This window comes from Passer domesticus, chromosome Z (genome assembly GCF_036417665.1).
Source record: "Passer domesticus isolate bPasDom1 chromosome Z, bPasDom1.hap1, whole genome shotgun sequence".
Taxonomy (NCBI): Eukaryota; Metazoa; Chordata; class Aves; order Passeriformes; family Passeridae; genus Passer; species Passer domesticus.
Window position 1 is genome coordinate 2,187,975 of NC_087512.1, and position 71,067 is coordinate 2,259,041.

Consider the following 71,067-nt stretch of genomic DNA (forward strand, 5'->3'; position numbering starts at 1 on the left):
TCCTGCATGTGGCAGGAATGTTTCATCTCAGGGCTGGTCTGGGGTCCTGAAGGGAGATGGAGTCCTGCAAGCAAGGAGAGGAGAACCGTGTGTAGCTGCCAATCCTGCCTAGATTCTGGGGAAACCTATTGTTTTGTCACATCCCAGCATAAGCTGTGGGAGAAAACAAATTTGAGGACAGTGGCTCATCCAACAGGCAAAAAACTGCATGCATGTGTCATCTGAAGATATCTTATAAAGAATGACCTTGCTGGCCCCAAAAACACCCCGAGCAGAGAACCAGCACAAGATCTGATCTCAGTCCATGCCAGCAGAGCCACTCCAACCTTGCATCTGAGCTACCTGGTCTCGTGGGAGCTGTCCCTGCCCATGGGGGCATGGACTGGATGACCCTTAAAGGTGCCTTCCAACCCAAATAATTTTGGGATTCTGCAGCTCTGTCCGTTGTGCTGCCCACATGACTGAGTTCCAGGTCCTCCATCCTGGTCCTCTTGACCACTGTGCATCTAGTAATCTAGTAATCAGCACCACAGTGAGACTCCAGCATCCTCTGAAATGTGCAAAAGGATCACGCATCTTCTTCCGACCTCAGCACCTACCTGCCCTTGGAAAAACACCTCCCCTCTTCAAAATATCTGCCTGATGGCTCTGGGACTAACTGGGGAAGAGAATAATCACTCCTTGGCAGAGGAGAGATGAAAGAACCACACAGATCTTTTCCCTCTCTAGTTGCTAGGGATGTGTGTGATTATTGTTATTGTTATTTCCTTCGATACGCAGCATTCAATTAATTTCCTTCGACACACGTTTATGGTGCTCCAAGGGGCATTCCCAGAGCTCTGCTTTTCCAGTTTGCCAGCGTCCTTTGTGTCAGTTTGGCTACTTGGAACGGGGTGAGGGGGAGGGAAGAGAAAAGGGGGGTGATCCCTCTCAAAGAAACACTTGCCCTTGGCCACGTGCACAGATGCTGAGGAGAGGGAAGCCTGGGCACGGCTCGTGTTGTACCCAAGTGAGTGTTCCTGGAGTCCCGTTCAATAAAGCAGCAGTAACCACCATCTTGCTGCATTCCCTTGTCAGCCACCAAACCATGGCAGGGAAAGGAAATTGAACCCATTAAACATGCACACAGATGCCTCTGTGCCATTGCCCCCCTCAGGAGGAGATGTAGGAGCCTCTATTAATTTTTTTTTCCTATTGTGCCTTTACCAAATGCAGTCATTTAATCATTAAAAAGAGGAGGGAGGGGTGCAGGGGCAGGGAAGTATGATGAAGGGTGGCATCAGCCACTGCAGTATCACTGGAGTGAGTCTCCAGGAATGAAACATCACTCTTGTACAGTGTGGGGTGTTGCTGACATCCATGCTCACCACAACACGTTTGTGTCTCCTTCCCAAGGTGCTTCCCAACCTCCCTGCACCCAGGGGCTCCCTCCCTCCTCCAGTGCCCCATATTTGAAAGGTCATGACAGGTCTCTGGACACCCTGTTTAGGGTTCAGCACTCTTTCTGTTGGAACACCTCACTCTGGAGGCAGGCTGAGAGAGAAAGTCTTGTTCCCCTGCACAAGAGAAGGCTCCAGAGACACCTCAGAGCCCCTGCCAGAGCCTCCAGGGGCTCCAGGAGAGCAGACAGGTACCTTTGACAAGGGCATGTAGTGATAGGACAATGGGGAATGGTTTTACAAAAGAGAAGAGATTCAGACAAGACATTAGAAAGAAAATTTTACACAGAGGAAGGTGAGGCACAGGCAGAGGTTTCCCAGAGAGGTGTTGGTTGCCCCTTCCCTGGAAACATTCAGGACCAGGTTGGAGAGAGCTCTGAGTTACCTGATTTAGTGGAAGGTGTTCCTACTCCTTGCAAGGTGCTTGGACTAGATGGCCTTTAAACGTCCCTTCCAACCCAAACCATGCTTTGGCTTTGTGATTCTATCATCTCCATGACTGAGCTCTTCAGGATTCCCCCAGCCCAGGCCAGCAGGTGCTGGTTTGGCAGCCTGGGGACCCCAGTGCTGTGGCATTGATGATCCACAGAACTGCTGCCTGGCTCTGGCTCCACAGCCCAGGAATGAGCATTCCAAGGCACAGTGGGACCTGCAGAGGGTCCTCCTGGCAGCAGAGGGATAAGGAAGAGCTACCACACACAGCGAGATGATGGCACTGGATACATCCAGTGATGATGGTGCTGGATACATCCATGGACAGAGTTCTGGGTCATCTTCAAAACCCAGCTACATCCCATGTTATGCAGAGAATCACAGAACAGTTTAGATTGAAAACAATTTCCAGGATTACCAACTCAAACCAGTCCCCTGGCACTGCCAAGGCCAACACTGACCCATGTCCCCAAGTGCCACATCCACATGGCTTTTAAATCCCTCCAGGTATGGGAACTCACTGCTGCCCTGGCCAACTGTGCTAGGGCTGGACAAGCTTTCCATGGAGGAATTTTCCCTGATGTCCAAGCTGAGCCTCCCCTGGTCCAGCCTGAGGCCGTTCCCTCTCCTCCTGTCCCTGTTCCCTGGAGCACAGCCCGACCCCCCGGCTGTCCTCTCCTGGCAGGAGCTGTGCAGAGCCACAAGGTCCCCCCTGAGCCTCCTTTGCTCCAGGCTCAGCCCCTTCCCAGCTCCCTCAGCCTCTCCTGGGGCTCCAGCCCCTTCCCAGCCCCGTTCCCTGCCCTGGACACGCTCCAGCCCCTCAGTGTCTCTCTTGTGCTGAGGGCCCAGAGCTGTCCCAGCACTGGAGGTGTCCCATCTCTGCCAGCAGATGAAAGTCTGTATAGCTCTGTGCCTTTCTCTCTGGCATCCAGGTGAAATACAACCCAAGCATTTTACTGAGACCTCCATCAGATGTGAAAGAATAACCCCTCCTATGGGTTTTTAATGTTTGCTATTTCACAGAGCACTACCATTGACATAGAAGGCACATTCAGATCTGTATCTCTAATGGTACATGGATAAAATGCCCGGAGAAATAAATAATAATAAGCTCATTTATAGCTTCTTATACTTGCAGATCTCAGATTAATTGAAATTATGTGCCTTATGCCTGCTCATCCTCTGGACAGAGATTAAAATGGGAAATGAGCATTTGTAGCTACGTGGATGAGAATACAAGGTGGGATTTTTTTCTGATGGTCTTTGGGCATCTCATTGTTTAGAATTTCAAGGCCTGAATCAAGCCCCTGGAGGTAAATGAGGCTGCTGGGATTTACACCTCATTCCTTTTCCGTAAAGCAATCCCATCTGTCCCTTCCAAAAGGGCAAATTGTTCAAATTTTACAATGTTCAGTAGAGGTTCTCCTAAATTCATTTAAAGTAAAGGGATTTGAGGGCCTAAATCCTGTTACAGGTTAACAGGAATTGTGTTTCTAAATCCACTAAAGTGAGTATAGAGATGTCCCAAAGAGAAGACTCAACTTCTGGCCTTGCCAGAAGTGCCATGAAGATAGTTGATAAAAGACCATCAGTCATTGAGAGGTTTGAGCTGGAGGGACACAAGAGAGAAAGGTGGGAAGACAAATATTAAATGGAAGTGGAATGAGAGAGATTTTTGTCCTAGGTGGAGCAGACAGAATTTCTTTTAAGCTCTAAAAGCAAAACAGCCCCACTGGAAGGCAAACAAGACTATTGTGACACTCATTATGCATTTGAAGTGCTTCAAACATGAGAGAGACCACCCAAAATTTCAGGATTAAAACTATATCTTTCATTTTTCAAGTGCCATTAGCAGACTTTGAACTATTTTCTTTCAATTTTCATTTAGGCTGATTCCCTTTCATTTTAGAAGTGTCTGCAAAGACCCAAAGCCAAACCAGAAATTTAATTTTTGTTCAAATAATGTCAAAAAAACCAAATATATTCATTTGAGTAGACCTAGGACAACACTTTATTCAGCTCTTCAGAAAAGATGCCCACTCAGATAGTATTTCACAAGAACCATCGTAGATTGAAGAGAACAACAAAATGGAATATATCTTCTGGATCAGGCTTTTTTCTTACTTTAGATGGTAGAAGACATGGATCTCAATAAGGACCTCTAGCTATGATTACAGGGAGCTCATTTAAAATATCCATGACATTTCTATCACAAACTCTAGAATTCTCTCTTTAAAAATTCTGCCCTTTTCAATGCTTAAATTTTCTCCTTTCAAGAGGCAAAGGGATGGGAGAATATATCCCTGAACAAAATTAATAAAAATCATTATCAGATTTTTGGGTTAATTTTTAAATTTTGTGGTAACAGAGATCTGAGACATAACTTCTTGCTTTTCATTTAGGTTTGGTAACAAGTTTCAGTCCTGCAGAATGAAAAAGGTACTTTGGGACAGCATTATTACAGCAATAATGACCTTTTATGCATGCTGTAATCATTTTATTATGTAGCTTTACAGTAATCCATACTCATAAAGTCTCAGGATTCTTCTCTCTAATGTCCTCTCTATTAATTGCTATTTTCATCAGAAGTTAAATTGCTATGGTCAGTAATTTAAATTCCATTAACATTAAAGAAAAAAAAAAGAAAAGAGATGCAAGGAGGTATTGAAACTATGAAGAGAAACATTTTCATAGAACCACAGAATTCTACCACTTTATTCTAGGAAATATCCCGCCTGATTTAACTCGCTCAGACAAACCAAAGAGCTGCAATAGCAACTCCTCCTTTACCCCATATTTTGCAGCGTGGTCGTGCTAACGTGTCTGAAGCATCAGCTTGATGGCTGATGCAAACATAGCACCATCCATGAACTCCAGCAGCCGCTGGTACGACGTGAGCGCCGCGCGGAAAAACAGGCACTTCACGTAATTAAACAGCCAAGTAGGCAAACCCAGACAAAAGAGCCATAAGTTGTCAGCAGCCAGCTCGCAGGGCTATATATCATGGCTGATATATAGCACGCCTGGTGCTGTTGCCATCAGCAAAATAAAAAAAAATAAAAAATAAAAAAAAAATTTTAAAAAAAATCAAGTTGGATTCCTTCCGCTGAAGGTTCGGAGGTAGGGGGAGAGAAACATTTAAACTTCTTTGGTGTTGATGATGGTGATAATAAGGATATAATCTCATTAAATTGGCAGCCTTAATCCTTCTTCCAGCCTCGTTTTTGCACCTGGCAGTGGGATCTCCTCGCGAGGGGCTCGTGCAGGATGGGCTCACAGGATTTATGCCCAGCACAGGTCACCGTGTCAGGGAGCACAGGGCTCCCCAGCCTCGAATGGCTGCAGCAGAACCACCCACTCTCCTGCCTGAATCTTTGCCAGCCACAGGGAGCAGGACAGGATTTCACCAGATCTTTTTTATTTAAATGAATGCCATTCCTGAGGAAAAGGAAAAACCCTGCAAGGACAGCAGCAGCTCCTTGCACAGGCCCAAGCCCACCACGCAGTCGATGGAAGGATGTAAATAATTGAAGAGAATAATTTTGTAATGCTCTGACCCTGAGCATTGCACATCAGTCATGCAGATCCCTTCTCCCTCTGACCTAGCCTGTCCAGTCCTGCACTTCACTGTATGCACCATTAATGACCTTTTATGAGAATTAACTGATAATAAAGCATCAGCTACAGACCTACTGCATTTTTAAAAAGCACCAGCATAGTTCTGCTTGTTTGGCCACACAGATTATTTTTGTGACAACGACTATCATAATTTTAAAATCTGACTATGAAAATGTCTATTGAGCTGCGTTTCCAGTCCTGTTCATGGAAAGCATTAGAGGGTTGTCAAAAAAAGAAGGGTGGGATCCTGTTAAACTTTGAAAAGTGAGCTAATTATGGCAAGTCTGCTGTCAGCTCGCAAGCTGAGGAGACTCAAAGAGGAGTGGGGGATATATTTTGGGGGGTTTTGGATCAGTTTGTTGCATGGGAGTGGACAGATCAGCCAAGAGGTGAGTGGATGGGGAGGTGGATGGGTAGGTGGATGAATCTCCCAGTCCCTCCCTGGCACCCCTTCTTCTAGCAGATTTTCCATGGCCTGCAGGGCAGAAGCACACAGCAAAAAGGTTCTCTCTGTCCCAAAGGGTGCAAAGCCAAGCCTGAGCACGAAGCCTAAAGACCCAAGTGAAAACAGAACAGCTCCACTCACTCCCCTTCAGCTTAGAAATTCAGTTCACCATAAATGGATGAGGCATTTCCAGCATTTGAGTGTTTCCTGGTCATCCCAGAGGCTTTTCCCCTTCAAGATTTATTTACACACAGGAATGTAAGTGACCACCTTAGCAACAGCAGCATGGTAGATGTTTCTGCTGCATGCTCCATGCCCTGTCCCTTGGCTGTTTATCAGCATTAGCTAAAGAGACCTCACTCTGTAATTGTTTTGTACTGATTTTTCTGACAGGGAAGCCAAGGCAGTGATGGGTCGGTGATTTATCCAAGCTCATGGGCACAGAGTGTTTCTCTTGCAGTGAGAGTTTCTGCAGAGGAGGTACAACAGTGTCTGAGAAAGAGCCACAGTGTCATGGCAGGGAAAGGGGAGAAAGGGAAGAAAATAGAAAAAAAAAAAAACAACAAACAACATACAAACCACAAAACAAAAACAAAACAAAAATAAAAACAAAACAAAAATAAAAACAAAACAAACCCAAAAACAAAAAACAAACCCAAAACAAAAAACAAACCCAAAAACAAAACCAAAACCAAACAAAAACCAAACACAAACTAAAACCAAAACCAAAATCAAAACAAAACCAAAACCAAAAATGAAAAAAACCCCAAAAAACAAACAAAACAAAACAAACAAAAAAAAAACACCAAGAAAAAAAACCACAAAACAAACCTCCAAACACAAAAATAACCAAATAAAAACTCACCAAGAAAACTCCAATCACCAAGACAATTCCTGATTTTGTCATCTCCCATGCCTGACAGCACTGGCAGACAGGCAGACAGACTGGAAGACAAACAGATTTATCCACCTAAAAGCCTTACCCTCTGCCTAACTATGATTTATGTTACCCACCCTATCTGAACCAGGGTAGGTGGAGGACAAAATTCAGGTGTAAGAAACAGGTTGCCTTTGCCATACCTACCAGTATTAACCAAAACCTCTACATTTTCTCCTTAATGAGAACAAGAAGCTGACGGAGTTTTTCGGCTCTCAGGAATGAGGGTTTTGAGATGGGCTCCAATTCTTGTCCTCTGTGGGTAGCCCAGAGTCTCCTCTCAGAAGCAGGCTGTGAAAGGATGGTGTTCTGGATGCCACTCTCAAAAGTCTCACAAATCACCACAGCATCAGCTCAGAGAAGGGTTCCTTGAATGAGTTAATTAATGGGCATAATGGTGTTACCCACCCTGTGGATCTAATCTGGCAAAACAGGCAAAGAACATTTCAAGTTGGGTCCACGGGCTCCTGGAAAATGCAGGGGAGTGGAAACACTTTTAAGGAAAAGCTTCTTATCCAGAAACTGTCAGACACATCCTGGTTTTAATTCTTAACGTCCAACCACTGGGTTCAGTGTTGAGGGAGGAGGTGCATCTGGGCAGGGCAGCACAAGCAGGCTGGACACTGAGGAAGAAGTCAGAAAAAACTGAAAATTACCTCTTTTGAGAAGTAAGAAAATGATGGGGGTCTTAATTCAGTCTAGGTGAGGGCACTGGACAATCTCCATCCCGGATACAAGGAGGTAGAAAATAAATTAAACCTTTAATTTTTCAGTTTATTAAGTGCTTTCACCTCAACAAGGTGACAAAACTGCAACAAAATTTGGAGGGAAGAATGGCTACAAATACAGAGCTGTGATCTTAAATATAACTGGGGTTTTCCAGAGACAGAAAGTGTCACTTGTGTTTAGCATATTCCTTTGATAAGACACCCAACTTTTAGATAAGGGAATGAAAAAGCTGTCACTTATCCTTGCTTCAGAGAGGGATTAGCTGGATTAGTGGAGCTGGAGAAATGAGGGCTTAGAAAGAAGATTGTGAGGTGTTTACCTGTAGGGGAAATAAGAATCTCTAGTGACAGAAGTAGGGCTGGGCTGGGGATAGTTTGTTAGTGGGGCTCCTCGAGGATTGCTTTTCAGTGGTCACATTTAAGATGTCTGTGAGTGACCTTGGTACAAAAGGTTGACATTTTCTAATTGTGTTTTCTGAAAACACAGAAAAAAACAGTTTGGGGATGACTGCTGTGCTGTGTGGGAGAAGCCAGGTGACCTTGAGAAAAGGATGGACAGAAACAGAGCAGCACACAGCAGCACAGCACCTGTGCTGGCAGACAAAATATCCTGGGTTTTTTCCTGGGAATGAGTGCTGACAGCATTGATGACTGACATTGTCATGGAAAGACCTGGACATGTTGGAGTGAATCCAGAGGAGGCACGGAGATGCTGCCAGGGCTGGAGCCCCTCTGCTCTGGAGCCAGCCTGGCACAGCTGGGGCTGCTCCCCTGCACAAGAGAAGGCTGCAGGGACACCTGAGAGCCCCTGCCAGGGCCTGCAGGGGCTCCAGGAGAGCTGCCCAGGCACTGGGGACAAGGCCTGCAGGGACAGCACACAGGCCATGGCTGCACTGCCACAGGGCAGGCACACATTTTGGGATGTTGGGCAGGAATTGGTGGCTGGGAGGGTGGGCAGGCCCTGGCCCAGGGTGCCCAGAGCAGCTGTGGCTGCTCCTGGATCCCTGGCAGTGCCCAAGGCCAGGCTGGATGGGGCTTGGAGCAGCCTGGTCTGGTTGAATATTTTTATGGGAAAGTGGACATCCTTCAGCACACAGTATTCCTTCTTAATAACAAATCTGGGCTTAAGCCATCCAAACTCAGAGCAATTGTCGAGGCAGCAGTGTGGCCAAGCTAAACCCTACAGCAAGAGGGCTTGTCCCCAGCACAATTTTTTTCCTCACTTTATTGAATTTCATGTTAAAACCTGACTTGATGTGCAGTCCAGATCAATACTGAAGTGAGTAGAAAGCAACAGGCAAGTTGTCAGCCGATGAAATCCTCAAGACTTTTTATTCTTGAGGATTCACCACCATATTTCTCCTTTCTTTGGTTTTTTTTTTTTTTTTTTTTTTTTTTGGTTTTTTGTTGTTTGGTTTTTTTTTAATGTAGTGAAAGTAAGTGTGCCCTTTTGGGGCATGGGATAATGCAAAACATTTTTGATACACCAAATGTAAGTGTCAAAGAAAGGAAAGTTTCCCCTATGTTTCATATGAAATGCTGCATACTAATAATAATTTATCATCATCTTCATATATTCTTATATAAGTAATACAAATCACCACAGTCAATTAATCAATCTGTAATTAGGAACTGACACGAACATTTACTACCATCAGGCATAATTTATATGATTACAGATGATTAAATAAAATGTAATTGAGTGAACAGGCAATTTGTTAAGCACATGTAAATTCAGCCATACCACCCCAGGCTGTGATCTTGTCAGATCTCACCAGCTAAACAGGGTCAGGGTGGGTCAGTGTTTGGATGAGAAACCCCAGGGGAGACCCCTGGGTGCTGAGGGAAGGGGTGGTGGTTAATAGGGAGCTCCCCCCTTGTGCTGGAGGTGCAGTGTCTCCAGGATGTGCTGGGAGAGACGGACATGAGTTATTAAAAGTGCTGCCTGAGCAGTTCTTGAGAGAGGTGGGAATTTGTCTCCTGGACTTGGGTTAATTTAGAGTGGAGCACACACCTGGCCGGTGACAGGAGGAGACAGTAAACCACGGCACCCTGACACTGCTGCTCCTCAGCAGAGCCAGGAGAGCTGCCACTGCTGTGATTTAGCCTGCCCAGCTCAGGTGCCTCCATCTTCATTTATTTAGGGAAGGGGGAGGCTTCTTAAAATGACCACATAAATTCCTCTCCTGCCAAGTGGAGGTGCTCTTGAAAGCCAACCAAGGCAGGAAGTGTCTGGCTGCCTCGGGTGCTCAATCTGCTGCAGAGACACCTCTGTCCCTCCCTTGGCTGGTCACACACATCAGGACAAGCTCTTCATGGAAACACAGGCATAAACTGGACCTTGGTCTCACGTGTTCGTGCAGGCCCTTGAGGTAGAACAAAGACTGTGAGCCAGCCAAGGGCTGCCAAACCTGTGAACAGGGAAATGAGAGCTTGTTCTTAACGCTCCATCCAAAAAAACAGCTGACACCAGTAGACAGTCCCATGGGAAATGCTAAAAGCAACACAGGGAAAGTGCTTCTCTTTTATTCCTTTGTATTTTTTTAATAACACCAGGATGAAATCCAACGAAGTGAATGATTTCTTGAAAAGTTCAGTGTGTTTCCAAATTGGTTTTGGTCACACAGCCAGAGAAATGCAAGAGGTTTTCTTTAATTATTTCACAAAAATAAACTTGACTTATTAGGATCAATTCCATTTCTGTAGTCTTAAACAAGAATATTTTTGCTTCCTCTGTTTTTAGTTTCTGCATGGCTTCTGCCAAGGCATCTAATTTTAAATAATTAAAACCATTTGTTTTAATACAGTGCAGCAGTTTCTGCAGTGCTGTGCCTGTTTATTTTTTGTCGGGTTTCCTCAAGCCCTGTGTCACTCTTTGTGGAAACTGGAGCAGATATCCAACAGATCAGAGGCATGGATGAAATCACTCAGGGAAGGCAGGCAGACAGGCCAACTGCAGCTATAACAAAATGATCTTTGATTATTAAATGGATCCTTGGGTGGATGGATAACCAGATGTGTTTGACAGTGGATGTGGAAAGCGTGGGGGGCAGTACCTCAGGATTAGAGCAGAAAGTAACACAAGCTTTCTTCCCTGAAACAATTAATGAAATCACTTTCTGGACATGTGCAATGTTATACGTTGGGCTTGCACAACCAATTTGGGTCAGAATGATGTTTAAACTCATAAGTGGTACCACTAATCTCCATTAATCTGACTCCAAAGATGAGACATAATGCTCAGTGCAAGAGACTAAGAGTTGCTAATGCATGTTCCTCAGCTGGAGCACTAATGCAGGACTCCTGCAGAAAGAATAGGATCTTCCAGGGCTTGGATGTGAGGGTTAAAAATAAACGTCTATTTAGTGATATCTCCAAAAGTGTTCTCCTCTTGGGTTCATTCTGTCCACTGGTGCCCTTTGCCACTGAGGGTGCAAGGATGGACATGAGACTGTCCTCTCATTTGGGTTTTATTTTTTTTTCCTCTCAAAACTTACCTTCCTCAAAAATTGTCATTTCTTGTGCAGAGTTCACGATGAGCTGCTGACCTCATTTAATGAGGAAGAGCTCGGGCAGTGACTCATGGGTTTAGCCTGAAGCATGTGGGCTGCAGGAAACAAGGCTGACCAAGAAAGATTTAATTTCAACCCCTCAATGATCTGCCAGAAACCACCACAGAGGCCAAAGGAATTATTTTGGCCTGAAGCACCCAACTGCAGAGAAAATCCCTGAGGAGTGATTGCCAAGCCCAGGCTGGACAGGACTTGGAGCAGCCTGGGACAGTGGAAGGTGTCCCTGCCCATGGCAGGGGGTGGAATGAGATCATCTTGAAGGTCCCTTCTAATTCAAACCAATCTATGGTTCTGTGCTAGGAAAACAACTTTCAGAATTCTCTTTTTGTTGTTCTCTTTTTGAAAATTCTTTTTTTCAGTGTGCAGTTTCAGGACAGATCTCAGAAATGGTCATAAGGAGTCACCACTCTGGCTGAGTAGGATTACTCCATGTGTTCCTGGTTTTTCTTTACATTTTTTGGGGAAAGTATCAGACTTTTTGTTAAAAATATTAAAAAATCACCTTTCTTTAATTTTACAGTTTTTCAAAATAGATTAAGTTCTTGCATTTTTCCTGCATTTATTACTGAAATATTTCTCAAAGCAATTCATTGAAATTTATCAGTCTGGGAGAGAGAAGTATTTTAAGACAAATTATAATTATCTTCTACAACCAATATTATTTAAAAAATACGTTACATATGGTTTACAAAGCAGAATTAACAGCTACGTTTCCAGCCTCAGAATTTTCTGCCTGAATAATTTGAGTAGCTATACTTGAAGATAAGGTCCTGTATAAATGTATTGTCAAACCAAAATCTTTATTCTGTAAATGTCATGAGATCCTTTCAAGAAAGGAATCTTCATCTCAGTGCCAAGCTGTAAAACTCAAGCAAAAGCTAAGTGGGATTTAATCTGTGCCTTGCTAAGACAGAGACATTTAGAAATCAAGAATAATATTGAAAAACACCTGATCTGTGTTCTGATGTAAAAAATCCCCTGATTCCAACAGGGAAACAGAAGTAAACTTTGACTGGAGAGGTGTGTCCAGATCATGGGCCTGGCACATAACCACAACCAGCATGAGTTCCCAGTCTGAGCCTGACCACATTTGTGAGCTTTCCCCGCATTTGTGACAGCTTTGCCTTTGACTTTCTCCAGGATGATGCCACCTGTCCTCCTGCCTTCTGTTCTCCTCATCTGCACATCGCTGGAGTGTTAAGTAAGTTTCATGAAATTGCTGAGATTCTCACTCGTCCCCAAGGAGTCCACCACAGGAGAGAGCCCTGGTGAAAAATTTCCTAGGATCCACGAATAAACAATCTCGGTATTCCCTGCCTTCCTCAGAGATTTCTGTGCCTGCTGCTGAAATGGCTTGAGTGCTGCAAACTAATTATAAAATTATTTAGTTAATAGAGGCAGGTAGGAAAGTTTCTAATTATCCCTGTGATAAAACTCTCCTGCAGCTGCAGGATTTGTCTTACCCCGCAGCAAGGTGGGGCCTGTCTCCTGTAGCTGAGGCCGTGGGGGCGGGGGGATTTTGGTGCAAACACACAGGACTCAACCCAGCTGCCTTAAAACAAGTCACAGAACCATGGAATTATGGAATGTCCCGCAGTGGAAGGGGCCCACAAGCTCCTGGCCCTGCACAGAACATCCCCATGAATCACACCATGAAATCCAGCCATGTCTCAGGGGACCCTGGCATCTCAGCTCCTGCCCCAGAAGGATCCTGTCCCCTCACAGTCCTCTGGTATGTGATACTCCAGATAGCCCTGGACACCTCACATGGCAGTAGATATTTATGTTTTATTTCACAGAGCAGTAGATATTTGTGTTTTATCTCAATCTCCAGGCCCTGCTGGGAGCTGGGACACCAGTGCAGCTGCAGACACCCGTGTGCCTCCAGCCCCCAGGACACGTAGAAAGAATCAGAGAATCATAGAATCATGGAATTGTTTTGGTTAGCAGAGGACTTTTAAAGCTCATCTTGTCCAGCACCCTGCCACAGGCAGGGACACCTTCCACTATCCCAGTTGTTCCAAGCCCCATCCAACTTGGCCTTGGACACTTCCAGAGATCCAGGGGCAGACACAGCTACTCTGGACACCCTCTGCCAGGGCCTGCCCACCCTCACAGGGCAGATTATTTTTCCTAATATCTGATCTAAATCTACTGTCTTTCAGCTTGAAGCCATTCCCCCTTGTCCAGTCACTCCGGTGACAGTCTTGTCCCACCTTTCCTGTAAGTTCCCTTCAGGTGCTGGAAGGATGCAACTAGATGATCCTGAGGCTTCTCTTCTCCAGGATGGACAATCCCAGTTCTTCCAGCCTTTCCTCATAGGAGAGGTTCTCCACCCCTCTGATCACCTCCTCTGGATTCACTCCAGCAGCTCCACGTCCTTGTGCTGCTGGAGCCAGGGCTGGGGCAGCTCTGCAGGTGGGGTCTCACCTGAGCCCAGGGCACAGGGGCAGGATCCCCCCTGCCCTGCTGCCCACGCTGGGATCAGCCCAGGGCAGGGGGGTTCAGGCTGGGGCAGCTCCAGCTCTCACCCCCAGCACCCCCAGCTCCTTCTCCCAGGGCTGCTCCCTCTGCCCATCCCCAGCCTGGGTTGATCCCGGGGCTGTCCTGGCCCAGGTGCAGCTCCAGCACTTGGCCTTGTCAAACCTCGTGAGATTCCCCTGGGCCACTTCTCCAGCCTGTCCAGGTCCCTCTGGATGCCATCCCATCCTCCAGGCGTGTCAGCTGCACCTCTCAGCTTGGTGCCATCTGCAAATCCTCTGAGGGTGCCCTGGATCCCTCTGGCTGTGTCATTAATGAGGATATTCAATAACACTGGTGGCCAGATGGACACCTGAGGGACCACCTGGGACCCCGAGCCATTGACCACAACCCTCTGGATGCAACCATCCTACAAGTTCCTAATCCATCTAATAGTTCACCATGGAATTCATAATTCTCCAATTCAATGGGAAGGATGCTGTATCAAAAGCTTTACAGAGGCCCAGGTAAATAACATCTGTAGCTCTTCCCTGATCCACTGACGTAGCTACTTCATCAAAAAAACCCTGCATTCAGTCAGACAGGATTTTTCCTTTGTGCAGCCCTGCTGTCTCCAATCACCTCCCTTTCCTCCACGTCCCTCAGCACAGCTCCTATTCCATGATCTCCCCAGGCACAGAGGTCAGCTTGACAGGGTGGTGATTCCCAGGTGCTAATTGCTCCCCTTTTTAAAGATGGGTACTATTTTTCCCTTTTTCCTGTCACCCAGGACTTCCCAGACACCCCAGGACAGGAGAAGCATCCCTGTGGGATCAACAATCTGGCATGGGTCAACAAGGTATGTGACAGAGGGGCTGAAAGGGCTCAAATGGCACCAGACACTCAGCTCCTTGTTGAAGGCAGCTGTCTAAATTTTAGGTGGTCCCATTAGAGAGGTCCCATCAGACAGGTCCTGTTGTTTAAGTGGGAAATTTTCCAGTGGCTCCAGCACAGCCAGGACTCTACAGCTCAAATGGTTCCTGCTGATCATGAAGATGAAGTGAGCACAGGTGTTGCTAATGTGAAAGCACACTAAGTTTCTTCCATACTTTCCCCAGGGAGTTTTGGTTTTCCCTTGCATTTCCTATTGGGAACATAATATTTTTTACCTACTTCTGTGGGAGACAGTGGCGACCTCCCCAGGTGAGGTCAGGCTACCTGGGTTTGACACATGTTAAATGACAGTGTAGCAAAGCACTAAAGAATACGTTGACTGAAGTTTTACATGGAGTTTTACAAGGTAGTAACACAGACTATAAACTGGTGCATTTAGGCGCCTGGGTGGGGAAATGTATGAAAAATGCATGAGAGGTTTGTGTAAGAAATGCAGCTCACTGGTGTTTCATATTCATTATTCTTTTTTTTTTTTTTCTTCAATGAAATTATCCTAAGGAATTTTTTTTTTGAGCTGAAGAGAAAGCACGTGCTCAGTGAGTGAGTTCAGCCACAGATTTCAGGGCCCTTAAGTACTCATTGACACGAGAGGCGACGACAGCTCTGCAGGAACCTTTATGGGTCTCTCAGGGTTGTTGGTTTTTTAAGCCTGTGTATTATGGATTTCCACAACAGGTGTTAACAGCTCAAGGCATCTTAATGCCTGCTGGATTAAATAATGCACGTTTTTAAAATTGCATGAAGTCTCTCCCACTGGGGAAATACTATCCTTTCCGCCTTCACTTTTTAAATGAAAATAAAACCTGTATTACAAAAATTGCCAAAGAAGTGGCTAAAATCCACACCCAAAGCAACACAGAAGCTGAAATTCTGTGTTTAGCTCACTCTGCCTTTACCCAAGCCGTGAGGCTCCTGGGGTGGTTCAGAGCAGAGGGTGAATAGGTGTGACCACATGGATGGCCAGGAAAGGTCAGCAGGGGTTACAGAGAGTGGGACACCACGACAAAATCACTGCTTAAACCACTTAAACAGGGAGTCTTTCATGCCCTTGCACCAATTCAGTCAGCATAAACCAGCTGAAAGCCTGAGCCAGAGCTTTGCTGGAAGGAAAACATGAGTGAATGAACCCATTGTTGGGAGTGGGGAGATGCTGGCATCCCTGGAGGGCCCATCCAGCCCCAGTGAGGGACAGACACGGGACACAGCACACCCCACCTGGGCACAGCTGCTTTTGGGAGATCCCCTGGGACTCTGAACCCTCCACTCAGGCAGAAAAGTCCACTCTGCTGCCCCTGTGACCCAAGGGGACAGAAGGTCATGCCACGCTCAGCATGGGCAAGAGCAGAGCCCGGCCCTGAACCTCCTCTCCTGGGAGCTCACACTCTCCTTGGACACCAGTTTTGGGAAGCTCTTCTGCAGAAGATGGGGAATGCTTCCTAAAGAGTTTGGCTGCCATTTGGGCATTAATTGTGGGTCTAAGAGCGTTTATTAATGTCCTGTTGAAGTTAACAGCGAGGCACTGCTGCCCCCCCTCTTTTCTGATATGCAAACAGTGGTGATTAAGCACCAGATTAAACATCTTCATGAATATTTAAAAGGCTGTTTTTGAAAGTTTCCTGTCCTTTTACACTAATAGCCCCATTAAAACCTGTTTACAAGCCAGTCATGAGAGTAACTGTGTGCACTTAAAACACTGGAGAGTTCCCCAAGAGGAGTGCTTTAACCATGTGAGAATGGCAGCTGATCAATAGGGATCTTAAAGTAAGACTGTCTGCCTAAACCCAATGGAAACAATCCTTGCAATGCAGAGAGAAAGAGCTGGCAAGTGCCCAACTGGTTAATTAGGGAGGCAAAAACACTAATAACAACAACTGTAATATTTGCTTTAAGGTCCAGATGCCCAAGGCCTGGGTGTCTGGCTGCCACAGCACTTCTCAGAAGCTGCCCTAAAGATGTTGATGGCAGCCAGGAAAAGGCCAGAGAAAGTTTTAAGTAAAGTTAACAGCTTGCTGTTTCCTGGATCTTCTTATCTTTTGCACATCAGACTCTGCACAGATAGAGCCCAAAGCAGGGATATATGCAGGTATATCCCTCAGATAATGCAGAGAATGTATGACAGCTGTTAATCACAAAACAGTTTGGGCTGCAAGGGACATTCAAGACCATCTTGTTCCACCCCCTGCCATGGGCAGGGACACTTTCCACTGTCCCAGGCTGCTCCAAGCTCCATCCTTGGACACTGCCAGGGATCCAGGGACAGCCACAGCTGCTCTGGGCACCCTGGGCCAGGGCCTGCCCACCCTCCCAGCCACCAATTCCTGCCCAACATCCCAAAATGTGTGCCTGCCCTGTGGCAGTGCAGCCATGGCCTGTGTGCTGTCCCTGCAGGCCTTGTCCCCAGTGCCTGGGCAGCTCTCCTGGAGCCCCTGCAGGCCCTGGCAGGGGCTTTCAGGTGTCCCTGCAGCCTTCTCTTGTGCAGGGGAGCAGCCCCAGCTCTCTCAGCCTGTCAATATTGGATGCAATCTGCTTGTTATATTGAAGTACAACAAGTATTGAATAAATGTCAGTCTTACGTGGTGTATACCCAGAACAGAAAGGTGGGAACATCCAACCACTGCTGTAAGGCCAAAATTCAGATCTAGCCCTGCCACTTGTACCTGGACAGGTTTTGATCTGCTCCCTGTTGCTCACCATACATCCACCACACCCCATTATCCACTGTACCCTACCACCACCACTTCCCTGCCTTGTTCTGAGCCCAGGGGCCGTGAAGCAGAAGGTGTCTGAGTCCAGCACAGGATACAGGTGCTTAAATGCTGTTAAAAACCTGAGCTTTTGTGTCTGCTTTGTGCAACTGAGTACCCTGGAAAGAAATCTATTGACATCAGTGGGTTTTGGATTAGGCTCCCGCTGTGTTATTAAGTGAATTATTAATTATTAATAATAACATAACAGAAATCACATGTTGCCTTATTCAACCATTCAATTTTGCCTTATGTGGGGGTTTTTGAAAATGCAGTCGCCGGGTTTAAATACAAGTGTGGATTGATTGTTTAGCCTCCCTACTCATTGCCAAGGAGAGAGTATGCTTACATATGGGTGTCCAGTTCTAAATGAATATTGATTGACTGAAATTCATGCCGTCTGCTTCAGTTTAACTGTTTGGCAAAACTGGAGATGTCAATAAAACTGGATTGAATTTTGAACGGTATTAAAACTTTCTGGAGCCAAGGTAATCATGATGGAAAAAAGTAATAAAGGGCTGGAGACCTTACAAGCGTGAGGTTTTTCCTGCTGCCGTGAAGCCCTCTGGGGCTAAAGGTGTTTAGTTCCAATGCTGAAAGACCAGCAGGGCTGCTAATGGCCTTTCAGCTCCTTTGGCAGCAGCAAATGTAAATAGGCAAAGTAGATGCTCTAACTCCTCCCTTCCTTAAAAATAAGCCAGACATTTATAGCGCTGCTGCAGCTAATGAGGTTTAGGAAACTGACACCCCCTCAAGCAGGAGGAGACTGAGTGCATGTCCAGATTGTCCCTGTGGGACTGGCCCTGCCTCCCTGAGGGGGGCACGTGTCTGCCTCACCTGCAGCACACCTGGGACTTGGCAGAGCGGGGACCAGAGAGCTCAGGAATGGTGGGTTTGGGGTTTGCTGTGCAGGGGTGTCATGTAGTATCTGGAGTTTATGTCCTGAGGCGGGAATTCATGGGGTAAAAGCACACTGTGTGGTCCTTGCACCTCTATTCTCACTGCATCCCAGTGCCCCAGTAACTTTTACTGCGCTTTTTGCTTATTTATAATCACTACTAATTGGTTACCCACTTGTCAGTGCACTTAGTGTGACTGCAGTGGGGTGGAATTAAGACACTGATCCCCCAAAATTGTTATCATATTTCCAAAAGAATATCATTCTCTTGAGGATTTGTCCTATTGGTTAATACATATCCCCCACATTTATTATTGGGCAGGTCTGGTTACCTCATCCAGCACCAGAGGTGCCTCCTTAAGCCCTACAGTGATAAACTGTGGGCTCTTAGGTTTGTCCTGGGAAGAAGCTGGTAGGACACGTAGGAATAATTTTAAACTGAAAGGAAGTAGGTTTAGATTAGGCATTGGGCAGGAATTGGTGGCTGGGAGGGTGGGCAGGCCCTGGCCCAGGGTGCCCAGAGCAGCTGTGGCTGCCCCTGGATCCCTGGCAGTGCCCAAGGCCAGGCTGGATGGGGTTTGGAGCAGCCTGGGACAGTGGAAGGTGTCCCTGCCCTTGGCAGGGTGGTGGACTGGGTGATTATGAGGTCCCATCCAACCCAAAACATTCTGTGATTCTATGAATTCATAAAGAGAGACAAAACCACTCACAGGGCTCAAACACAGCCACGAGTAGCAGCTGGTAGCAAAGACAGGAATTTAACTGAGCTGTCCGTCAGGTCTGGTGTGCACCCCAAGCCTGACCAAGGACTTCAACTTTTCATCTTGGAGAGAGAAATATATCAGCAAGGTCAGGCCCCAAAGGAGGGCACGGTGCTGCACAAAAATCAGCTGGGCTGCAGATGGCTCATAGACACCTCTTAAAAAATGCCTCTCATGTCTCCTCTGCAGGCTTTTTTTTCCTGAATATTGGACTCTGACTTAATAACATAGCACCAGGAAAGCTAGTCCATGATAACCTCATGTTTCTGCTCCTGCAAAACCCTTGTCTGTGTTTATTACCTACCAATTAATTAACAATCATGAGCGAAAGCAGACAGGAAAGACTTTAATTTCTGGGCCAAACTAATGTACAACAGTGCTTCTTTGAAATTAGCTTTGTGCTTGCTTGATTTCTAAACATCAGCTCATCAAAGTGTGTTAGCATTACTGTAAAATAAAAGTCCTTTTTAAAGGTACTTAATATAGGAACTTACTCACAAGTTTATGCTAGGGTCAAATCCTTGTAATTTTGTTTTTCCTGATGTCAAAATCAGCTGAAGATATATTTAAGCCTCTCCTCAGTATTTTTCTGTTTTGATGAGGAAAACTCCTCTTGTGGAGGTAGAAAATTTTATTTTCTAAGTAGCATTTCACTGTTTGAGACTGGAAGGTGACGCTGCAGACAGAAGGGTTATCACAGATAAAAGGAAGATGGACCATTATGAGGGAGCTGGAAAAGAAGGCAGGACACGAGGAAAGGGAATTAAAATGTTTCTGCCACTGGTGAAAACTCACTAGCCCTTGAAAATTCTATTGCACCAGTGAAGTCCTGGGCTCTGGAAATGCCTCAATTATAATTATGGGGGTGGCAGAAACAAAAGAATTGGCAAGGCAGGAGCAGAGGTGACTAAGTGAGCTGATGTCAAGGCAGAAGCCATCAGCTTGCCTGAGTGAGTGCTCCCAGCCCCAGCAGGGGACGGTGGGAGCACCAGGCAGGATTATCACAGAATCATTTATGTGGAGAAAGATCTCTAAATTCACCAAGTCCAACCATTCTCCCAGCACTGCCAAGCTCACCATTAATCCATGTCCCCAAGTGCCAATCACCCGGGGATGGGGACTCCACCACTGCCCTGGGCAGCCTGTGCGGCTGGACAGCCCTTTCCATGAAGGAATTTTCCCTGAGGCCATGTCCTCACCTTTTGTGTTAGTTTGTGGGCGCCATAAAATTTTCTGCTGCCTGTTTTGAAAATCTCCTGTGCCCATTGTAAAGATTGACTCCGCTGGGTTGTTGCAATGTTTTTAAATTTGACAAATTGGTAGGAGCATTTTCCTTTGCATCACAGAGCAGTCTGGGTTGAAAGAGAGCATCAAAGACCATCTTATTTCAACCCCTGTGCCATGGGCAGGGGTACTAGACCAGACTGCTCAAAGCCTCATCCAGCCTGGCCTTGAATGTTTCCAAAATGCATCCAAATTTACAAAATGAATGTGTCGGAAGGTGGATTGATCTTATGGTGCATGAAATTAAAATTTGGATGGAAAGGGAGAAACGCTGGCAAAAATTTTCTGTCCTGATGAATCTAGAAATACCTAAATCAAACTGTGAAGTTACTCCACAGTTTCTAAATTCTTGGGAATCTGTCATTTTATGCAGCTTTTCAGAGATGCTTTTAGCTATGGTATTTGGTTATTTATTTATTTATTTTCAACTGTATTAAGCAAAAGTGAGAATGAAGGCTATGGTGTGTTTGAGTTTTTAACTCGACTACATTTTATAAAACCTCTCTGAGATGCTGGTAGATGAATGCTGTTCTCTAAACACATTCACATCCTTTCCAGGTGCATAAATTCAGGCTTGAAGAAGAGGTCGTATTTTTCCAACTTAGGAATGTCAACTGAGAAATCCCAATCCAAAGGAGATTGATTTTCAGAAATGCCCAGTCTGGACAGATGAGCAGCACACCAGATTACTCACAGGGCACTCTTATTTGAGAGCTTATCTTTAAAATGTTGGTCTATAAATGGCTCTCTGCAAGGTCAGGCTGTAATTGATGGGGCTAAGGAGTAAAATTCCAGGTTTCTGGATGTGCTCTGGCAATGTCACACTGCTACACCTTACCCCACTGATATGGTTATTTGAGGAGTTGTTTCAGAGGTTCTGTTATTGTGACAATCTGGGATGTTTGGCACAAGTATCTGCTGGGAGAAGACTGCTCTGACCTGGGGGATCTCACCTGAGAGGCACTCGAGGTGTCCCTGCCCACCTCAGAGGGGTTAGAAGGTCTTTCAGGTCCTTTCCAAGCCAAACCATTCTATGGCTCTATGGTATTATTGGTCAGGAAATGCAGTTTAGAGAGCTTTAACCCTTGAGTCCTACAGCCACTGACTTCAGAAGGAAAAATAATTCCCTCGATTTTTAAAACAGCTGTTTGGAAAAAGCAGGCACTTGGTGTAGTTACCTTACACACTGAAATAACAACTCAGCTGTTTGAAGTGGCTTTTTGGGAGGAGAGGATTGAGACCTTCCCGTGCCTGCTCCAGTTGCTCTCCTAAATTGACCAAGCACCACTGAAAGTGATGGACCAATATTAATTATCTCACCAATATTGCAATGTCATGATAAATATCTCAACATCTCTTGCACCTACAACCCTCCCAAAGATGACAACACTTTCTCAGACAGTAGAAGGGGCTTTGCTCCTTGAAAGACAACCCTGCTTTTTAAAATTTGTCCTAGATTTCTGGGCCCTGAGTGGATTTTGGGCTTGCCATCCTATTTCAGCTGTGAAGGTGCAGTGCTGAGCTGCCTCCCAGCCAGCTGACCCTGCTGCTCCTTCAGCTCCCAGTTTAACTTCAATGGGAGTCCCAGGTGCACAGAGGAGAAGCTTTAATGGATTAAACAAATAGAGCAAAGTCAAGTAGAGCCCACATCCATAATGTGCACGTCTGCATAGACACGTACCTGTGTTTATACACACAGAGGTACAGGGAGACAGAAGAGAGAAAAACAATTAAGAAAAAAAAACAAAACCCAGAACAACATTTGGGAAAGGTTTCCTTCATAAAGCTGAGCTCCATGCAGCAGCAAAATTTATATATCTCTCATTTCTGCATCATTTCTGTGCCGTGGTCAAAGAGTATTAGAGGATACATTTCTGTTCTAAATTACATCTGGGTAAATCCGGAGGAATTCCCCTGAGCCACGTTTACCTCTAAGATTTTGCCTACGTGGGGACACTCAGGAAAATAACCCAAATTAGCTGAAGGTGAGAATTTAAAAGTGGATTAATTAAACTGCGTGAAACCCCTGTGAAGGTTGTTCTTATTCAGAATTCAGGTGGTCTTCATTCAATTTAATTTAATTCACTTTGGAAATTAATTCAGATTAATTGTCCTAACAGTTTTTATGTACCTATTCTAGATTAGCACTGGGGTAATAAAATGAATTGTAGCCCACTGGCTTCAAGATTATTTTTAGATTTATACCAGGAGGCTCTGGAGGAAGATTGTCCCCTGGGTGTCCAGAAGCCAGTGCTTTGCTAGTCAAGACAAAGGAGTGGAAGACATTTCTGGAAATAGATAAGCAATATTCTTTTAACTTTCGGGGAGATTTTTTAAAAGATCTGATTATAAAAATAAGATGACAAAGGCAACACAGCAACAGGTTAAATATCTCTGCTTTTGAGCCCTGAGCAGGGTGCCCCCAGACTTGCCTTCCACTGGGGCTTGATCCTGCATGTGTGATATTCCTTCTTGGCGGGAAAAAAAAAGTCTTTGACATCAAGAGGAACAATATTCAAATCTCTTAATTCCAGACAATCCGATTTTGCAAGCCTGGAGCCAAATGAAAATCAGGACTATGGCAGAGAGGGCCCGCGATGTGAAAAAGGAAAAACTGCTTTAAAGAGATAACTGCTCCCAATCTACTCCCCAAAGGAGACGACTCTTATTAAGGGTTTCTTCTTGAGATGTCTGCCTAAAGGCTTCTTCAGAAGGGATTTAGTCGTTTACAACTCAGATCTGGAGTTTGAAGCCCCCCTTTTACAGCTTGGCAGCTCCGAGGTCCTGAACCTGCTTCCTTCTGCTGGGCTGGGGCTGAGCTTGGGCAGGGGGGACAGCAGAGGTGACAAGTGCCCGTGCGAGGCTGGGGACACTGCAAGGAGCCAAGGAGAGAGGCAAGAAAAAAATAAAGACTTCCGAATCTGTCTGGGATCCGATAAATATCTGTGGTCAAGCAAACAAATAAGGAAATGAATCCCCAAACAATAAACAACCCACCCAAACTTACTTCTGAAAGATTTTTTTGTAGTCTTGTGTTTCCCTGAAGTACCTGGCAGTATGAAGGGGGATGAAACCAAACCTCCTCCTGTCTGCTAAATACTTTTGCATATTCAGATTTCAAATGCCAAAGATAGCTAAAAATAAAGGAAGAATGAAAAATAAACTTTCAGCAGATCTAGAAAAAAATAACTGCAACCTCCAGCCGGTTGGAGCTGTGCTAAAATGGTAACTATGCTCGTCATGCAAACACTTCAAGAGCAGCGATTCTAGCGGGATGGAATTTGGGGAAGGTTTGGGGATGTCCAGCCCGGACCGCCCCAGAGCCGCCCCAAGCGCTGCAATTTGAAGGGAAAACGCTTCAATCCTGAACGGGGCAGCGGCTGCAGAGGGAAACCCCAAACCCCCGCACCCCCGCCACCGTCATCCCCGGGACGTGCGGGACGAAAGGAAGGAAAGGAAAAGGAAAGGGGAACGCGGCTCTCCCATCCCTCTTGGCTGCGCTGCCCCCGCACCGAGCGGAGAGGAGAGGATAGGGCGCAGGGTGAGCCCCGGCAGGGCACGGGCAGCTCCCGAAGGGGTGTTTTGGGGGGCATCCCCCACGCCCCCGCCCGGCACCTCGCAGCGCCCCGGTCCCCAGCTCCGCTCCTGCCCCGCGGGGCGGAGAGGCGAGCCCGGCTCTGCAGAGCCCTGGCCTCGCTCATCACACCAGATCCGCTCCTCGGGCAAATTTGACCTGTTTCTTGGCCCAGATACGTTTCAAACACTTTCTCCGTGTTTGTGGATTTGGAGTTTTTTTTTGGTTTGTTGGGGTTTTTTTGTTCTTTTTTTTTTTTTTTTTTTTGGGGGGGGGGTTGTTTGTTTGTTTGTTTTTGTTAAGACAGGGCACAGGGACTCCGAAGAAGTCCCAGGTGTGTCCCTCCGCCTGCCCTTAAATCGGTCCCGGCTTCTCCCGAGGGAAGAGGGACGGGGGGTCCCGGGTAAGCTCAGAACTCCTTCCCTCCTCCCCAGCCCGACACATTAGCGTCCCTTTCCCCTAGGAGGATGTCCCACAGCAGCTGGGACAAGGGGTGATCTCCCTTAGGGGTCCAGGAGTCGCCTTTTCCGGGGGAGGACGGACACGCCGCTCTCCATCCTCAGACAAGTCGGGATGTGCACGGCGCGTAACCGCAGCAGCTTCGGAACTCCTCGCAGCCAGCTAAAGGCTGTTCTCTTAATGAATTACTAATGAGTTAAAATTGGACAGCCGGCTTAATTAAAGCGTAGAGGCAATGTGTTTACCACATTGTAATTGAACTCATTAGGGCTCCGGCTTTGTGTTTTTAAGCAGCCGCCTGGTTCCGCACGTCGAGTGAGCTGCGGGAAGCGTTTTGCTGGGGACGGGGCCTCTGCGGGAGTGCGAGGGCTTGGAGGAGGTGCCACTGCACCCCCACACACACGCACCCACCCCTTAATTTCCCTCAGGGGCTTGTGCTTGCGGGGACACCCTTCCCGCTGTCCCCCAAAGCGCTCACAATTTGGTGGGCGGGGGGCTCGTTTTGCAAAGCGGGGAAGAGGGGAAGGAAATTTTGGGGGAAGTTCGGGGTGGGGGGAGCTTGGCCAAGCAGAGTCCGCCCCTGCAACAGGGTCCCTCCGGGCGGGGAGAATGTGGGGGGTGCCCTGCTCCCACCCTCGGCAGCCGTCGGGGCGGACCTGCCCCGGGGCGGCGGCGGGGCGGGGGCGGCCGCGGCTCTCCCCTCGGCGAGGGGAGGGGGCCGGCGAAGGGGGCGGCTTCCCCGCACCGCTTGCAAGGCGCTGCCTGGCTGCTAGAAGGCGTCCGAGACCCGACCCACCCGCGGCACAGCGGCAGACGCGGGAGCCAAACTTGCGCGCCGCGGAGCTGCCGCGGAGCGAGAGCGGCCCCGGCCCGGCCGCGCCCCCCGAGAGCCCATGGAGCCCGGCTGTCCAGGTGAGCGTGGGGCTGGGGCGGCGTGGGGACAGTGGGGACATTTTAACTGGGGTGCGACCATCCCTTCCCGGAGCAAGTAGCGCTGTCGCTCGCTGTCGCGACAGGTCGCAGGGTCGCGCTGGCCGCGGGGGCGAGGGGAGGGGAAGGCGGCTGCTCGCTGCATGCTGGGGTCTGGCTGGGGGTGGCAGAGGGGAGCCCCCCGCAAGTTTGGGCTGCCGCGGAGGGAAGGGGCGATGCTTTGGAGCCGCGCCGCCCGTCCCTCCCGGACGCGCGGCTCCTCGCTCCCGCGCCTCTTCCACCTATGTGTACTTACACACACACACGGCTTTTAATTTTCCCCGCAAATCGTGAGCTCTGGGCCAGGCGGAAAGGGCGAGCGGGGCTGGCTGGCCCCCAAATCCGAAGCGGGGACCCCGCGGGGGAGGGGAGCGCGTCCTGCCGGCTCCGGGATGGGCTGGGGGATGCGGGGCTGAGCGCAGCGCTGCGCCTCTGCCCCGCACAGGTCGGCTTTTTCCCCCTGGAGCGACCCTCCTCGCCTGGGAAGGGGATGATTTTGCGGGAGAGGCGGGATAAGGGGCGACCATCAGCCCCTCCGCTTGAGCAGCGGCTCCGATGTTTAAATGACGGGGGGGAAATTAGATATTTTAAAATATTATTGATTGGTATTTTTTTTAACTGGCTGCGACTCCAAAGCTTTGGGGGTCCGAGGGCTGGAGCCGAAGCGGGGAGCCCTCGGGGAAACCCTTTTCCCCGCCCTCCAAGCCCTCCCTGCGCGCTGCCTGCTTGTTGCACAGCTCCTGCCCATCGGCTTGCCCGAAACAGGAGCTCATCCCGGTCTGTACAACAACCCTTTGGATTCAGGCTTTAGGGAAGAGTGCCTATAGTAAAATCCCGCGCTACACAAATCATTTTTTTAATGATAATCCTGAAATCGTAGCGAGGGGTAAAGGAACGAGAGGAATGCAGTGGTAAGGGAAGAGGGAAGAAGTTGCCTTTGGGTGTAGAAAGAGGGAAGGTGACAAGCCAGACCCCGAAGCGGGCAATGGGAACTGTCAAAGAGTGCAGAAGCGTAAAAGCCAAACACTCCCAATCCCCATAGGTTGTTTATTCCTCGTAAAATACAACTCTACATAGCAGGAAGTTACTGCAAACATTTATCAATAATGAATGAATCTCCTGTAATAAAATACACTCATAATTAGCTACAGTCAAGTACGTACATTACGCCAAGGCTTTTGCAACTCTTTGTTGAAAATCCGACTTAGATAAATCCTCTTAAACAGCCTTTTAAGAAGGGGGGTGGGAAAGAAAATAGAAACCAGTAGCAAACCACCACCCCAGCGTCTCTCCTCCTTTTCTGCCGTGTCTGAAACCCAAACCGTAACTACTCCTGAAATATAACGGAAAAGTCTTCGGTGAATTCAGAAGAGTCATTAACATTCAGCTTTAAGTGAATGTTAACAGTAAATAAAGAAATCTCTTGATTGTAATAGTTGCAACAAAGCAATAATAAACCAGTGGGCGGTCATCAGTAATGATAAATGTATCATTATTACTGCGTGCTGGGGAGCAGGGTTTGGAAAGTACTTCAGACTTTTTAGTGGCAAGCTTGGTGGCAATTCGTTTCTTAGCCTGGGAAAAGGAGGGGGGGCAGGGAACGCCATATAATTTTATACACAATTTAGGTGAAAATAAATTTAAATCTGTATATTACATTTTTAATTTCAAGATAGTAATTAAAGCTGGTTCATTATATCTCCTCTGAAAGTCTCTGTGCTCGTCTTAATTGCCTGTTTGTACAATCTGCTTTCTAAGACACCCAAGGTTACTGGGTTCTGAAAGACGCAAAATTGAATTATTTACTGACGTGATGACTCTTCGTCATCTTCGTTTCTCTCGGAAGTTTGGGATCGCTGCTCCCCACCACAGCCCGACTGGGGCCCTGCTTCGCCACCGTGGAAATTTGTTGCTCATTCAAATACTTCGGAGCTGGCACGTTTCTGATGCAAATGTTCAGAGCTCTTTAATTTATGCGTTTGGGGAGAAAAAAAAATCAATAGCTGAGGTGGCTTTTTTTCGTTTGGGATCTTTCTTCCCCTCCCCAAGTCCACCACTCCCTGGGGTGTTAATTCACGCACACCTAAACTTGCAGCTCTTTTCCTCCCTGCCACCCCATCCTCAGGCAGAGCAGCAAGAATCACCCTCGTGTGTTTGAATGGAGGCTTAGGCAGCGCCCATCTCCTCCCGGGCTGCCAGCCCCTTCCCGTAGGACAAAATAAAATGATAAATCGCTTTTTTTTTCGGGTGAGTGATGCTGGGGGGCTGGCGGGCAGCCTCCCCTCCTGGCTGAGGTCTGCACGTACCTTCGGCGAGCACCGTCCCGGGTTTGGGTCGCTCCGAGCACATTAAACTGAGAATTTAAGAGACCTCCATCAGACAAAAGGTGCCGTTCTCGGTTCCTTCCCTTCAGCCGGCGCGCTGGTTTTCAGCCACCGGTGGGGTAAAAAACTATCTAAAAATGCCCCATCCCTGAACTCTCCCGGTGTCTTTCGAGAGCCAACAGAAGATCCCGTTGAGTCCTTTCCCCCCTCGTTTTTACGAATATGGAAGCATCTTTCCGAGGCGTCCTTTTGCCACTGAAAAAAACTCCACGTAGGGATCTCTACCCTTTTGTTGTGTCTAGCTGGGTAATTCAAGAGCAGAGACAAAAGCCCGAAGTGATGTGATCTAAATGAGCTCCGGGGTTTTCCAGATGGGACCACCTCTATTCCAAATGCCCTTTCTGCTTAATATAATAAAGTGCGATTAAAAAAAAAATACTACTTAGAAAAGAGCTTCGCTCTAGACCAAGCAACGCAAGCGAAATCTACACAAAAGTATTAAAAAAAAAAGAAAAAAAGAAAAAAAGAAAAAAAAAGCGCCAAACCAAAACCAAACTTTGCTGTCTAAATTTTGTTAGAAGAGGTTTTATATCAATACCTTGCGTGTCTGCTGCTTACACGGCTGGAAGTTTCAATGGGATGTGGAGAGGTGGGAGGAGGGAATGGGTTCGCGTCGGGGGTGGTTTTCTTTGTGGTTTTTTAAACGCACCGAGGTTACCTCGCTTCTCGTGGCCTCTCTGCTACAATATTTAAGCGCTCTGGAAGTACGTAAAGGCCACGAGGGTGGGCTGGGGTGGTTTAAACTTGGCCGCTTTTCCCCGCTGCTCCTTTCCACGCGAAGCGATCCGCGGCGGGAGAACGAGCGGCTCCCGCTCGCCCCCTCCGAGGCAGAGAAGGGAAGAGGGAAAAGGAGCCAGGACTCCTGCTTAGCCCTTCCAGGCTTCTGCCAGAAGTTTCTCCACCTTTTCCACTCCTCTCTTGAGGGGCGACTCCGAGCCAAGTGGCAACAGCGAGCAACGAAATGAGCGGCAGGAATTGGAGTCGACACCAGGACAGGAGCCCCCGGGTCTGCGCCCAGCCGTGAGGAGGAGTGTGGGCACCCCACATCCAGTGGGGATTCCCCTCCGCCCTTCGTCGTGGTCAGGGTGGGCTCCATCCGACCCCCGGCCGAGCAGCCCCGCCTGGGGACACCTGCGGGATCCTGCGCGGGCCAGCCTTTCCCTGCCAAGCCACCCCCGCCATGCCCGCACTGAGGTCCCGCCACCCCACGAGGCTTCCCAGCAGGCTTAAGTAGAGAAAAAGTAGAGAACGGGGCATTCTTGCCCCGCTTCTCCACGGTGCTGGTGTGGGCCAGTCTCTGCCCCAAATTCGGTGGCCCTCGCATCTCCTCCCTCCGGGATCTAAGACATCCCGACCCGTGGGTTTGGGTTTTCCTTTTAAAGGGAACGGGGGAAGAGGCTCAGTTTATACAACGGAATCAAGGAGGGCCAAAGGCACCAAGCAGGTGACAAAAAGGAAAAAAAATTATTAAAAAAAAAAAAAAAAAAGGAAAGAAAAAAGGCAGTTTAGTTTTACTTTTCGTTTAGTCACCACAAAATAGAACGTATTTGTCGCTAGCTAGAGACGACCCTGTCCCGAGCCTGAGTTTTCCCCATGTTCCTTCGTTGAAGGTGCTCTGCAAAACCCCTTCATCCCTTTCGCCTCCCCTGTCCTCTTCCAGCGCCGGGCTCAGAGCCTGGGGCGAAGTTGCCCAGCCCCGGTTCTCCCGGGAATGGTCGGGAAAAGCCGCCGAGTGACCGCGGCAGAGGGGAGCGCTCTGTGCCGCCGCGGGGATGCAGGCACTGAGCATCCTGAGCATCCGCAGGATGCAGCGGCTGCTCCCTAAAACCCCCCGTCCCTCCTGGTGCCGACCTGGGAGCGGAGACAGGAGGGGAGATTTTCTCCGAGGCGTGGTAATAGATCATACAGTGTGTGACACGGGTTTAACCAATAAAACAATTTGAATCAATTAGCTGACGGAGGAGAGTTTTGAAGTGTAAAATTCATGTCAGTCTGGCTAGGAAGCATTGATTAAAATGTCACCAATGCGAGGCTTATAGCCATTGCTCACACGAAAGCAGCAGGCTCTGTGCAGAAGAGGATCGGGGAAAAAGTAGGAGGGAGGGGAAAGGGGAAGTCTCCCTGTGACAGTTGCGACATGGGGAAGAATGAGGTTTAATAAGATGTGACAGAAGTAATAAGGAGAGACGTACTATTATTATTATTATTATTATTATTATTATTATTATTATTATTATTATTATTATTATTATTATTATTATTATTACTATCATCATCAAGGACCCGAGCAATACCCGGATACAAGAGAGAAGGTGTGAGCTTTAGTGCAGATGTCCTGGGAAAGGTCGGTGTGGAGATTTCCGTCTGGATCTGTGATGCCCGAGGGAAAAAAAAAGAAAACCGACAAAAAAAAAATCAAATTGTCATAGTTAAATGTGCAGAAATATTAAGTGCTGGTCGTGCACATGGATAGAAAAAGAGAGGTATAGATATTCTTGTAAAAGGAAAATAAATCAGAAGGGTATTAGGAAACACTTGACAGTCCAGTTGTCTCCCCATTTTTGGCTAGGAATGAGTTTTTAATTTTCCCGGGGTTTAGCCGTTTTTCTGCCGTTTTCCTCCTTGGAAAGCAGCGGCGTTGAGCGGTATTGCCCTTCTGCCTTGGGCTGGGGAGTCACGGCGGGGTCGCCCCGACCTCTCCCAGTGCTGCGCAGAGAGGGAGCTGGGACCCACAAGCTTTTGGAAGTGATTCGTGTAAAAAAATCTACATTTTCAGTTCACTGTATTCACTAAAAAAAAAGAGGGGAAAAAAAGAGGGGAAAAAAAAGGCAGAAACCGCCGCCGTTCTGAAGTGTGTTTGCTGGGGTTATTTTGTTTTCTTTTTTCCTTAGCTGGGGACACAAACCAACTGGGGGGAAGGGGGAAAAGTTAAAAAAAACCCGAGCAGAACATATTTGCGCCGTATTGGTCTTTGTGGGAGCGAGAATCTGGGCCCGGGTTGCTTGTGAAGGTGGTTCTGGTGAATGACTCCGGGGTATTTGGGAATGGCAGTGAGGACGCAGAAGCTGCTCGTGCCGGCGAGGACACGGCTGTGGCGAGAAATCAACTTTTTCTCTCTTTCCTGTAATTTCTCCCGATCCCTTCAAAAACGGTGTAGACAGGGAGAATGTTCAGTTTCGCGGAAGCGATTTGTCTCAGACCGTGAAGGGGCGGAGGGAAGAGAGAAAGGCGGAAAAAAAAAGGAAAAAAAAAAAGAAAAGAAAGAAGAGAAAAGAAAAAAGCCAAAGCGCATTCCACCTTCCACCGGTGGAAACCTCTCGCCAGGAAGCCGAGCGCGGAGCCGGGCAGCGCTCGGGGGGCGGCGGCGGGAGGCCGGGCCCCGACGGGGCGCCCGCATCCCCTCCCGGTGCGGGGAGGGATGGAGGGAGGGAGGGAGGACGGGAGCGGGGATGGGGGAGCCGCCCCCAGCCCCGCTCGCCTCCCACCGGCCGGGGGGGCGTGCGGGGGGTCCGGCCCCGTCCCCCCCCGGGCCGCTGACGTCAGAGCGCCCACGGGGGCCGCACCGGGGGCGGGGGGCTCTGTCCGGCTGGCGGCTCCGCGGCGGCGGGCGCGGGGATGCGCTTCCCTCCCTCCCTGCCGGCGGCTGCTGGAGGAGGAGGAGGAGGAGGAAGGTCCGGCGGCGGCACGGCCGGAGAGCGGCCGCGGAGGTAACGGGAGCCGAGCAGCCGCGGGGAGCACCGAAAGTTTGGGGGGTTTTTTTGTTCTTTTTCCGTGCTTTGCCCATCGCGGGGGGCGACCTCTCCTCGGTGGCCGTGTGCCCGCGGAGGCTCGGCGTGGAGCCCTGCCGGGTGCCGGCGGCGGGTTTGCAGGGCGAGGAGGCGGACGCGGGTCTCTGCTGAGTGTTTGGGGTCGGGGATTCTTCCAAACGGGGACGGTCCGATGGTGCGCCGCCGGCTCCGCTCCTGCGCCGGGATGCGCACGTCGGAGAGCCGGGATGCGCGGGGTCGGACGGCTCCGGGGGCACCCCCGGAGAGGACAGAGGAGGTTTAGGGGGTCGGGGTCGCTGAGAGAAGCCCCCCGCGGGAAGCGCCTCCGCATGCCGGCAGAGCAGAGCAGCGGGGGGAGGACGGGGTGCGTGCGGCGGGGACCTCCATCCCTGTGAGCGCTGGGCTGACGGCGCTGTGTCTCTGTCCCCTTCCCCTCCCGCAGCTAGAGCAGAGCAGCCCCCCCGGCGCTGAGACGATGGCGACCAGCCCGCTGCCCGGCCCCACCGATATCTTGCTGCCGTCGCCGTCCAGCGCGTACCCGCCGGACCCCATGAGCCAGCCGAGGGCCGGCCACGCCGCCATGAAGCCCAACCAGGTGGGGCAGGTGATCCTCTACGGCATCCCCATCGTCTCCCTGGTCATCGACGGGCAGGAGCGGCTGTGCCTGGCGCAGATCTCCAACACCCTCCTCAAAAACTTCAGCTACAACGAGATCCACAACCGGCGGGTGGCCCTGGGCATCACCTGCGTGCAGTGCACGCCGGTGCAGCTGGAGATCCTGCGGCGGGCCGGGGCCATGCCCATCTCCTCCCGCCGCTGCGGCATGATCACCAAGAGGGAGGCAGAGCGGCTCTGCAAGTCCTTCTTGGGGGAGAACCGGCCCCCCAAACTGCCGGATAACTTCGCCTTCGACGTGTCCCACGAGTGCGCCTGGGGATGCCGCGGGAGCTTCATCCCGGCCCGCTACAACAGCTCCCGGGCCAAGTGCATCAAGTGCAGCTACTGCAGCATGTACTTCTCGCCCAACAAGTTCATCTTCCACTCCCACCGCACGCCCGACGCCAAGTACACCCAGCCCGACGCCGCCAACTTCAACTCCTGGCGCCGCCACCTGAAGCTGACCGACAAGAGCCCCCAGGATGAGCTGGTCTTCGCCTGGGAGGACGTCAAGGCCATGTTCAACGGCGGCAGCCGCAAGCGCGCCCTGCCGCCCGCCCCGCCGGCCCCCGCCGCCGCCGCCCCGGCCGCCTGCCACCCGCTGGGCTCGGTGAAGGCGGCGGCGGTGGTGGGCGGCGGGCTGCTGAGCCCGCACCTGCTGGCCGCCCCGCCCGACCTGCACCAGAAGCGGCCGCGCTTCGAGGAGGACGAGGAGCTGCAGGAGGCGGTGGCGGCGGCGCACGGCGGCAAAAGCCCGCGGAGCTACCCCGTCATCCCGGTGCCCAGCAAGGGCTCCTTCGGCGGCATGCTCCAGAAGTTCCCCGGCTGCGGCGGGCTCTTCCCGCACCCCTACGGCTTCCCCGCCGCCGCCTTCGGGCTCTGCCACAAGAAGGAGGAGGGCGGCGGCGGCGATGCCCTCGGCGGGGCGGCCGCGCACAAGGCCGGCGGGGCGGCGGCGGCGGGCGGCGGGCTCTCGGGGCTCTTCTGGCCGGGCAGGAAGGACGCCGCCTTCTACCCTCCCTTCTGCATGTTTTGGCCGCCGCGCACCCCGGGCGGGCTGCCGGTACCCACCTACCTGCAGCCGCCGCCGCAGCCCCCCGGCGCCCTGGGATGCTCGCTGGGGGGGGACGGGGCGGGCCTGCTGCGCCAGGCTTTCCTGGACCTGTCGGAGCCCGGCGGCGAGGCGGGGCCGGCGGGGCTGGCGACGGGGCCGGCGGGGCTGGGGACGCCGCCCGCCGCCGCCCCCCCGTCCGCGCCCGCCGCCGCCGCCGCCGCCGCCGCCCGGGACCCGCTGTTCGAGTCGCCCCCCGGTGGCAGCGCCGAGCCCGCCTCGCCCGCCGCTTCCGACGGGGGCAGCGGCGGCGGGGGCGGGCGGGTGCCCCCGCACCACCCGCACCTGCTGGAGGCGGCGGGCGGGCGCAAGGCGAGCGGCGGGTACCACCACTCCAGCGCCTTCCGCCCGGTGGGCGGCAAGGAGGACTCGGAGAGCCTGGCCAAGCTGCACGGAGGCGGCGGCGGCGGCCCCCCGCGCCCCGCCTCGCCGCTGCAGCTGCTGCTGCCGCCGCCGCCGCCGCCGCCCCCCGAGGACGCGGGGTGCGAGAGGCACCCGCACCCCCCGCACGCCGCGCACCGCCTCCTCTCCCCCGGGGGCACCAGCTGCAGCTTCGCCAGCGAAGAGAGCAGCGAGGAGGAGGAGGACGAGGAGGAGGAAGACGAGCCCGAGGTGGACGTCGAGGGGCACAAGCCCCCCGAGGAGGAGGAAGAGGATGAGGAGGAGGAGGGCGAGGAAGAGCCCCGCGGAGGAGACCCCTCGGCGGCCGGCGGCCGCTTTCCGCCTGCCCGGGGTCTGCCGGAGAAGGGCGGCCGGGAGCGCCCCGCCGCAGGCCCCTTCTCCCGGGCGCCCGTCGAGGAGAAGCCGGGGGATGGCCAAGCCCCAGCGCAGCCGCCGGCCGGGGCCCCGCGGGCGGGCAGCGGCGGCAGCAGCCCGGCACATCACCCGGCGCCCGAGGAGCAGCCCCTCTACAAAGATGTAAATGCCCTGGCAGGCCCCTTCCCCTCTCTGTGGCTGCTGACACCCCCACCCCGGGGCGGGAGGGACCCCTGGGTGGGGGCACGGGTGGCTGTAACCCCCCCAGCACCACTTCAGGCTCTCTGTACCCCTGACTCCGTGTCGGGCACTGTGAACCCCCCCAGCAGGTCAGGAACTGGGTACCCCCCACCATCAAGTTGAGCGCCAGGTCCTCAGTGACATCTCAGGCCAAGCTGGCCTTGGTGGGACACAGTCAGACATGGCCCACCACGGCCTCCTGGTCAAGCCCCTCCTGCTCACCTCACTCCCAAAATCAGGGTGGGCCAAACCCTTTGCCCGGTTGGGCAAGCATCCCAGGGACACCCAGTCCCATGGGGAGTGGCTTCCATGGTGGCACTGCTGTACGACATGCCAAGCATGCCAGGCCTGGTGCAGCATCCACAGGCCAGCCCTGGAAGCTAACGAAAATATGAGATTTATTTGGTCGGTGTCTTTCCCAGCAGAAAGTAGGCGACATTTGTGGGTATTGCTCCACATCCTGACCCCCTCAGCCCAGATTAACACATGGGAGAAAGTAACCCAGCCCCTGTTTTGGGATGGGTGCCCTAACCCAACCCTGCCCGTCTCCTGCAGGTTTCCAGCAGGATGTGTGCTCCCTCCATAGAGGTGGCTCTGGGAGAGGCCACGGTGGGATTTCCTGAGTCGTTTCCCTGGGCACTGTTTGTGTTCGTGCAGAATGCATCCCATCTCAGAGATAAACCACTGCTCAGCTGCTCCTTGTAATTTTCCACGCTGATCTCGTGTTTTTTCACCATTTTCTGTTTTTCTAGAATCAGAAGAGCAAGGAGGGTAATCAGGTCATCTTGCCTACGAAAGAGGACACCTTCTCAGGTGAGTACAGATGTGGATCTGTACACCTCGAGGTGGGAGCTCTGTCAGCTGAGTGGGTTTGCTCTCTACAGCTTGGCTTAAACAAAAGTAAATCACTTCCGTGATTTCAATTAAAAAAATCCATTAAACATTCTAATAGTCTCTCTATGGTGGTAATTTAGCATTATATTAATTCGCATCCCAAATGCTTCTCTGTGCCTGGTGGATGTACAAATATATATTTACTTTTTTTCCCTTGGATTCTGATACTGATTTTGGTTTGAGGTTTCTTGGTGGTAAAAGCGTTTTAAGCGCTGCGTTTTGTTTGGATTTCAGATAAGAACAAGGAGCATAATTTTTTCATCACAGATTCAGAGCCTTCAGGAGGAGACTTCTGGAGAGATATAGCAGGTAGGCTCAGAAGAAGTAGAGGAAAAGGAGACAGAGGCTTCAATTCATAATCAAATGTCTGAATATTTAGTACAAGGGTAAAGATAAAAACAATTCCAAGCAAATATAACTGAGAGAAATGCAAATAGGTGGAAAGCAGTGACATTAATAGGAATAAGATTATTAATTGCTGGGCATATTTCAGCAGAAATTTCTGAAATGTATCAGGTTACACAATGAAACAGGCTGGAAAAGCATAAAATGACAATAATTGAAATGTTCTCTTTGAAACCTTCCATTAAAAAGGATCACAGCTTATTGCTTTTAATATCTGTCAGAAAGACATTAAAGGTGTTTTATGACATCTATGCCAACATTTATATTATCTCCATGATAATGATCTCTACACAAAATGTATAATACATTTACAAAAATTACATTATACAAATTAAATGAAACCACCTTTTACTGATTGCTAAATGTCTCCAAGGGGTTTGGGAAAGACGTGATTAGAAGTTTTGATACTAAGTTGTCTATTGCAGTGTCTTAAGGAGAGGTTTTTGTTTCTTGGGAAAAAGGAATCTAATTTTCCATTTATGTAATGCAAACTGCCTTGGCTTTGACTATTCACGGTTAATTGACTGTCAAACGAGGTTGTTATCCTCAGGCAATGTCTGCAAATTTGCCTGTCAAATGAGACAGAGAGAGCAAGCGGGGAGAGAGAGAGTTGTACACGGAGTGGAAATGAAGAAATGGGATCTTACAGAAATCTTATATAATAGCAGAGAACAATATAAGATCGCAAACATTTGCAAATGTATCCCATTTCAGAGAGTATTTTTTTAGAAACGTTTAATAACAAGACCTGCTTTAGCAATGGTACAAAATGAAGAAACCTATCAGTGTTTTAGGTGTTTGTAAATTTTGTGGTTGAGGGATTGAGGTTGTGGACCAATGGATAACACCTCATTATCTTCTACACTTTCAAATAATTACCACTGAGAGCACAGCAGTGATACTAACAGAAGTCAACCTTAAGAACCTGAGAAATTTTAGGAATACAGTAGCTATGCATAGTCAGTGTCCTGCACTGTGGCTAATTAATTTTGGGGAAAAAAAGTTAGGTTTATTTTTCACTTTTACAAAAAAAATATTGTATCTATGCTCATTTTAAGCAGAAAATTATGGCTATAATTTGCTTTTTATTTAGATATTGCAACATCCTATCTGTCTCTAAAACTCCAGTAGTTTTCTATTCACTAACATTGTAAATCCACGCTAGCTATATGTTCATCTTCATGGTAAATTTAAATGTAAATTTCAGGGGTTTTTTTACTGCTCTGCATGTTTTGACCCCGCTCCCAGTCTTAAATATATTGAGTAAAATGAGAGGAGCGCCTGGATGTTTGGAAGTCTTGGGACTAGATCGGAGATCAACTGGCTGTAAAGAAATGCAAAATGTTTAAGGGCGAGATGTTCATCCTGAAGATGATTTCTGTGCACTCTCCAAGCATGAGCAGCCCCTTGATCTTCTGAGGAAATCATATCAGTCCACCTCTGTAGGACCGGGCCTTCCTAGACTTCCACAGAGTTAGTGGATTTTATTCTCACTGCTTTTCTGCTTGGTTGTCAAACCATTTTGCAGAACATCCAGGCTCTCCAATTTCCTTAACATAACTTCAAACTTGTGATTTGCTTAAAGCTCTGCCTTCCTAATGAGGTTAAGGAAGATGAAGTGGTCCTGGGAATTCCTCTCTATGTGAGATGGACTTGTATTTATACATTAAACCTACTAAAGAGAGCCTTAAAACAAAAGCAGTGTTTTCTGTGCCAGGGATGGGTGTTTCTGAGCGCAAGTGTTGGCTTCTTGGTCTCGTGTGTCAATGAACTCACAGATGCACAGCAGAGTCCTTTCCAAGGCTGAAATAGATACGGGCTTGAGGATCCCACAGCCTTCCATCCTGCCTGGCCAGAAAACTGCCAGTGAAAATCCCCCTTCCTTCCCTGCCAGGCAGGGCTTGGAAAGAGCTCGAAATTATTCAAAATCCCACGGCAGTTTTGAGAGGTAACCGTGACTAACTTACATAACTGGTCTATTTTCCTTGGGTTTGCCACCCGACCCTCCTTCATCGGTGGGAGTTGAAGGGTAGGAGAACATTGCAAGGCTGCGTGTTCCTTAAAGAGAAGTGGAGTTCTGCAGGCTGTTCCTCAACCAATCTAATTATTAATCTGTTTTCATGAGAAGGGGGACCCCTAAAAATGGGTGTTAATAAACAGCTTCTCAAATCTTGCTGAAATTTCCCTGATTTTATTTTTTGATCTTTGCCTTGTCGGGCAGTTTCAGAAAAATTCAGGCTGGAAATGGTGAGCCAGGTTTCCTTTATTTTATCTGAAATATATTTTCAGGGCAACTCTGCAAATACTGCAGTTGCTGTAGATTTAAAATACTTTATAGAGGGTTGAAAACAGCCCAGCTTTTACTATGCAGCAGACTGGAGAATTGTATAGTCTTAACTGGGATAGGTTGAAAGCATTGAATACAGAATTTAAATGACTTTACATTTTATGAGGGATGTGTTTGCAAAAAAACCCCAAAAAAGTTAAAAGTTGGCAAGATGAAGTTTCAGATGTGGGATTCAGAACTGCATATTAATACATAAGATTGTGTATAAATACTTGGATCTGCACGACAGACAAATCTGCAGACAGACTGTAGGACTGCATCCTTATTTCTCTCATTTCTCTCATTTCTCATCTATTATGACTAAGGACCCCTTGTACTCTCTTCTAATCATTAAAAAAGGGTGGATCATTGTTGAATTTCTTTATTTTTTTTTCAATTTTCTTAATACTAGGTGTGTTTTGCTCATTTTTTAAAGCCTCATCTTCTGGAATCTGGTGAGCATATTACCGTCTGTTTGAAACACACCAAGAATTTGAAATTTTCTAGCTTTTGTGCTCCTAAAATAAAATTATGGAATAGTTCTCAGATGTATGAATAAGGTTCAGACCAAAAGCCAACAGATTCCTTATCTTTTTTAAACATTTTAGTATTTTAAGTTGGTACCACCTAGGTTTGTGAGTGTTTAGTTTGGAATCCTGAGGCTCCTTTTCCTCTCTATCTGTTAGTACTTCAATGCGGATGTTTTTTAATCAGATGTTCGTGTTTGAAACTTTAAATGGGTGTTACAAATGAGGATTTATCTGGGCATAAAAAAGAACTTGTATGTTTTAAATTTAAATCACTTTTGGGGGCAAATTGCCATTTAAAACTCCAGATTTTTTAAGACATTTATCAGCCCTGGTGTACAAAAACACTTTAAAAAATGCTTATTGAGTTTCCTAAAGTAACCATATTTTGCCAAGTCCTGAATACCCTATTGATTATCCCCCCCTAAAAGTGGCATGAATATGCAGGATGCATGAATATTTTCAGTGAGTTTAGAATTTCTTTGGGACATATGCAAGAGCTCTGCGTGTCTTGGAGCAATTCTTTAATTTCAGATGCAGAGGGAGCCTCTGGAGCGCTGAAAGTCTGCTGGTTCACATCTGCCTACATTTTTTAAATGGTTGTAAATGTATATATCTATATATATTTATATCCAGAAGATTCCAGCAACTTTTTGCTGTGGTCTTTGTGTCTGCAGACAGCGCTTCTCTCCAGCTGAAGATGCTAGTGGGTGTTTAAGTTGTGATGGACCAGGAGTGCTGTGGGCTTCACAGTGTCAGGGGTGAGGTGCAGAGTTTTTGGCAGACGTGGTGGGCTCTGCAAAGCACGGTGGTTGTCCAGGAATAGCAGGGATGGAGTGGACACAGAGGAAGAGGAGATGTTTCTACGTGATGTGGTCTGAAACCTCAGGTTGTGGAGGGCACAAGCTGGGGACCAGGCACAGGGCATAGAGCTGGGAGAATGGAATTATATTCCAAGACTATCCATGCCCTGTGCTGGACAAATCAGCTGGACAAATCAGCAACTGAGGTAGCTGAGATGCCTGGGACTGTGTAGGATTTTTTTTTTTAGCTGCTTTTCAGAGAGCATTCTGAGAGCTTCCCGAGGAAGGATTGCAGGAGGTGGCAGAGCATGAAGGGGTACCCTGGCTATGTCTGGCTTTTTTTTTTTTCCTTACAGAGAGGGCAAAGTGCATTTCTTTTGGAGAGGATAAGTTCAGAAACATTAAAAATCCAGACGTTAAAAATTCAAATCTTAAGCTGCTCCGGTGGACGCAGAGCTGATAAAATGGCGGCACCGCAGCAGCCAGTCTCCAACCCTGAGGCCTCTGTTTTTCACAGTGCCAATTTCTGAGCAATTTTGAGGTGTCCTTCGTGTGTGGGTGTTCACACCCCAGGTTAAGAAAGCCATTTATACCTTTATTCCAGAAAAACCGTGTGCACCTGAGCTCGTGGGGAAGAGCAGAGGCACCCAAAGCTTTCGCTGAGGCCTGCAAATATTTCACCCTCCTTCCCCCTGTACAAGAGGCGGGGGAGACACAGTTTGATTTTCCTGAACAAGCTGAAATAGCCTTTCCTAAAGGAAATCTCTGTGTCCATATAGAGGGGTGGCCCAGCTTTCAGTCCTGCTGCTCATAATGCTGCAAGTTTTTGTGCAGGCAAGGCCCAGGAGAGTTATGGTGGAGCTATTAGGAGGGGAAGTGATTTTTTCTTAGACTGATTAAAATTCTTTGGGCTTTCTGTTTGTTTGTTTTTAAACACCTATTTAGCTTTTAATTAACATTTAAGAGAAGGGAAGCTGGTTAAATATTCAATACCTCCTCCCTTTCAATTAAGGTAGAACAGTACACAACGCGTGATGAGGCCTCTGGGAAGTATGGAAAAATGGAGAAGAGCAGGCTCCTGATTATCATTTTCAGGGGGACTTGAAAGGTGAAATCCATCTGATTATTACTGCCGTTAATAACAATAATGTCGAGATTTTTAATTTATTTATTTTTTTTAACATCAGAAAGCAGTTTAGAAATACAATTATTCTTTAAAGCCATGAGTCCTGTCTTTGGCCTTTAAAAACCTCAATTTTTCCACTCCCATTCTTTACTTATTTCGGGTGCAGGCATGGAGGATTTTTTAATAGGCCTTTTTCAGTAGCTTAGTAGGGAGGCTGCAGATGCTGGGGAAGTTATTCCTCATGCTACATGCCCGTATCTTCATTTTGATGCAATTCTTTCTGAACCAGCCAGTCAGCAGCTTCAAACCATGCAGCCCTGGGAGCTCAACCGAGCAAGGGAGAAAGAGCTGTATTGTCACCATACTCCAGCCTCTTCCCCTTTCCCTTCTTTTTCCTTGAAAAATCCAGTTACCTTCTGCCTGTGAGCTGGTTATCCCTCAAAATTGCACATAAAGCACACAGAAAAGGGCGCCTTAATAGAAGAAATGGGTTAGGAATATGCTAGTATTTGTAATTCAACAAATTCACCCTTCCTAAACTTCAATTCCTCCCTTTTGATTTGGTGTTCCCTAATTTATATGAAAAAATATTTTGTTTTGATGGCCATCCAGTTTAAAAAAGGATAATGCTGGCTAAAAAAATCCCCCAACAAACTCATTTTACATTGTGGAAATCCCTCAAACCACTGCCCAAAAGGTGATCTATTTTTAAGCCTGCTATATCTTCTACTGTGGTGGGACAACTTACCTGTGGAAAATACTTTGTTTTCACCAAATATCCCACGAAAATGATTTTTTTTTTCAAATCACTGTGTTACATAAATGAGTTTTTTAAAATGGAATTGCTGGCACCAGATACCAGTTGTGTAAATATATGTTCCTGAATGAGTGGTTGCTTTTTGGCTTTTTTTTAAGGAATCAAGAGAGAGGAGATGCTAAAATGCAGAGCTATTGGATAGGTTTTGTATGCTATAACTTCAAGGTTTACTGGATATAGGATTGCATCGATTTTTAAAAACAGAAAAAATGGTTTGCAGAAAGATTTCTGACTGCATCTACTGCAAGACTTTCCAATTCAACTTTAAAATTAGCCTATTGTGATGACACAATCATTTTTAAAGTAACTGCTGTATGTTGTCTGATGACCTATTCGGTGCTATGGATTTTTATTTTAAAAAAAAGCAAAACCAAATGAAACATCAAAACCCAAGGTATTTTCTCCATGAACTTCTCTTCTAACTACATAAGCATATGAATATATTTATATATATGTCTCTTGTGATTGCTTATCAGTTGAGTTAATGATGTGTATTTACTGGCTGGACTAAAACAAAAATTAATCCAATTAGTTAAACAATTGGTTATTTACCAAATATTTTCTTAATTATTGAGAGTCCGTTTGTACTTCAGCTGTAAATAACAGAAATTCTCCCATCAATTTCAACTTAAGTAGTATTTAATAGTCTTTTTAAAAGTTTTTATAGCTGTTATAGAAGCTATTCATAGAAATCCCAGGAAAAATTTTGCACTTGCAGAGGATAGTGAAAGTAACACCTTTTGTCAGAAAGTTCAGCTTTCAAGTCAAACTGTCATTCAGGTGAACTTCACAACTTGTGATTTTATTTTTTTTAATTTAATTCATTTTGTAGAGAAAAAAAAAAAAAAGCTGAAGGAAGTAGCATGCATTTGTCTGGAAATAGCCAAATTCTGTTACATGAAAAATTCTGCGCTATAATATGATTAAAAGTTGATGTGAGCAACCTAAGACAATTGAGTCCCTCAATTGTCTGACCCCAGAGCTGTATCCTTTATATGCAAATACCACTAATGTCAATTTTATCTCAGCTGGATATAAATTATATCCAGTTGAAACACACCCATGCCATGGATCTCTGGAAGATGATAAAGCTGGAGAGCTGATGAAGGCAGAAAGGCATTTTTCCTGTGGATTTTGGATCAGGGTCCTGCTCAGATGGAGAGCACGGGCTTCCTGTTGAGAGAAGAGATGAGACTGTAGAGAAAGATCTTCCCTTTTCTCTGCCTGCTCCCAGTTATTCTCTGATAAGAGTACCTTCAAGAGAGGGGTTAGAGGGAAAGGAGGAATCAGCTCAGCAAGAAGAATATTGAGGAGACATCAGCTATTTTCTGCAAGAGGCCATGCTGTAGTTTGATACTTCACCAAACTAGAGAAAATACGAATTCACAAATATTTGTGCTATGCACCCAGAAATTTGTAGATAAACCTCGATCTTACTCTTTCTTTATATTTTTGCCCCTTTTTTTCCCTCTCCTGTTTCTCCGAAGCAGATGTCTAGTAAGAACAGCACTGACAAAAAGCACTATCAGTAAATCAATAACTTTTTTTTCTTTTTCTTTTTTTAAGGAGAACACACACAAGAAACCAATTCACCTCATTCTCTGAAGAAGGATGTGGAAAATATGGGGAAAGGTAAAATAAATAAGGGCCTCTTACATTATAAAACTGCTCTTTGTTTTAATAGAATATGAGGATAATAGGGGGCACTTTTGTTCTGCGCCATATTTTAAGCTTGTCAAGTAACATATGAATAATATATGGACCTTTGGGTGGATATAATTGAGATTAATGCATATATATCAATCAATACATGACACTGTAATATAATACTTTAAAATAATATATTACATTGATTTATATTCATGGCTTTCTGCACAAAATCTATGATGGTAGGTCTATGCAACACTTTTTTTTTTTTAATAAGCGCTAAAATATTTTGTCTTGGAGTAATGAATTGCTCTGCAACTGTTCTTTCAAGAATTATTTATACAGATTATCAAAACCACTTTTTCTCTTTGTTAGAGGAACTCCAGAAGGTTCTGTTTGAGCAGATTGACCTACGGAGGAGGCTGGAACAGGAATTCCAGGTGTTGAAAGGAAACACGTCTTTCCCAGTCTTCAGTAAGACACAAAATCTGTCGTTTTGGTGTTGTGTGGTGTTGTGCTTGGTTGCTGCCAGGCTGATAAAATGAGACAGGTTCTCAGTTGTGCTGCCATGATCCTGGGCTTAGTTCTGCTGAGTCCAGGTTGGGCAGGGCTTGGATCAAGTTGGGATGGTGGGAGGTGTCCCCGGGGTTGGAATGGGGTGATTTTTAAGGTCCCTTTCAACCCCTACTGTGGCTTTGGAGCTGCCCAAGCAAGTCTTTTGTAGGGAAAATACAAAGCTGGATGTTTGTTTCGGTGTGCATTCTGCTAGTTTTGATAGCATGGATTACAGGGAGTAGACAGGAGCACATCTGGATCCTCATGGGGTATGGAGAGGTTGGTGTCTCAGCCAACACCTCAGAGCTTCTGAAGACAAGATACTTAATCCTCATTTTCAGGAGGTTCCAGCTGATGCTGGAGAATTGATCAGGCCTTTTTAAAGAGTAGAAATACCTGCTTAGATTTTTCCCCTTGAGGTGGCCCTTCCACCACGGCCGCTGAGCAGGGTGCCGCTGCCCAGGGTGATGGAATGTGCAGGGAGCATCTCAAATAAAACAAAATGGGCACTGAGCAGGGGTTTTGTGAAGCTGCCAGAAGGCTGGGCTGATTGCACAGGGATGTGGAAAAGACCCCTTGGCTGGAATCTCTCGAGTGACACTGGAGCAATGGCAGAAAGACTGTTCCAGGAGAAATCCCACCTGGATCAGGATGTTCCCACCAGAAAAAGAGGGAACACAGACAGCATTTTCCTATTTTTCAAAGAAAATATGCTTGTCCCCTTTTTGTAGCATTAGATAGGTAAGTTTAGGGAAGCAAGGAAGTGGGGGGACTCTGGGAATGATTCCATCTTTAGCCTGAATATTGAAATATGTAGACAGCTCGATAAATAAAGAACAGACACTTGACATGATACAGATATTAATGAAAGGAGTATAACCTCATCCTTCAGAATACATCCAGTCATTACTTGGGTTTGGGAGTGAGGTAATTTTCAAATAATTCGTGGGGATCAAAACGCTGCTGTGTGGTATTGGCAAAATGGCATCTTGGACTTTTGCCATTCAAGTCTCTTATTTATCCTTTTGTTCTTCTTCAGTAAAATTAATGCTCTGTCTTTGCCATGTAAATAAACACTGCAATTAAACCACATGAAATACTATTCAAATAAAAGAAAAGAGCAAGTACGGCCAACCAAGGAAGTGGTGACTGCTGTATGCTGGCTTGAAAAATATGTGGTTTCAATGTACCACAAAGTAGTGGTCAATTTTCTTCAGGATTAAAATAGAAAACAGATAATGTGCTATAAACCATACCTACAAGTGACCGTAAAGCCTATTTACAGATTTAGATTTACCAAAAAAACCCACCCCTCCTCCACATGCAATAAAACAAGAAGAAAAGGGTCTTTGTGAAAAAAAAAAAAAATCAGTGTAAATCGGTGTTGAGGGTGTTTTGTCCTTTATTGCATTGCATGGTCTAGCACAAGAGAGGGGGGCTGCTCCAGGCTCTTGCTGTTGGGCTGTTGCTTTAGGTCAGGTATTAGAGTGGTATTGGTGTCTTGGGCAAGGAGGAGCCAGGCAGAGGAGTTTTTGGAGATCCAACTAAAGGAAAGTTGAGGTAAAATTTAAATTGTATTGAAAACTCATCCCTGTTTCAGCTGGGAGGCAGCATGCGAGATGTGTAAGGCCATACTATTTCTCTCTGGAAAATGCTTCTGTCAGGTTGCCTGCAGTGAGCTCTAGAGTCACCTCTTTTGGGTGACTCCACCTGGCACTGAGCACATTTGGGGTGTTCCACCTTCACAGCATCAAGCCACTGCTCACAACAGGGCTGTGCAGTAAATTATGTTTAGTTTCAGAGTTCTCTCGTTTAAATCACTGTTAAATGAAAATTGAGCTTATTTGCAAGCTCTCTAAGCAGTGCTATGCTGTGGTTTTCTCTGTGGCTTCTCGAACCTGCTTGAAACACGGACTGTGATAATTTATAAAACAGCAAGACCTTGTACTTCTCACATTGCTGTTGTGCTTGAAAGCTGCAGGTGAAATTTTCTTTCACCTTTAAGATCTCTCAATGCAGAGATCACTCGAATAAAATTTTAAAAAAATAATTAAAAATCAGATTGCATGTAGAAAGTCAAAGTATTTGCTGTCCTGATAGAAATGCAAGCATCTCTGCATGGTGAGAGTGTGTTCTCCTGGAGCCCTGCTCTGGTTTGTGCCCTTCCGTGTCGGCTGCTCCACGTTCTGTCCGTCTGCATTTTAAACAACGTGGCAATAAAATGGCGGAGACGCAGTCTGGGTACTTAAAGTATTTAATTTTGTGTTAAGAAAGCTATTTAAATATTCATATCTTTTCTCCTGGGTACTGCTTATGGCTTTTTCTGTGAGCGTTTGGACTGGGATAAATGCTGCCGGAAAGAAGCGCTGTCCCTGCCATTAACACCCCATTTCCACTGTGAGCTTGGACATTTGCTGTGCAGGGCTGAGCAAGATCCCTGAGCTGTTTCTTTGCAGAGGTGATGAGCCCATGAAGAGGCAGCTGGGAGGAAAGCATTGAGGGGAAAAAGGAAAAGGAAAATTTCTCCTTAAAGCCTACTCAGAGTGGAGCTGGAGGACCTCAGTTGCAATTATCAAGCCTTTAGTGGCCAGGACAGGAGGCAGTTACCTGTTTTTTTTATAGTGCATAGTTTTTGGGGGGGGGCTAGGAAAAGAGGAATTGAAAATCTGCTTTATTTTTGTTGGCTTATTTTTCTGATTGAGTCAGAGTAGAGGGAATAGGCTTTAGAGTTCTGTGGGAATTTACTGGAAATCCGAAGAACTTCATTGAGATAATGCCACCATGTCCCTTTCAATGTGGTTGTGCTGGACTCCTGAGGGCTTCAGCTTGCCGAAATTTCTCACTCTTTCCCTGTTTCATTGCTCTTTCCCTGCCTCCTTTTCTTTCAAACAACAACTTCATCATTCAGAGAAGACAAAGCTCTTTTGTGAGAGGGGGACAGAGCTCTGCCCCCTTGTTTTTAATTCCAGGACAGGCTCCTTACTTGAATCAAAATGATAGTTTTTGGGATGGGTTTTCTTTCCTCTTCCATTTAACAGCCCATCCTTGCACCCTGACGTCCATCAGGCAGCTCTTGGAGTTCTCTGGTTCTAGTCATTAGTTTGTTTATATTCCTGTTTTTCCCACCCACCAACAGGAGTGCTAAGGAACACAGAGCATCAGTTAATCTTCTAACAAATGAAGTTTTGTCTGAAATGGTTGTTTAGGAGGAAAATCAGGGAAGGAGGATCTGCTGGAGCAGGAAGGCTGGCCTGTGCTGTCACCCAGCTGCCCAGGATCCCTCAAAGACTTTCTCCCGTCCGAATTCCACTCTTTATGGAGCTTCAGTTTTGTTCAAAGCCGTCAGCACAATGCTACAAACCACAAATCAAACCCTGCATCCTTGAACGCTTTCTCCTCTCACGTGCTGGACATCGCTGTTGATGTCAACAGATTTATGCCAAAGCAAAGAAGAGCAGTCTCTGCTCTTCTCTTCAGGGCCTGCAAAAGTCTGACTAATGACTGCAGAGCCTTGCCCGTGCAGGAAAATAGCTGGGAATAAATGCTAGCAACACAAACTTAGCATCCTACATTTTCTGACGGGGGAAGTAGTGAAATCTAACTTTTCCACATTTTTTCTGTTGTCAGCGGTGTCTCCTCTTAGATACATATTTGTTAGGTGCATGTTTTAATTGAGTGAAAGATTTTGTGATTCCTCAGTAGTGACAGGGCTTGATTTGCCTTGACTGGTGTCAATACTGCCGTGTGGTCTCTGTTTCAATTATTGCACCTACACTTTTTTTCCCTCTCATACAGACAACTTTCAAGATCAGATGAAGCGGGAGCTGGCGTACAGAGAAGAAATGGTGCAGCAGCTACAAATCGTAAGTTTACTTTCTCTGATAAAAATGTCTTGAGCTGCTGCTTTGTGTTTTTTAGTGCACACCTCGAATTTTTCCTTTGTGAGCCATGCAGATGAACCACTGCCGAGATGCTATTGCCTTATATTTAGCAAGAGGTAAACATGCAGTTCTCGGCTGGTTTGGAGCCTAATTACCTGGAGATTTACTTTCATACAGTAACCAGATGTGTCTTCATGTTTCAACTAAACAAAATGTGTCGACTCAACACGGAGAGGTGCTTCTGCAGAGAGGAGCAGGGAGGAGTGAATCAGTAAACTTTGAGCAGTTAAACCTTTCTGCCTAGGGAATCTGCTCAATCCCTGCTTCCCACCAGAAAATAAACCGTAGGATGTGTCTTTTTCTCATTTCAGACACTAGAAGAAGTGCTTAACTCAGCAGTAAAGGATCAAGTTGCCAAAACACAGTTCAGTGCAGGCACACGTTACTCTTGGGTCTCTTGCTTGTTATTTTAAAACCAAGAGGGATTTTGCCTGTGTGCTAGTGCAGCCCTGGATCATCACATTCAACTGTGTTGTTTTGAAAAGTTGATGTTCTTAATCCGGTGCAAGCAAAGGGTCTGGAGCATGGGAAGCTGTTCCACACTCAAATAAATGAATGCTTAGTGTGGTTTCAAGAGCAGGGCAAGGTGAGGGTGTCAGCTAATGCTTGCTTTGCTGGTGCTTTCTCTGTGATCAGTCTGACATTGCTCAGCGGGGTTTTGTTTTTGAGGCAAGTCTGGCAAATATCCCCATTTCTCTTAATCAGTCCTGTGCTCCCCCACTGAAATTTTCCTCCTGCTTATCACGGTGCAGAGAAGGCATTGCCCAGCCTCCTGGTACTGTCATTTTCTAATGGATGGGTTAGGACATAAAAGTAAATTTGAAGGCCGGGATTGTCAGACTTGTGCTCCAGTGTTTGGAGGCATTCAGGACTGGCCTTATTTTTAGAGCTTCCACGTGCCCTGTTCCTGCTGACTGCAGAGATTTCAATGAGAGGTGGAGGGTGTTTGGAAGAGGAAACTCAAGTGCGGAATACCTCTGGGTGTTTTTTGCAGCTGGTCTGCACTCTTTTCCTGTAGTGTGCTCAGCTGTGTCCCCCCTTGTGTCCCCATGACAGGCAGGGAATTTGACTTGACCTGTGAATTTTGCTGTCACAGAAAATTCTAATTAGGATGCCCATCCTGAAAAGCACTTCCTCTGCTGCTTTGGACTTTAGGCAGCTGACCAGTCAAATTTTCTGCTGCAAAGAACTTCTAGGCACAAAGTTTATGTGCACCCCAGTCTTTATCTCTAACTCTGCCTCCCAGGGAGAGAATGGTTCACCTCTGCCATCCACCTGTGGCCCTGTGGTGAAGCTGTTTCTGGAATTGGATATCCCAGATCTCCAGCAAGCCAGCTGTGGTGGTTTTCCTGATTTTCTTGGGCAGGAAAAGAAATATGATCAAGTAATTCACACCCTTTTCACTTACTGATTTGTGCTATGGACAGACTAATAGTCATTTAATCATTTAACAGAGCTGTCTGAATGTACTTACAGATAATAGTTTCAACATTTAATGTGCTGCACCAACAACTCAGGACCTCTTCACTCACTACAGATGCCTTAGTTTAATTATTACTAATAGAAATGTTGTTGAATCACCAGTAAGTCTTCGTGCTTATATTTGTGGGGCAGGCTGTGATCAGTGAGACTGATAAAAATATCTTTGTATGAAAAACTGAGAGGCTGCTGCAAATAATGAGTGTGGTTGCCAAAATGGGGGCAGAAACCTTCAGAGACATCTTGGCCAATAACTGAAATGGAGTCAGCACTTTTGAGGTGATAGTCCCAGCAGTGGCTTTAATTCATTCATGGGAATATATCTTGTATGTTTATATCTAGAATTAAGATTAATGAACTGAATGTGGTAATGGTAGAACTACTTTGGCCTTCCAGGGTTATTGCATGGATGAATTGGTGCAGAATACAAAAAAAGCGTGTCTGCTTTTGATTTTTTGTTTAATTGCTGTTGTTTTGTTTTTAACTGGCGCTTTTAGGTGTTTTTTTGTACCTGAGATGCTGCACTACTACTTCAACAGGGCTTTAACCTAATTTTCTTGTTAACATAGCAGTACAAAGAGAAAAGCAGAAGCATTTCATGCATACTGAAAGTATAGTTTTACTTAGGCCTTCATAGGTGTGTGCTTTTGTAGCACTAAGCTCAACATTTACTGATGTAACTAGCCACAGAACTTGGTCTAATTGCTTTTAAAAGTTATTTTACAAAAAACACAGATGCCTAAAGTCAGGGGTTTTTTTGGCTCTTCTCACTGCTGAAGATATACAACTTAAATTAGTCCTTCCTGAATATCCCTGGAAAGGTTTAAGAGCCACGTGGATGTGGCACTTAGGGACACGGATTAGTGTGGGCTGGGCAGTGCGGGGGAAATGTTTGGATTTGAATATCTTGGAGGGCTTTTCCATCCTAAACGATTCTGCGATTCCCTGATCCCCTGTAACCGTGGGTGCCAGAAGTAGGTTTACCCAGAACGATCGTTTCACTCACCCCGAACTGAGTAATCAGGCTTTAAAATAAATTAACCCGGCGTGTTCGATGTTTCGGAAATACCTGCAATACAAGCTGAAAAAAAAAAAAATCAACCAATTATGATTACACTTGAAAACTCCCCAGCGCCAGCACCCACTGCAGCCTGACGCGAAGCTCGTGCCCTGCCCTGGCCGCGACGCTTTTTGCCCCGTTTTTTTGGGGCGATTCTTCCCCGTTTTGGGGGCGATGGCCGCAGCGCGGCCCGCGGGTGCCCTCTGCCGGCCGCCGGCCGCCACTGCAGCTCAAGCTGAGCCCGGCTTAAATAAACCTGGGCTGCACCCTATACCAATAGAGCAGGCTCCCGCTGCTCCTGCGGCTCTGCCCGAGCCGCGGCTCAAAAATAATAATAGTCCGTGGCTTCCTGGAAGCCAGGAGTAAGGCTCAAGTCGCTAGGAAAAGCGACAACAGGGGTGGGCCCTGTTGTTTTACATCGTCACTGGGGGATGCTGGGTTCTTTGCAGGCAGCCTGGCTCGGTGGGCTGCGGGAGGAGCAGGCTGGCGTGTGGCCATTGGTTTTGGTGGGAATCGCGGAGTGGGTAAGGCTGCAAGTGGCCACTGGAGGTCACCTAGTCCAAGCTCCCTGCTGGAGCACGTTGCTTGGAACAGTTCTCCAGGCAGGCTCTGAAAACCTCCAGTGAGGAAGGCTCCACAGCCTCTCCATGCACACTGTTCCAGCAAGGAATTTCTTCCTCATGTCCAGGTGGAACTTCCCCTGTTTCAGTTTTCAGAGTTTTCAGAGTGTCTGAAGCAGCTGCTGGGAAAGTTTGCAACCTATTTATGCCAGGTTTTCGGCTGAGTGCTAGGAAACAAACAATCATCATATTTAACAAGAAAATGTTTCTTAGACCCCTGAATGCATTTTTCTGTTCCTCCCCTTGCAAAGTGCTGTCTCCCATAATGGCTGAGTACAGGACGTGTACGTGGAGATCATATATAAAATATGGATTTTGCATGCTGATCCTGTTGTGCCAGGAAAGGTTTAAACTGAATATTAGGAAAAATTTCTTCACTGTCAAGCCCTGAGTTCAGCTGTTCAGGGCAGAGGTGAAATCCTCATCCCTGGAGGGGTTTAATGGCTGTGTGGATGTGGCACTTGAGGACATGGGTCAGTGGTGAGCTGGGCATTGGTGGCATGGTTGGACTCAATTGTCTTAGAGATCTTTTTGACCCTAGAAGATTCTGAGATTCTGAGCATCATCAGGCTTTTGTTGATGAGTTGTACAGAAAGGGCCAGAGAGGAGGAACTGCTGCCCAGCAGGATGGGGGAAATTCAGACATGACACATGTGGTACAGCCTTAAAAGAGCTCACCTGCCTTTAGAGTTTTTAATTTCTGCCCAATGAGACCAGAACTCATCTGCTGGGACAGCCCAGCACCATAACCAGTACCAAATCACCTCCTGCCTGAAACTCTGGATCTGTCTGATATTGTCTTCTGAGCAACTCTGTTAGTGGAACAGACTTTAAAACCATGAACTTTCTTCCTAGCTACCTGGAGAGAGAAAAAGATCAGAATCAGCATTGCCAGCATTACGATTCCCATCCTTTAATGTTTTCATGAACCTCTCTCAAACATGGCCACGGGGAAGCACAACGCCAAGCAGGAAATTTAAGCCTTCTGCAAACTGAGAAACTTTTCTTAGTTTTCCCTCAGAGGTGCCTTACAAGTGGTTTGTGGGTTCTCAGGAGGCATTGACCTCAGTGGTGACCTGTCCATCAGGAAAAGCTCCAGTGGTGTTCATCACCCATGAGGATCAATCCCACTAATTTTACATTGGGGTAAAAGGTGACAAGTTTTGAGGTGTGTTAGAAATGTGAAGCACTCAGGCAGGCCTTTGTCTTTCCAGATGAGGTGAAAAATGATGGTTTGGTTTTGTTTGGGATATTTTAATTAGGTTATACTGCCATGAATTGCCTTCCTCCTTACCAGCCTCACTGATAATAATGTTCAGAGCTGAGAACTGGATCCATCTGGAGCTGCTCTGTGTTTTATGGCTTTCTGCTCTCAGTGCTCCTTTAAATCAACTCTGTTCTTCAGAGTCAGGCAATAAAATAAATCAGGAACTATCTCTCTGCAAAACTGATTTCCATCCCTGCATTATCTTTCAGCCTGATCCTTAAAGATTGACAAGGAATGTTTAAAAGAAGGGGGGAAAAAAAAAATCCACCATGTGATTGTTGTTGGTAAATCTTCAGAGGCATGAGAGCCTGTTCCTCTGGGTCACAGTGTAATTCAGAAGAGCACCAGTAGCTCTAATTCTTAGTTTACACTGCTTATGGAATGCTGGTGCTTTTGTACAACTAATGTATTTATTATCCAAACAAGAAGCACCCACATTTCTGTGTGGGGAGAGCTGGGTTCTCAAAAACAGGAGATGGGAAATGGCAGCATTTCAGTGCCATTTGTGATCTCTGTGCTTGGCCTGAAGTGGTGCAGCTCAGATGATTGACCTTGGGGAGAATGCAAACAGTTCTTCAGCAGAATGGCTCTCAGATTTCTTGAGTGGCATCTTGTGCTGAAGTGCCTGCTCACAGGCACACACATAATGACAGGTAAAAGAACATTTCTGGAACGCTGTGTCCTGTGTCCTCAAAAGGCTCATCCCTGATTGTGTACAGGAAAGTGAGCTGTTTTCACCAGAATTTTATATTTTATTTCTTGCTGTCAGCTTACTTTTTTTTTTTTTTTTTTTTTTTTTTTTTTTTTTTTTTTTTAAGAGAGGTGAGCAAAACCTGTATCTTGACAACACATGTGGATATGCCTTGGGTTGATAGGATGGAGCTGTGTCTCTTTCTCCAGTAAATTCAAATGTTAAAGAAAAGGATTCCTTGTAGAAATTTAAAATAAAGTTTCCTTTCCTTTAAAATCTGCAGAAATTCTGATCAAAAATGGGTGTGGATGTACAGGGAGCCACAAGCCAGCCTCAGCTGCTGCATGAGTGAAAAATATTTTTTCTAGGCAACACAATGTAAAATTGTGTACCTCGCCAGAGATGGGATGCAGAAGTGAAGCCTCTAAAAGAGGATGATGTGCTGAAGCTTTTTTGATATCTGAGTGTGTATAACAGGGATCAGACAGGACGTTCAGAAATGATTCCCCAGTCCTGTCCATTACCTGTGCTTTGGTTCAAGTCGTGGGGCAGGCTCCAGGCTTGCTGACTGGGCTCCTTCCAGGTGGAATAAACGGGGAAGTGTTCCAGGAATGCACAGGGCACTGTGCTCCTGTTCCTAGCGGGTACCAGGACTAGACTGCAGTCAGCCTGTAGGAATATTGTCTATATTATAAATATATTTAAATATGTCCATATTGCATTTTTCTTGGAGTTTCTCTTCAGATCTGCTCTCATGTTTCCCACTAACGTGGACCTGGTCACAAAAACTGGGTTTTTTGATGCTTAAAACCCAACTGCCTTCACTTTTGTTATTTCTGTGCACCCTTTGAAAAGGTGTACAGAAATACACCTTTTGCCAGGAAGAGCCCTAAATCCTATTCCACCCCAACACTGGAGTTACCAAATGCTCTGACAACAACAGAAATAGAAGATGACATTGTAGGTGATTTAACTCATGGAGAAATCAGTAATTTCCCCGTTGAACACCCACCTCTCCCACTGCCATCAATTACCAGGAGATCAGGTGAAACAACACACGTTAGAAAGACGCCAAATATAGCGGAGAAGTGGATTAAGAACAGTTAATTTCTGACAGAATGTACCCCGTTGTATTATCTAGGTCAGCACAGCCTGGGAGATGTCCTATATAATTTGTGGCCATGCAAACCCAAGTTGGCCTTCGTGAGTGGGAGAGAGGCAGGAATCAGCTGCTGAGGCACCACAGCTCCCAGCTGGAACGTGCTGATTTCTTTGTGCAGTTTGTTTGTGGCTCCCTTTTGCATCCAGTCCACGTCCAGGGGTGATCAGGGAAGCAGCTGTGCCTGGGGACACGGTGGAGGGAGACAGCTCTGTTTCCTAGGGAGGAACTGGTCACAATCTTCCTGATACCTGTTATCTTCTGTCAGGGGAAGGGATTATAAGAGTAGTCAGACAAAACACCTGGAATCTTGGTCTTTTCCAGGGCTGTGTATGGGGGTGGCAGCATGCCCCTGTGAAAGGGTTCTGCTTTCATTCAGACAGACACTGCTCCTTCCTGGTGCTGCTTTCAGCCTGATTGACCTCCTTTCCCAACAAATGAAAGGGCTGGCTCTCGGGCTTCCAAAGACCCTCTCTTTCCTTTCATCCTCATTCTTCCCTCCTCTTTTTCCTTATTGAGGTAGGCAGGGATGGATAAGTCTCTCAATGTCTTTGCAGACATGATGCTTTACCCAGCCCTGAGGCATGCTGGGCACAATTCACACAAACATCCTCATAATGGATGGGCATAATGTATTTAAAATAATGATGGGCATAGTGTATTTAAAACCACAACAGGAATGTACAGGAACACGTGGGCTCAGATGTAAATTCACTGTGTCTAGGTGTGTGGGGCAGGTTGCTTGAGCTCTCTACATTTGCCCATCTGTTCCTTCTGCTGTTTGTGCAGGTTAAGGCCTTGATCCTGACTTCAGGTGACATAATTGTCAGCTTGCAGTGACATATTTGACATTATTTGTGGGCACATTCTGGAGTGCCTGGCAGCAGAAGAAGGTCAGCTCAGTGTGCAGCAGCTCCTAGGAGTGCAGGGACACAGGATTTTTTGATCTCCCAGCCTCAGTTCCTCCAGCAGTCCCTCCAAAAGTCATCATCAAAGAATTTGTAGCCACTTGGATTCCCAGCTATGGGGAAATCTCAGAGCAATTTAGTTTTGTTGCATTCTAAAGGCCCAGCACTGCAGAAGAGCAGCCCTGTAATGTATTCCCACTGGCCAATGAGCACATCATCCCACTTTGTTTCTAAATATAACTGTGTTCCCTAATATGCCCATGTTCTCTGTTTTTCTTTAATTATTTGTTCCACTTCAGTGGCTTCCCTTCAGATTGGTGCAAGCTGGAGATAACTATTATGAACTTCCTAATTAGGGGGATATAAATACACGGAGTCTCATGCTCCCAACCTGCTGTATTGTGGCTGTGCAGGGATCAGTGTGCATTGCCTGATCTGTCACAGACAGCTGACTTTTTATGATCTCACAGGTCAGCCTCTGATATCAACAAGGCATCAGAATGCGTCTTTTACACTGAATTATAATATTCCAACTGTTGTTTTAATTCTGTTTTAATTACTTTATTTCTGCTTCAACCTCCCTGAGGTTTCATAAAGAGCTGAACCTTTGTATTTAGGTGTTGTTTCCTACAATTGCTCCCCATTTTCAGGAAGGAAAACAAAACCTTTCATTTGCAGGGATTTCCAGCTTGGGTGTTTCATTAGCCAAACCTTGGCTTGAGCAGTGTCTCTGTTTCTGTGTCATTCCAGATTCCCTATGCAGCAAGCTTGATCAGGAAAGAAAAGCTCGGTGCACACCTCAGCAAAAGCTAAAGGTGAGCTTGTGAAAAAGAGACTTCATTCCACTTGACCTGGCTGCCTGTGCTCCTCTGCAGGCGTTGCAGGAATTGAGAGGATTGTTCTGTTGTTTGATGTGGCTGGTCCTGGTCCCAAAGCCCTCTCTGTGCAGGTGCTGTGCTGCAGTTTAAAGCTGATAAATTACATCTGGCATGAATTACAAGGTTTCTCTGGGGTGGGATGTAGTGCTGGGAGCTGACCCGTGGGTCCTGCAGTGACAGGACAAAGGCTTCAAACTGGGAGCTTTAAATTAAATATTATGAAGAAATTTTTCCCTGTGAGGGTGCTGAGGCTCTGGCCCAGGGTGCCCAGAGCAGCTGTGGCTGCCCCTGGATCCCTGGAAGTGCCCAGGGCCAGGCTGGACAGGGCTTGAGCACCCTGAGAGAGTGGAAGGTGTCCTGCTCATGGCAGGGGTAGGATTAGGGGATCTTTAAGGTTCTTTTCAACCCAGACCATTCCATGGCCCTAACTGCCTGAGCTTGTGCTTTTCCTGGCACTGAAAATTGTCATCAAGGTCAACGTACCTTCAATGGAAGGAGGGAAATACTTTGGCATTCAGAGTGCAAAAAAAAAAATGTTCACACTCCAGGTAGGGAGTTTTTCTGCCCTTAGTTGAACTCCTTTAGCTCCAGAAAAAAATGCAGTATATCAGCATATTTTGGGAGCCTCACAGAACCCCACTGACTGTGGTTCTGTAGTTCAATGTCCTACAGAAGGTAATTATCCTGCAGGGCCTTCCTAAGGGTTCATTTAGTAGAAACACCACCTCCATCATCAGTGGCTTGGGAGATTCCAGTTTGGGGTGCTGAAGTATTAACATTTAAATGACATTCTCTGGGTTTTTTCCTGGTAAAACAAGAAGATTAGGGATTGGAGACAGATGCCAAAAGCTGGTAGCCCTGCTGCTGTGTTATGCCACAAAATCTGGCTTGTGGATTCACTAAAAAAATCCCCGAGGAGAAGTAGGGGGATTAGGAAAAGAAGAGCTACTCACACACAGAGATCTCAGTAATGCACAAAATAGAGGTATTCAAGAGAGTCTGGGACATCTGTGAAGGGCTCGATAGCAGAGATGACAGAGGTTTGCCTGAGCTGCAGAAGAAGCAGATTCTTAAAAACAAAAGCAGTAGGAGTGAGTACAGAGTAACCAGATAACCACAATCTGTGGCCCGCTGAGATAAGGAGATTATTCCCAGCACCGAGCTGGTCTCTTTTGGCTCTTGTGCACACTCCCTTGCTGCCTGCCAGCCTTTTCCAAGCGAGCCTACAGCAATCTGAGGGCTGATTTAAAACAAACTCGGCGGCATTAGTACCCCGAGTAGGAGCAGCAGGTCCTGCCCCAGCGCCCTGCCTGCAGCGCTGGGTGCCCAATAAAAACCTGCCTGAGGATGCCAGCACCGGAGGAGAGCAACGCTTTGCTCCCATCGCCGGGCTTCCAGCAGCTCCCAGTCCCCGCAGGGACGGTGCTGGCATCCCAGCATCCCGGCAGGAGCATTCCGTGCGCGTTTGGCGAGGGCGGGAAGGATGGGTGCGCTCCCCGCGCTGCTCCGGCTTCCAGCGGGGGTAAAAACGGGGATGCCTCCTCGCAGCCCCGGTGCTTTTGGAAGATTAGCTGCTGCTGAAGTGCTGAGCTGGACCAGCCAGGCGGGGAACCGCGGCTGTGTTGTGCAGAAGGAGTTTGGTGTCCTTGATGTGCCGAGAAGGAAAAGTGTTTGCGCATCCCTGCCCACGCAGCGCTCCCAGGCGCTTCAGACTCTCTGTTTTGCAGAGCAGCCCCTCAGTTCCTGCCCCCAACCCCTGGCAGGGCCCTCTGCTCCTTCCCACAGCAGATCTGGCTGTGTTTAATTGCACTGCAGGCAGTTAAAGCTCGCACTTCATCTTTATTGCCAATATTTCCATGTGACCCCACAGATACTCACTGGCAAAGTCTCAGGGGATGCTGCTAGAGCAGGTGACCTGTGTCCCTTTCCCAGGGGTCATAATTTCCACAAATGTCATAATTCTGTCACTGTCTCAAAACTTTGGCTTAATGTTGATAACACTTTCTCTCTCTCTCTCTCTTTTTCTCTTTTTTTTTTTTTTCTGCCACTCCCAGAAGCACAGGAGCTTTTGCAGCTGTTACCTTATAAGTTATAACCCAGTCAGAAACCTGACTTGTATATAGACTGTGAAATGGAAGTGTTTGGGGATCTAAATAAAAAAAAAAATCAGGTTCCTCTGAACCTAAGGACAAGTGACCTCATAGTATCATGGACAACCATGTCAAATAGAATGTAGCAGCCATTTATTAGTAAACACAAAACAACAAAAAAAATGCCTGTCCTTGATATTTTTCTTTTTTTTTTTTTTTTTTGGTGGTACCAAAGTTTAAGTCTTTGTGTTTTTAGAAGGACTATTGAGCTTGATAGGAAAAAAAAAATGCTTTTGAATCGTGCAGATAAGCTGTGAAAGGAACTGCTGGTCCTTTCAACGCCACAGACACTGACAACATCTGCCAGTTCACCTTTTGCTTTGGAATAGTGGTTGTTTTATGGAAGGAAATGAACGTCTCACCAGATGGGCCAGAACCACGTTTGGATGGACAGGTGGACAGAAGGATGGACGGATAGAGCAGCGTTAGCCATACACAGTGCTTTTTAAAAGCAGTCTGGAGATTCTCACACCCCTCTCCCTCGTCCCTCCCCCCCTCTGGTATTTTGCCTGCTGTATGAATTACGATTGTACTCCTCTGGAAATATTTTACAATTTAATATTGAGTGTAATTAAGAATATAATCACTGTTATCAAAAAAGGTATTTAACTCTGTTGTAGTTTCTTTATCATTCATGTGGATAAAAAGTCTATAATAAAAAAAAAAAAGAAAAGTATGAGATAATAGTTGAGCTTCCCTGTAATTTAATGCCATGCTTAGTCCACTGAAGAAAACAGCTGGGAAATTTATCCCAAATAATGTCTTTTTACAAGTATTTTAATTCAGAAATAATATGCTGAAGAATTTCATGGAAGAAATTTCTGCATCTGGCTATTTTGAAAACTCTCAGAAGAAGCAGATTTAGTACAATTTCGGGATGTGCCTTGTGGATCCACAGAAATAAAAGCAGTCAGTTGATTTTGAAGACTGCAGCCGTATTCCCCCAGGTCTTTCCTTGCTGACCTGCAGCACCCTGGTTGTCAGGGCTTTCCTGAGTGGATCCACCTCCTTGCTGAAGGTCTTGGTCCCAAACACAAAGGATCTCCCACACCAGCATCCAAAAGTGGTTTCAGCCATGGGCAGCAGAGCTGCTCTCTCAGTATTCCCAGCAAACTCCCAGAAAATTCCTGTGGGATTGAATCACCTGCCTTTACAGTTCCTCGGTGCAGCTGGCAGAGCTGGGAGGCAGGGGAGGAAGGGCACAGCCTTGTTTTCATGCCCTACCCTGCACAGTTTGCTCTGGTGTTAGGTGAGCTGACAAGGCTCATGGAACCAACAGAATCAAGGCTTTTGTGGTGTGGGGGGGGAAAAAAAAAAAGCAGCAAAACCACCAGAAAAGCTGGGCCAGGGCAGCTCAAATTTTCACCTGTACCAGTAGCCTGTTCCCAGGAACAAAGGAAATCAGTTACTTTGTGAAAGCACGCCATCAATTAGAGATATGTTCCCAGAATATTGTTTTAGCTACTAATGATTTACTGCTCATGGGTTTTCTGACCTAGACATGATGTCTTGCTTTTAGTAACCCTCAATGGATTTTTTCCCTTGTTCCACGAACACAACCAGTGATTTTTTAAGACCTAGGCACACTTTTAGCAGATTACAGCATCTTGTGGCAATAAACTCCACAGCTTAAATACAGCTTGCAGGGAAAATAGAGAAAACCAGCTTCTGATGATTTGAGCTGACAAATTTAGCCTCATTTTATGCCCTGGGCTTCTTGTACTGGATGAGACAAATTGCCTGTTGACTACTGGCTGTCCCTGTCCACTTTCTCCTTGCCTGGCATGATTTCATAGGCACCTCTCAAGCCTTTTTGGCTGTCATTTTTCCAGATTAAGTTGTAGTCATCCCTCCAACATGAGCAGCCCCATAGCTCTGTAGTCTTCATGCACCTTTTCCCAATCTGGAGCATCCTTTATGAGGCGCAGAACTAGCTGCACAGACTACTCAGGGTACAGGATACTCTACAGATTAATGCACAGAGTGACACAGTGCTGCTTTCTGTGATGAATGAACCCAGCTGCAGGGTGGTGGTGAAATCTCTTACCACTATAGATCAAAAGTTTTGCCCAGACATAAAGCAATCCCGTTGCTCAATAAGAAATTGCCTCCCTAATGGCTTCTGAGTGCCAGAGCTCCTGGATGTGGTCAGGCGTGCAGAGCAGCCCTGGTTGTCCCTCACCATTTAAGAACCAGGCCCAGGAGCAGACACAAAGCACCTAAAGCAGATTTATTTTTTTCTGCTCCCAGATCAGCAGTGTTCAGGCCTTCTGTTCCCCAGGGATTTTCCAGAGCACAGCCAGTGGTGCCATTGTGGAGCCATGCATTAAATGCACAGCTCACACAAATTAATAGGCAAAAAATGCACTTCAAACTGAACACTCAGACTCGAAATGTCCAATTTCCACTTGGTTATTTGTGCCCACTCAGGAAACAGAAGCACTATTTGCCTGGTTGGTAGCTGATTCACAGACCACAATGGCAAAGGCTGTGATGGAACATAGAACTAAGCATGAATGAGGTGTTTTGAATTAAAAAATAATTCCTCATGCTGATAAAGGTCAAGAACATGATTCTAGAAAACAAATAAAGGAAGGCCTCCATCTAAACAAATCACTTTGATAAATATCCATGGAAGCTCCTTATCACTAGTTGCTTTTTCCTTGCTTTCCTCTTGTGGCAAAGCTTGTACACATTAAAGTGAAAAGGATCCCATTGAACACTATTGTGTTGCACCAACTCAACCTTTCCACCAGCTGGCATCACTAATAAAAGTTACAAAAAAGGATACTGGAAGATTTTCCCAGTAGCTGGTATGGTTGTGCAGCATACTTACCCTGTGTCTACACAAATTGACTTGCACTCAGCTACCTCTCTGCAGTGGCCTTGGCAGGGCTGTGTTTGAGCCCAGTGGGGAGCACATCCCAGCCTGGCTGGGGAGCTGGGGAGTCCCCCCAGCCTGTCCTGGTGGCACTTTGGACATGGCCACCCTGAGCTGGAAGGTGGCGGTGCCGTGGTGTGGCTGCAGCTCCCCAGTGCCACGTGGGGACAGCCCCAGTCACAGCTGATTTGCTCACCCAGAGCAGCACTGCTGCTGCCCTTAGCACAAAATGAGTGACGTGTTGGTGTGGAAAATAAACACTTAGCTTTTCTAGCATGTGACGTGCAGGTTGTCAACACCTTGAGGAAACCTGCGTAAGTGACCAAATATCACCTCCACTGCTGCTATCACTGGAGAGGCAAAGGGCAACAGCAGTCTCACAGGCCTCAGCTTTAGCCTTCTGGACACCAAAACCCCCTGAGCGTGGCAAAACCCAAACCACAGCTGTGTTTTGAATTTCCCGATGGAATGAGAGTATTGCTTTTTGCCCCACAGAGCTGTGTGTCCATGGACTCCCAGGTGGGCTCTGTCCTCAAGAGGTGGTGCTGCTTCTGCAGGACCATTGTTTCCTTCTGAGCTGCTTCAGCACAGCTATTTATGTTGGTGAAGAAGTGCTCCAAGCAAAAGGATGAAGATATGTGCTTTCCCTTATTCCAGGAAATGGAATTTGGCCCTTCTCTCAGGACCAAAATTTTATGTGCCTTCAAGCCACCTCCCTCAAAGAGCCTTTCTACCTTTTGCTGACCTTGCTGTAAAATGGAAGGTGCAATCTGCACAGTTCTGGCATGGTTTGGGTTGGAAGGGGTCTTAAGGCTCATCCAGTTCCACCCCCTTCCATGAGCAAGGGCATTTTCCACTAGCTCATGTTGCTCCAAGCCACATCCAACCTGGCCTTGTGAGTCATGAGCAACTCCTTTGAAGCAGACAGCATATCTGAGCATTTACTGCTTTTGAGAATGATCACACTGATGAATAAACACCTTGGAATAAATACCTTGATGATTAGGAAAAAAAAGGTATCTCTGACAGAATAGGTTTCTTCAAGGTGTTACAGTAAAGATCAAGTTTTGTCTGAACTGGGTATGGAAAGAAGGATAAGGCTCTGCTTATTAATAGCAAAAAATAAATATAAATCACTACACCTTTTTGTATTACTGATTAAGTAAATTCCTGTGCCTTCTAGAGTTCAGATTTCCTCGGGGTTATTTTTCCTATTCCAGAATTTTTATGTAGTGTAAGACCTTGAGGCATCTGTGCCAAATATTCGGTATAAATTTTGCAGTGCACAAAAGATAGCTCCTCCTCAGAAAACCTGTGTTTTTCAGACTGTATCACCGAGGAATTAACACAAACAAAGTGAAGTGTTTTGTCTGACCCTCTGATAAAAACTTTCACCCTGCTGGCTTTTAAAGCAGAATCACGCTGCAAAGAAAAGCTCTTGGGAGAGCTCCTCTAGGACACACCACTGTTTTCCTATCACCTCCTGTAGCTTTTCTTTCCTCCATGAGGTTTGTCGACAGAGTTTATACCCAGAGGAGCAGGGCAGGGGGCTGGAACAAGTTGGGCTTTAAGATCCCTTCCAACCCGTATGATTCTGTGATTCTATAATTGAAAAGGCACTTTGACATTGTTTCACCTAACTACCTTGGATAATTCAGTACAATTTTGAGAGGGATTTTTTTCCATTATAGCAACATTATCCTTGATGTGTACCCTCATATGTGACATTTTTGACCTCCAAAGTGCTAGCCAATATTCACTAATAAGTCCCAGAGCAGGTTAAAGACCTACAGTGGTGCTGAGGGCTCTGTCCTTGCACAGAGCTCACATCCTCACGACCTGTGGCGTGTGTCTCTGTGGCCTTGTGCATACTTGGCTGCCTGTCCTGGTCTCACTGGGGTTGTTGTTATCTGTGCTGGCAGTTTTCAGTGGTGGAACTGCACCCAAGCCACGTGAGATAAGGTGTTTCTGCAGGAAAGGGCTGCCTCTTCCTCCTCCACAGCTCCCCATACTGTGATCTCAAGCTTCTCCACCAAACTGAGTTTGGCAGGAGGTGACACCAGGATAAAAAAGAAAAAAGGAATATTTATTCACCTATTAATTTTTTAAAAAATAAGATTATTCACCTCCAGGAATATTGAGGGCATCCATTGCTTTTTTTTCTCATTGTTTCTGAAAGTTCAACAAAAGTGAATTTCCATTCCCAGTTGTTTCCACCACATCTTCACACTGGGCATGCACAGGACATGTAGATCCACCATGCAGGTGGTCAGTGGCTTTCAAGAGTGAGGTCTGCTGTGTATTTAGCAGCTTTTTCTTTAGAAACATGGTCTGGATACCAGAGAAATCAGCAGAGATTCCCATTAACTTCAGTGACCTTTGGATCAGACTCAAAAATCACAAATGGGTTCCACAAAGCAATCTCAGCTTTGACTTGATCTTTCCCTTTGTTTGATAAAGAAGGAAAGTGCTGGCACCTGCCTGAACACAAAGTCCTCCCTGCTCAGGAGCTCTTCTGTGGCTTGCTCAGGCTTCAAGCCAAACGCAGGTCCAGTGATTCCCTGCAGGAGAGAGAGAAGGTTCATACAGACCAGGCGTCCTCTATGGATGACACAAAATGAAGAGTGGATGTGCAGCTTAAAGAGAAAAAACGCCTGATCTTTGCTGTTCATATCTCTGTAAAATCTATTTAATGTAGTTAATTCGCTGTTTTCTTGAGCCACAGAGGAAAATTCACATTTGTGGTCAACTAGACTTTTAGTTGACTGTGAATTCTTTAGAATTCTCTAGACTGTGGATGCCTGAAACCCTTCCAAACAATCTCCAGGGGACTCGGAGAGGTGCTTGGGTCCTGTTTGCTGCTGTGACGTGAGAGGAGCTGGAATTGTTGTGCACCTATTTGTCTAGGCACAGCAGGAAAACCAGTCTATCTCCATTGTTTTGAAATACCTGCCAATGTGGACCTCATTAATGTTTTCTTTGTGCCTGCATTAACGAAGAAAGGGTCTCCACCCTGGAGCACCACTCCTTCTCTGACCACAGAGCGCAGGAACCGCGGCCTCTCGGGAGATAACTCAGTGCAGCTGCCAGCTCAGCCCCAGCCTGGCTGAGGGAATTGGGGGCTCCTGCAGGGCAGAACGAGGCCCAGGGCTGTTCAGATGTGGCCTCTCTAACTCAGGCATGGGAAGGCGTAGGTGCTTTGGAGATAAAGTTGTTCTCCTCCTGCCCGCGGTGCAGTGAAACAACTGAAGAAACTGAAGAAACACCAGAATTAAGCACTTTTGAAGCCCTGAACTGGCCATCCCCATTTGACAGCTCAACAACAGCTCCTTAAGCTCCTGCCTGCCTCCTTTCAGTGCAGAGAGCCAGGTCAGACCGTGCAACAGCGAGACAGCAAGGACAGAGCTCAGACTTGTCACGGCTGGTGGGCTGCCCTTGCCTGGAGAGCACCCACACCTGGCCTCTCCACCCAGCCTTCTGGAGAGCACCCAAAGGCACACAGCACGCTTCTGCAGCAGGTCCTGGGCACCAGCTACAGCGATGGTTGTGCTGGAGGAGTTCATTTACATCAGAGGGGTCCCGTGCCCTGTGGGAGCCCTGTCAGGCTCCTGGGTGGAGCCCGGCTGTGCCTCCTGCTCCACCAGAAAGGCTGTGAAAATAATTGCTTATCCAAAGGATGGTGAGTAAAGCCTCTGTTTGATCCACCTCCACACTTTATTGATTGTCTAAACACGGAAGAGATTACCCTGCCCTATAAAAGCCACGGAGAGAAGGAAGCAATCAACAGAGGCAAATGAAGTGAGCAATTAGTCTGAAACCCTTCGGACCAGCTTTACTTTCAGGCAAGGTTTGAGCAGTGTGATGCTGACACAAGGATCTTCAGCAGTCACAAGGTAATCCACAAACTGGTAATCTAGTTCTGCTTTATGTTTTAATTTCCATGGTGTATTTTCTTGACTTCTTTTTAAGCACAAGGGTGACACTGAGGTTTTCCTTAGGATATCTTACAGATGGGACAAAAAGACTTGGTGTCTTGGGGGCTTGGAGGATTCTCTAGTAAGCCACTTGGTTTTCCATTCTCAGTAACACTCAGCCCAGCTCTCCTTGGGGAGAGGGAGAATTTCTCCAGGGGAAATTTCACACAACATCCTGGAGCAGATTCTGGGCTGACATTTCATTTTATTCACATGAATAATAATGTTGGTACTGATTGATGAGGCAAAACCTGGACAGATTACTTAGCTACCACTTCTGGAAGCAGTGAAAGGAAAGGCTCTGTGTCCTGGGGCAAATTGGCCAGGATTAGACAAAAGTATCAGCTAGATATGTCAGAGTGTGGTTGGTGTTGTTGGGTCATTTGTCCATGCCAAAATTCCATCCCTGGAAGTGTCCAAGGCCAGGCTGGATGGGGCTTGGAGTAACCTGGGATAGTGGAAGGTGTCCCTGCACATGGCAGGGGTGGCACTGGATGGGCTTGAAGGTCCCTTCCAACACAAACCATTCTGGGATTCTGTGATTCTGTAAAGATTAGATACGATGGAGAAAAATGAACTCAAACTCAGGACAGTGGAAGCTCATTGTCTTAACAGAAGCATTCAGGGTTTTTGAGTTGGATTAATTCCTGTCTTTTGGATCTATCCCTTAACAAATCTTGCTTTAATTTCCAGTTAAAGAAAATTCACATTAGAGACAGTGAAATATTCAGGTGTAGTAAAGGAATCTGAACTAAATGTGATGGTTTTGAGCATTAAGCTGGGATCTGATTGTCTCTTTGCCTAATTTTTCAGGATGGCCCAAGCTGGTGGCGAAGATTTGTACAACTCTGTGATTGTCCAGGAAGAAGGTGTTTTACTCTCCTGTTTGTTTCCATCAGCACTTAAAATCAGCTTTGCAGTGTTTATTTGTGTGGTGACACTGCTGAGCATGTAACCAAGTCTGTCAGGTTATGGATGTTGAGTGGGCTCAAAAGGAGCGGATGAATCAGACATGTTAGACATGCTTCCCTTGGGGTTTAGGGTGGGAAGAATGGTGGAACTAAAAGGAGAGGTTGTAGCAGGAAGGAGTGGGAGCTTTGGAGGCAGGGATGTAAGCCACTGTTCATTTCTTTATGTTTGGAATTACATACAAGAGTGAAAAAAAAAAGGATGGAAACAGACTGGAAAGGTGGAAGTGGATGGAAAGTGCTGGCTAGACAGGCAGGAAGGTTCAGGATTAATGCTTTACTATAAATAGGTGTATAATATGTGAAATGACTTTGTGGTCTAACAGTGCAGGGAAGACTTTCCCACCCTGAGATCCACGGGGCTGCATTTCAGTCTCAGTCCTGAAAAGCAGTTTTGCTTTGCTCTTTGGTAGATAAAGACATACAAGTTAATTTACCTGAGCTGTGAGAGTTTTGAATAAAAATTGATTCCGGAATCACCTCTCTAATACAGAGTTGGTCATCCCCCTTCCACTCACGGTTTGAGCAGGAGGACTGTCAGTATTTTCAGCACCCTGTAATTTCACAAAAGGCTGTGTTCCCTGGAGCTGTTTCTGGGCAAAACTCACCTGTGATTTCTCTTCAAGGTTCACCACACTCCACCTATGCCATTGTCATGGTGTCTCTCAGTGGAGGCCTCCTGCTGCTGGTTGCCCTCAGCATGGCAATAAGTGTTCTCCGGAGGTGAGGTCAGGGGAGGAGAGAGAAACCAGGGTTGCCATGGGAATGTGTGCAGGGATGAATTCCTGCTCCAGCCAAGAGTGATCAGCCTGTGGGAACAGCCTGCCAAACCCTAGTGGGGCTTCCTGGGGTCTTCCCAGGCTCCTCCCTCAGCCTGGAGCTGGACGGGATAGCAGTGGCTGGAGAACCACGAGGGTGGGTGCTTGGGTAATACCAATTTAGGGCAATGACATTGGGTTTGTTTTATATCTGGTCCAAATCCTCCCCAGCTTCAGATTTTTCATATCTACCTATATCTATATCTGTTTCTACAGCTATACTTTTATCTATATCCATACCTATATCTGTATCAGTATACCTGTATATATAGATATACAGAAATACAGATATATAGGGATAATTATATAGATATGTATTTAAATTTTATAGAGGAATATCAAGACAACCAAGCCCCTGATTCATCAATAACACCAATGTTTTCACTGTTTTCAATCACCTGAAGTCACAAAAATAGGCACTCTCCTTGTGGCATCTATTTCTATAAAAAGAGGGTAAATGATAAGTTTTGAGGAGTCTCTTCAAACAAAAAAAAAATGTTCAGTTTTAGTTTGAATGCATCTAGCCAAATGAAGCAGGTCACAGGATGTGGTTTTATAAAGGGCAGAACATTAAGGAAAAAAGGAATATGTCACCTCCATAATGAATTAAATCAGATCTATCCCAGCTATCAGGTCTGTGCTGCCATAAATTACATTCTGTTATTAACTGACTTGGCTTCAAGACGCCAACAGCACCTCATGCTGATCAGACACCCAGTTATTTGGTTTTTCTCCATTTCTGTTGTCCCAGGCGTTGCACACCAAATTATTCCTCCAAAGACTTCAGAACACCTGTGGTGGTGGAAAAAGTTACAGTGGCAAGCTGCAGCTCTGACAAGATTTCGACGGTGGATTTGACTGGCCCGATGTGCATAAATTACATTTCTTACACACAAAATGCATGTCCAGCCAGAGTTTGCCATCTCTGAAGAGACAATTTCCACTTTTGATGCTTCTCGTTTGACAACACCCCCCAATTCAGCGCCAGAGCAATGACAGCCCACAGCTTCTTCCATTTGCAGCTTCCTTCTGGAGAGAAAAGGGGATAAAAGACTCAGGGGATGCATGGACTGACACGTTGCACTTCATTTTCTCCACCAAAGTGCTGAACTGTGAACTCATACCACAAAAGTATTAGAAAATGCAGGAAAATTGAGTTTTTTAATGGAAGTGGAGAAAAAGCACAGATACATGTACCTTTTCTCTGTGACGTGTTGTGTTAAAAATTTACTGCAGAGATTTACGTCTTTTTCATATTGCCTCTGTTCTGCGGGGTGAGTCATGGGGAGAAAATACAGGAGGGGGAATTCTGGTTATTTTTACAAAGATTTCCCAATCGCTCTGACTCACTGAGAATCCCAGACCTTATGCTGAGACCTAACCTTCTGCCCATGGCTCCCTATTATCTGCATGACTCCAGCTTGCTGCTGCTGACATTATTGCACAGCATGCAGCCTCCAGAGCCTGTGATTTGGTTTTCACCCACCCACTTTTACAGCCTGGAGAAAAAAGACCATCTATTAATCTTTAAGCTGGGTGCTGTGACTTTCAGGGCACTGATGGTGTCTGGTGTGACGCCAGCTCGCCTGGCTGTCCTCATCCAGGTGGTGGCTCCAGGGGTCAGGCTGGGCTGGGATCGGGCTCCAAGAGGGATCAATGTGATCCATGGATCTGGCCATCCTGTTCCAGCTTCATGCCCTTTGCTAGCTGCTGTTGGGAACCCCCAGGCTGCAGCCTGTGAGCTTGCTCCTTCTCCAGGCTTGGAAGGGGCCAACGTTCCCTGGGGAAGCTGCTGGTGGGAGGCCTGGCCCCACTGTGACACATCAGGACACCAAAACCTTCGTGTCACCTCCTCCACATGACACCTGTGAAAAGAGAGACTTGGGGCAGGCACAGGAAGGTGAGGCTGCCTCACACAGATCCACATTCCACAGCCCTGAGGGAAAATCTGTGCCACAAGGGCGGTCGGACTTGGGTCACCACTGCAGCTCCTCCTGTTTGTCCCCAAAAGGGCTCCTTGAGTGACTTTTCTGTTAGGACAGGTGGAAGCCAGAGCTGATTCCAAAGCTGTGGGCACATGTCAGCCATCCTTGCTCCTTTGATGCCAGCTGTAGTCCCACTCAGAATGTTTCTACTGGCACCATTTTCCCTGGCCCAATGGAAATACATCCGTGCCAGTCCGTGGTGGCAAACACCAGCTCTGTCCTGTAGGAGTTTGTGTCCCCTGGGTCTCTTTCCACATCTGTGTGTGGTGAGCTGCTCCTGCCTGTCCTCTGCTGTAGCAGCAGCCTCTCACACCCTTCCCTTCGCACTCTTTAATCCCCCTGCCTTTTCCTCATGCTGCTCACTGCACGGAGACTAAATCCCCCACCTTTCAAAATTCATGGAGCTGTTTCCCCATCCTCTAAATCCCTCCCTAAGACTCTCAGCTGCCTCCATGTCTGAAAATCCTGCCCGTCTGTCAGCAGTGAGGCAGGGCTAAGCAGAGACTTGTAATTCCCTGAAAAAATCCATTTGTTTCCTTGCTGCCCCGCTCCCCACGTTGGCCTGCTTTAGATATCCACTGTCTTCCATCTCAGATATGGGCTGGAAAATCCCTATGCCTGCCTCTGAAAAATATCTGCATGGCACTGAGCATGATAGGATTTGGGTCTGGACTGGTGTATTCCAGTGCAAAAGCAACACAAACAGTGCCAATAATAATAGAAAATGTCATGTCACAGAGATGATCTTTAAGCTCCCTTCCAGCTCAAACCATTCCCTGATTCTACAACCATTCTGTACTCTTGGTGGCAGCAAGATGAGCAACAGCATGTGCATGTGTGTGTCTGTTTCTCTGTCTGTGAGAGAGAGAGAACCAGGCAACAAATGACATTTAAAGGCTGTTATGGTTACAGAGTCAAGTAACTTGGGAAAGCAGCATCGATAAATTTAGATGTAAGTCCAGAATTGTGTATGGTTTTCCCTTTTGCTCCTCAATCCCCAGGCAGTCCTTTTGTGTATGAAGCCCTATTAATGTCCTCTCAAATCTCAGGAAGGCTGTCAGGCTGTGTTTTTGGAGGGATGGCTGTTCTGATCACTTCTCAAACAAGCAAGGGCAGAGGTGACCCATGAGTCACAGAAAAGGCAAGGATCTTTTCTGACAGGACCAGACACACATTGTCCCAAATGTACAAAATCTTACTGCATTCCCAGCTTTGGTGGTTTTTAAAAAAACCCCAAAACCATCTGGACATTAAACCAGTCACTCAATTTGTGCTTACCAGGGACGTGTTACATCAGTTGGATGCACCATTAACTTTACAGCTCTTCGGCAGTGCTACAGGTGTGATGAGTGAGGAATGACAAAGGCTTTAGTCTAACTGTGAAATTTAGCTATTGGATTTGTTTATAGCACCTGGCTGAGACGCAGAACCTAATTTTTTTCACCCACACAAAGTTTTTTGGTTAATGAAGTTACTCATGGTAGGAGTGGGGGAAAAAAATCTGTCACCAACAAAATACATTTCTTCACTTCTCGGGATCAATTTACAGACTTTTCTGTGCCCCCAAAATTTTCTCACTGATGTGTGTGTATCTGGGTACGTACAGTGCCTAAAGAAGGAAATGGTTAAAGCTAGTTCAGAAAATAAAGTCAGAAGATGGTGGTGGCAAGTGAGGTGAAGGGTGTAGGGGCTGAAGTCATAACAGGTCTTCCTTTGTCCTGGTATTTTCTCATCAGGATTAAACTCAGTTAACCCCAAATCTCCCATGCAACAAGCTTGCTTCTCATTAAGTGCAGGGGACAGTGAGACCCGGGGAGATGTGCTCTGCCTGAAAATATTGAATGAGAAACTGAGAGTGAAAAACACCAGTGCCTTCACAATACTTCACCAGCCTGAAGTTTAATCCTTTGACATCTGTAAGGTGGTTTAAAACTCTCCTTTATGGTGATTGACTGCACCCTGCAGATGACACCACGGGAATTTACTGTACTGAAACATGACACCTTAATGAAACAAACAAAAAAAAAAAGCCCCTTTCCTTCTAATGCAAGCAACTTTATCTGGTTTTCCCTTCAACCACGTAACATGATTCAGAGATAAGACTCCTGTGGTTGCTAAGTTGCCATGATGGATTTCATTAAGGGGAAAATCATGTCAAGTTTATGTCAGCTTGATGGCAGCTGCTCTTTCAAAATACATCTTAATTATGGGTAAAAATACTAAGCCATAACTTGTGTACTTATTGCAAAAACCTCGGGGTTTTTTTTCAGGGCCATAACTCTAAGCATTAGCTCTTCACTGAGGTTAGCATTTATTTATTTATAGCTTGTATACCGTAAGGAAGTAGCTCAGGAAATGCTACTTGATCATGGTGATTATTAGATATCTATGTTAGTGAGCCCCATATTCATCTGTGTGTAATTACAGAATCACTGCCAGAATGCCCTAAGTTATGTCTGAGGACAAAAGACAGCTCTGTTTGTGAGACCATCACGTGTCACCACTCAGAACTTCTTAAAAATTTGTAGTGACCTTCAGGATGAAGTTTTTCAGGCCAATATTGACTTTCTCTGCCTGTATGGAGTTTGGTAAAATCAAAATAAGTTTTGTTGTTGTTATTTACAGATGGGAAAAGATTATTTTAATTATAAACCCCAGCCACAAATTTGGGGGGGAAAGGGGGAGTGCAACCCAGGCAAGTAGAAATGGCTCCATTTAAAAATGTTAAAATGGTGGGTTTTAGGAGTTTTGCAGCCACAGCAAATTTAAAAACCTAGATGAGAAATAGAGAAGCTGTGTTGGAGCTCCTGAGCCTGCAAGTGTGTGTTCACATGTGCCACTACACTCGAGTGCTCCCACTGAACCCTGGCTTATGAAGTTAATCACACACATGAGAGTTTTCAGAACCAAAGCCAGCATTTGGGAAAAAAACAAAGAGTTTTCATGTAAGTAAACACTTCAGTACAGGCTTCAAAAATATTGAGCTCACTGCAACTGCA

At 46.8% G+C, this 71,067-nt stretch overlaps 1 protein-coding gene and 3 long non-coding RNA genes across 4 annotated transcripts; 3 read left to right on the forward strand and 1 right to left on the reverse strand.

Moving 5' to 3' along the window:
• Positions 1–10,231: 10,231 nt before the first annotated feature.
• On the reverse strand, positions 10,232–12,892 carry LOC135291124 (uncharacterized). The gene is made up of 3 exons (XR_010353990.1): positions 12,635–12,892; positions 12,121–12,539; positions 10,232–10,558 (listed from the first exon to the last, which is right to left on the reverse strand). It is a non-coding gene; the product is annotated as an uncharacterized LOC135291124 (long non-coding RNA).
• On the forward strand, positions 12,693–23,563 carry LOC135291125 (uncharacterized). The gene is made up of 3 exons (XR_010353991.1): positions 12,693–12,903; positions 14,422–14,490; positions 22,807–23,563. It is a non-coding gene; the product is annotated as an uncharacterized LOC135291125 (long non-coding RNA).
• An 8,337-nt stretch (positions 23,564–31,900) lies between these two features.
• Positions 31,901–58,122, forward strand: SKOR2 (SKI family transcriptional corepressor 2). Its single transcript, XM_064404001.1, is given in 10 exon segments — positions 31,901–32,692; positions 32,731–32,816; positions 32,818–34,111; positions 34,942–35,002; positions 35,318–35,392; positions 42,654–42,719; positions 43,110–43,208; positions 47,085–47,152; positions 55,165–55,229; positions 57,347–58,122. Coding segments are annotated over 9 exon segments (2,604 nt in total). The 3' UTR covers positions 55,228–55,229; positions 57,347–58,122.
• A 5,830-nt stretch (positions 58,123–63,952) lies between these two features.
• On the forward strand, positions 63,953–67,338 carry LOC135290122 (uncharacterized). The gene is made up of 4 exons (XR_010352832.1): positions 63,953–64,216; positions 65,111–65,166; positions 65,892–65,988; positions 66,835–67,338. It is a non-coding gene; the product is annotated as an uncharacterized LOC135290122 (long non-coding RNA).
• Positions 67,339–71,067: the final 3,729 nt, after the last annotated feature.